Source organism: Mobula birostris, chromosome 7, assembly GCF_030028105.1.
Source record: "Mobula birostris isolate sMobBir1 chromosome 7, sMobBir1.hap1, whole genome shotgun sequence".
Lineage (NCBI taxonomy): Eukaryota > Metazoa > Chordata > Chondrichthyes > Myliobatiformes > Myliobatidae > Mobula > Mobula birostris.
The window spans coordinates 66,099,297-66,160,502 of NC_092376.1; the positions used below are offsets into that span (position 1 = coordinate 66,099,297).

At 39.4% G+C, this 61,206-nt stretch overlaps 1 protein-coding gene across 2 annotated transcripts; it reads left to right on the forward strand.

Moving 5' to 3' along the window:
- Window positions 1–14,624: 14,624 nt before the first annotated feature.
- On the forward strand, window positions 14,625–43,562 carry eed (embryonic ectoderm development). 2 transcript variants are annotated; one of them, XM_072263346.1, is made up of 12 exons: window positions 14,625–14,734; window positions 16,993–17,145; window positions 23,445–23,537; window positions 27,618–27,683; window positions 28,246–28,371; window positions 30,563–30,644; window positions 31,453–31,544; window positions 35,690–35,823; window positions 41,288–41,393; window positions 41,757–41,915; window positions 42,341–42,414; window positions 43,240–43,562. In XM_072263346.1, the coding sequence occupies exons 1-12, from the start codon at window positions 14,642–14,644 to the stop codon at window positions 43,364–43,366; spliced, it is 1,305 nt and encodes a 434-aa protein (XP_072119447.1). In that variant the 5' UTR covers window positions 14,625–14,641; the 3' UTR covers window positions 43,367–43,562. The 2 variants fall into 2 exon arrangements, with proteins under 2 accessions (XP_072119447.1, XP_072119448.1); XM_072263347.1 differs by lacking the exon at window positions 27,618–27,683 and having other exon boundaries at window positions 14,646–14,734; window positions 28,218–28,371.
- The last annotated feature ends 17,644 nt before the right edge of the window (window positions 43,563–61,206 follow it).

Consider the following 61,206-nt stretch of genomic DNA (forward strand, 5'->3'; position numbering starts at 1 on the left):
ATACAACCTTGGGATTCATTTTCTTGTAGGCATTCACAATAAATTCAAGAAAAACAACAGAATAAATGAAAGATTGCACCCAACAGGACAGACAAACAACCAATGGTGTAAGAGACAGCAAACTGCAAATACAAAAATGAAATAATAATAATAACAAGTAAGAACAAATAGAGAACATGAGATGAAGAATCATTAAAAGTTAGTCCATATGTTGTAGGGACACTTCAGTGATGGGGTGAGAGAAGTTGAATGAAGTTCAAGAGCCTGATGGTTATGGGGTATTAATTGCTCCTGAACCTTGTGGTGTGGGCCTTGGGTACCTTCCTTCTGATGATAGGAGTGAGAAGGAGCTTGGCCTGGATGTTGGGTCCTTAATAATGGATGCTGCTCACCTGCAACAGCACTCTGTATAGATGTGCTCAATGGTGGGGACGGATTTACCATGATGGACTGGGTCATATCCACCACTTTTGTAGGCTTTTCCCTTCAAGAGCATTGGTGTTTCCATACCAGGCTGTGATGCAACCAGCCACCAGTCTATGGAAGTTTGTCAAAGTTTCAGATGACATGCTGAATCTTTGCAAACTTCCATGGAAGTAGGGGCACCGTAGTGCTTTTTTTGTAATGGCACTTACGTGCTGGATCCAGGACATATCCTATGAAATAATAACTCTAAGGAATTTAACGTTGCTGACCCTCTCCATTCCTCTGATCTACTGATGATGACTGGGTCATGGTCCTCCAGTTTCCTCCTTCTGAAGTCAATAATAAGCTCCTTGGTCTTGCTGACATTGTATGTGAGGTTGTTGTTGTGGCACCACTCAGCCAGACTTTCAATCTCCCTCCTATATGCTAATTTGTCACCACCTTTGATTTAGCCACAACAGCAGTGTCGTCAGCAAACTTAAAGATGGCATTGAAGCTATGATTAGCTTCACAGCCATGTATAAAGTGAGTAGAACAGGGGAATAAGCACACAGCCTTGTGGTGCATCTGTGCTGTTGGAGCTTGTGGAGGAGATGTTGTTGCCAGTCGGAACTGACTGGGGTCTGCAAGTGAGGAAATTGAGGATCCATTTGCACAAGGAGGCTTTGAGGCCTAGGTTTTGAAGCTTATTGATCAGTTTTGAGGGTACGATAGTATTGAATCCAATCTGTAGACCATGAAGAGCATCCTGATTTATGCATTTTTACTATCCAGCTGTTCCAGGGTTGAGTGAAGAGCCAATACAATGCCACCTGCTGTTGACTTGATGTGACGGTAGGCAAATTGGAGTGGATCCAAGCAGGAGATTACATGTTTTATCACCAAACTCTCAAAGCATTTCATCACTGTGGATGTAAGGTTCTACTGAACAATAGTCATTGAGGCAGCTTACCATATTTTTCTTTGGCACTTGGTATAATTGAAGCTTCCTTAAAGCATGTGGGTACCTTAAGACTACCAAAGTGAGAAGTTAAAGATATTGGTGTACACTCCAGCCATTTCATCAGCACAAGTCTTTAGTACTTTGCCAGGTACCCCTTCCCATGCCAAATCCATTCCATGGGTTCACCCTCCTGAAAGATGCTCTCACATCAGCCTCAGATACCAAGTCATTGGTGACAGTGGAAGTTTGTGTAGGTGCTTCAATGTTTTGAGTCAAATCATACATAAAAGGCATTGAGCTCATCAGGGAGTGAAGCCTTGTTGTCACCTGTGTTGCTTGGTTTCACTTTGTAGGAGGTGATAGCATTCAAGCCCTGTCATAGCTGTCAAGCACCCTTCAGTGATTCAAGTCTTGTCCAGAATTACCACTTTGCACATGAGATGGCTTTCTGGAGATTGTACCTGGATCTCTTGTATTTTACTTGTTCGCTAGACGAGAATGTTACTGATCTAGCTCTCAGCATTTTGCAGATCTCATGGCTCATCCAGACCAACTCATTGGGGAAGACTCTGAAAGATCTTGTGGGGGCACAGTCATCTATGACAGTTTTTTTTTATAAATTTGACCAACTGCTGGGAATCTCTTCCTGGAATTTTAAGCTCTTTGATTGCTGTTGACATGCAAACCATTTGAGCTCTATAAAGAATATCAAATGGCACCCATGAGAAAATTAAACTAAATCCAAGTGCTGTACAATGAAAGTCATGTGACAACTAGATACATTACTGAACAAGTAATTAACATATCCTGTATGAAATTTGGGTGTCGGACAAGACTAGAGAAGCATAGCAGCAGGGATCAGAGATGCAGATTAAACAAGGTATTGCTTGGAGTATCCATCTGTGGACAAATCAAAGAACGTGTCATCCGCTTTTCACTTTGCTGCCCAGGATACCAGGGATACCAATGACCAACTTTATTGCTGTAAGTGCCAATTGGTTATCACAATTTGACACTTTACACATGCAGTTTTGGAATTATAGAACTGTATACTGCAGTTGGACCACTGAGCCTGCAGTAGCTGAATTAATGAACAATTAAGCAAGTACTATTCCATGTTTTCCTTTTGTTTTGCTTGTTTAGGAATTACCTTTTGACAGTACTTGTAAATCAGTTTCCCACTCCATGAGGCAATGCATTACAAATCATTAAAACGTTTTTTCCTAACATCTTGTCATTATCCATCATCACAAATGGTGTCCTCTGAATATTTAGCTCTGAGTAACCATTTGTACTGGAAAAACATCCCTACCTCAAAGGACATATTAAACTAGCATGGTGGTAGTACCTATTCTGTTCCTCAATACCCAGGCAGCAATGCTGTATTTATCATGATCTTCAATGCCTTTCCTTCACCAGCTCCAACATAACAAGTAGGCTATATATCATTGGTTAGAAGGGTAATGATTGAGAAAGAAATAATTGGCTTTTCAATACTGGTTAGGAAATCAACAGTTGAATCCAAGCATCAAGTGAGGAAATACAATTTCTATAGTCATATTGAGACAAGGATATAATTGTGCCAACTTCTAATAATGGGAGAGACAAACAGCAGGTTATATAAATGGACAACTTTGAGGGTAACCAGTAATTAAAAATTTTATTGGTGACCTTTCTGCCTGAGATTTTATGCATCATATTCAAGGTTGGTTCCCTGCATGTAATGCATATGTGGTCTTCAAGGATTGTGGTAAGATTTAATCCCGTATGAAATGTATATTGTATACATTTCCCTGATATTAAATGTACCTATTGAAACCTATTGAAATACCTCTGGCAATTTTAGGCATCAAAATTTGATCTGCACTCCTTTTTATGTCATTACATATTGTATGTCCAGCAGCTTCTATGTATATATAGCATGTGCTAGGGAAATTTGGAACACATTTAGCAAATTACATGATCTATGAATAAAGGACCGAATCATGTTCAGTGATTGGGATTTTGACTAAATTCTTTCACTAACACACAAAAATCTGCTGAAGGAAGGCATATTTCTTTTGCACCAAAATCCTTAAATGATTTAAATAGCAATTAAATTTCCTCTGTCCCCTTTCCTGATTGCTCTGACTCCATCTGTGAATCAAAAAGTCTACCGATATCTTTTATAAACCTACCAACTTCCAAAGCTATCTTGACTATACCTCTTCCCACTCTTTCTCCTGTAGAAATTCATTCCCTTTTCTTCATTCGTTTGGCTCTGCTGCATCTGTTCCCAGGATAAAGCTTTTCTTTCCAGGCCATCAGAGATGTCCTCCTTCTTCAAAGAATGGGATTTCCCTTCCTCCACCATTGATCCTTTCCTCATCTGCATCTCCTCCATTTCCTGAACATCTGCCCTCACCCCATCTTTCCACTACCTTAACAGGAATAGAGTTCCTCTTGTCTTCACCCACTGCCCCATGAGCCTCTGCATCCAGCACATCATTCTTCGCAACTTCTGCCATCTTCAATGGTACCCTACCACAAAACACATTTTTACCTTCCCCCTCCCACCTTTTCACTTAACACAGGGATTTCTCCCATCTGCAATTCCCTTGTCTATTCGTCCCTCCCCACACATCCCCTCCAGGTGCTTATCCCTGCAAGCAGAAGTGCTACACCTGGCCATTCACCTCCTCCCTCACCTCCATTCAGGGCCCAAAACAGTTCTTCTGGGTGAGGCAAAACTTCACCTGAAAATCTGTTGGGGTTGTCTACTGTGTCTGGTACTCAAGATACAGCCTCCTCCACATTGGTGAAATCTAATGTAGACTGGGCACTGCTGTGTTGAGCACCTTCTCTCCATCTGCAAAAACCAGGATCTTCTGTTGTCTATCCATTTTAACTCTAATCCCTATTCCCATTCCAACATGTCAGTCGATGGCCTCCTCTACTGCCATGATGAGGCCACTCTCAGCAATACTTCATTTTCCGTCTGGGTAGCCTCCAACCTGGTGGCATGAACAGTGATGTATCCAACCCAGTAATTTTCCCCCTTCTTTCTATCTTCTTCAATTCCGCACTCTCTCCACTTACTTCTTCTCTTCTCCTCCCCTACCTTTCACCTCACCCCTGGTGATCCTCTTCCTTCCCTTTCGCCCATGATCCGCTCTCCTCTCCTATCAATTTTTTTCTTCTTCAGCCCTTTACCCTATCACTTCCAAGCTGATTACTTAATCCCCATCCACCCACACACCCATCTGGCTTCACCTATCACCTTCCAGCTTGTACTCTTTCCCTTGCCCCCCACCTTCCTTTTTCTGGTTCTTCCACCTTCCTTTCCAGTTCTGATGAAGAGTCTCTGCCTGAAGCATCAATTGTTTATTAATTCCCATAGACACTGCCTGACCTGCTGAGTTCCTCCAGCGTTTTTTGTGTGTTGCCCTAAATTTCCTCTGTTTTTTTCTCCTCTAAAGTGAACAATATGGGTTTCTCTAGTCTACCAATGTAATTGTTACTCTGAAATTATTCTCATAAATTTATTTTTTATCCTCCCCAAAGCCAGAAAGCCAGAAGAGGAATGTTGTGGAATTTGTTATTCATTATTCACTGTAAACACAGCCACACTCATGTCTCATGACTGTTTTCTTGTATTTCAGCCTGATTTAATTTTCAGTACTGGAATCATACTAAAATCATTGAAATCCTGTATGTGTAATCAACCAATGTGATTCAGAACTCATTTATAGCACCTTAGCATAACTACCGACGAACTATGTAACAATGTATGAAATACTGTGACTGCTGGAAATCTTAAGATAAAGCTGAAAAATTTGCAAATGCTTAGTGGCTTAGCCAGCAGAATTAAAAGAAGTAAAATGAATCCTCCAGAACAGAAAAGTTGGGGTGTAAATTTGTAATCTTCAGAAAGGTAACACCAACAGCCACTAGGGTGGAGAGTTTAAAAATATGTTCCAGGTTGTTTATGCATATTAAACATGTATACAGTATCATACATAGAGGCTGTTGACAAGCACATTAATGTGTTCAATAGCTTATTCAATTTTGTGCCTAACAGCGACAACTGTGCACAGAAGTGAGGTGTCTGCAGAGGGATGGGGGGAAGCTGAACAAGAGGGAGATGCACCAAATGTAAAGAAGACTCAGTCTCAAGAGCCACTAGTTACATCATGGGGCTTGGACAGGTCTACTGATCTTGATCTGTACTCCCTTTTGAGAAGAGCAGTATCATTCCAAATTCGGGGGTCAGGTCAGACAATGACAAGTTTTCACACTCCAGCAGATTCTCCTCTTGTTCTGGCAGTCACCCAAGTCCCTCATTATTTTAGTCTGCGATCTTTTGAGGCTGTTACCAATCTCTTGCAATTAAGTGCCTAATGCAGATCACTGATGGGCCTCAGCACATACTCTTGCACCTTGAAATGTGCCAGTGTATAGCGTGTGCTTATGGAATCTCCTTACACTAAAAGATCAACAAACTTTGTGCAGACAGAGGTGCATCATTCACCAGTAGCTAATGTTTGCCTCAGTATGTGTTCCTTGAATCACAGAGTGTTTTGTTGGAAAATTACTTGGTGCAAACCTTGGTAAGGACTATTGCATCTCTGTTCTAGACCTTCTTGACAAATGTATGGTTTTAGAGATGGGTGGTTGTCTCAACCACACTTCAGCCATCTTAAGGGCAGCTTTTGGTAGGAGTGATATCCAGCTATGTAGGAGCTAGAGTGTCACTCCCCTCTCTCTACCAGCCAAGCAAGGTTTTGATGCTTGCTTGTGAGTTTTGATAAGGCATTCTGCCAAAAATCTCTGACAAGTAGGCATGGGAAACTATCCCATATTATTCATTATCTACAACCATACGGTCTCCAGAATGCTATGTTCAGTATGTTTAAGCATTGAATGCCAGTTATAGGTCATTAAAACAATATATACTCTGCCCAGATATACAGCACAATAAGTACATGTCTTTCATTCATTGTGTTATCAAATCAAAACATTCATATCAAATCAATACATTCTATTTACAATGCAACAATACCACTCATGTTTCCTCTTTAAACAACACACCCATGAAATGTTTGAGAGGCTATTAGCCCAAATCAAGTCCCTTTGTGTCCAGTAGTGGAAGGACTGTGTCCATCCCCACTAATGCTTTATAGTGCCTTCAGCAAGCTTCAATGTGTCCTTCAATTCTTAGACCTAATCCCTAGAAGGAGCTCATTAGTAGCATCTTGTTGCATTGGAAGACCAACAAGTTTTGAACAGACCAAAGTTTGTCTTTCACCAACTTCAGCAGTTGGTGTTTGCCTTGGCGAACAATCCTTGGGACAGCCCTTAGATCAGACATTGCCTTGCTCAAAACAAACCTCAACAGGTACATTGCATGCTTTTCCCTTCCTTAATACCACTTCTACCTACAAGACTGAAATTAGAACTACTGTCTTTTGGATTAAGTGTTAACCAAATTTCACCTGATTATCTATTTATAATGTCATTGATATTTGTGGTTGCTGTTTTTACGTATATTGGAGGATGTTTATTTTCCCAAAGCTATAACTACAATTATATAAAGAAGTGCTTTCTGGTTATAAAATATTTTTAGATTTCCTGGGCATTGAAAAGTACTTTTAAAGAGGACTACATTTTGGCTGTGCAACCAGAATATGCAACAAATATTGACTGATGGAACAGCATCATAATGAAAAATATCTTCTCCTGACTTTTAATAGCAGTTGGCAGTCCAACTTAAAGGTGCATTACTGCCACCAACTGGACTGGAGTGTGGTGTAGAGAATTGGGAAATAAAACCCCTCCTACTAGTTCTTTATCAAATGAAAACTAAATTACCCCAAAAAGCCTATAGATTGTGAATACTGAAAAACAATATTGTGAATTAAAGCCACTTCTATAACTTAGTACAGTTATTAAATGTAAACCATCAAACCCCAAAGATAGTAGTGCAGCTTTCTTTCAACCTTATATGCTTCACATTATACAAGAATGTGTTCAACTCTTTCATAATGATGACAAAACCTACACAGCCCAGAGTGATATTTTCCAAACAAGATATAATGAATAATTAAGCATAGTATGCTCAATTCTAAGTTGAGTCAATATAATTCCTTCCCTTCTTGTTTTACCCCCTTCTCCCCCACTAACCTCTAAGCTTCTGATTTGCTAAGTGGAAGGTCTATACCCACAGCTAAACAGCTTTTTTGGTGAAACAATGAACCAGCTCATTCTCCTCAGCACCTCTATGTGCAGAGACCCATAAGAAGCAGATATGTAAAAGGAAAAATATAGAAGGAAGAACATAAATGGAAGGAAATACTCTGGATCTGAGGACATGTCAAATTGTCCAGAGACTCTAACCATGTAATCACATCCCTGATTTCCTTAATGTTACTAGAATGTTATGTGTACAATATATATAAAATTTGCAACAGTAAATCCTTGCTATACTTATGGGATTGTCAAGTTGAATGATGAGAGACTAATTTAAGATTACTCCATCCACAACTGTGAGAGACTTCAAGAATAAGAAGCAGGTATAATGAAGCCAGAGCTTCATTATCAGATGTGTCAAAAGTGAAGAAAATGCCTTTTAGCAACCAAGATGGGTCTAGAGTTGTCCTTTAGTTCATGTGAAGGAGGGTCTCCAGATCACAGTTTGCTTCATCATGCACAACATTGTTCAGCACAGAGATTTTCATTTGGAAGAACCTTATTCACCTTCATTTAAAAAAATGGAGGAAGGAAGAAAATTGAGCACCATTGTTCCTTACACTGCAAGTCAGAATACACGAAGTTCTCCTCTCTAGTAGAAGTATGCCTTCTACAAAACAGAACAATGAAATCCTGTTGTTTGTTTCAATCACCTTCCCTGCTCTGAACACTCCTTCACCGTTTTGCACTGTAAGATTTGTCAGCTATTCATCCCCCCAATGTATCATGATAATCATAAAGGAAGAGGAAAAGTTCATAAGTGGGCAAAGTGGTGTGAAACACCCTGGTTTCCTTCGCTGCGTAAGTCTAGGGAAAACAACCTCCGGCCCCGCCAAACCCGTGAGATTGAGGTGCGCTCGATCCTACCCTAAACCCCAATTTGTGTGGATGCTGTGTCATTTGCTACCGTTACAAATTAATGCCACAAAATAACAGAAAGTACACTGCATACGATTAAAGGAACTATATTTATGAATCTTAAAGGGTTAGTAAGGAATAACAAAAAGAAAAGGGCCCATTCTAATTAAACAGTCAAATGTGCACAAGCTAGAGCTCATCTTGAACTTCTCTGTAAATCACACACTGGGCCGTCGGTCAATGTGAAAGCACACACCACCTTCTGAATGTCGTTCGCAATCCATCTTGATCAAACGGGTCTCCCACGGAATCGTATGCTATGACTGGTTCTCCCCAGCATCTTCTCTCTTCATCTCCTCCTGAACAAAAGCCTAAGACCAACCTTATTGTCCCTCACCAAGAAAACCTCCCACTAATTGGATGGCACACATTCCACATCATCCCTTATCTTCAACAATAATGCAAATAGGCTGAAAGGAGAACAGACTGCTCTTACAGAGCTGCTAAATGAAAAACCTACAGCATAACAATAAAGATGTAAACCAAGGCATTACAGTGTGTAACAATAAATTTAATTTAATGTTGAGATACAAGTGGCTTAACATAACTGATTGTCAAAAGTCCACAACAGCTGGAAGCTGAACTTCTTGCAAACATAACCACATACTTTTGATGCTAGTGGCTGCTGCTCATATGGTAGATGAAGGCAGGATAATGAGCACAGATTTGATATTTGGTTGGAATTCAAGAGTCCTTATTCTGTGCTGAAACTTCTAATTATATGGTTTGTATATTTTATTCAGTTAGAAGCATTTGTTAGAAGTTGAAGGTGTATCAATCAATATTTGAATCTGCCTTCCGTTAGAATGCCGAAAAATACTGTCTTTTTACCCAGGTCCTTGAGTACTGTAACACATTGGTGAATAATAAAATCGCCTTCAACTAGAATTACTACAGAAATGGAGTTATCTATCTGTTTAGCTTAAGAAAATGGAGAAAACTCGAGTGAGGGCAAAAGAAACTGTGTTAGACTCCTCAATCTTTTCCACCTTTTCAGATGCCTTTTTTCAGAAACTTGGTAAGTTACTGGTGAATATATTGCAATCCCTTTTGTAGTAGCCATCTACTGAGTATGGCATTTGTTACTGCTAAGCATACTTAATAGGGTATTGCCAGACCACACAATCTGATGCTGCCATCCCTGTCATCAGCAAGTGCTTCTGCTCATTTCTGAGATGTCAGTGACCAGATGAAAGATACTTTTATTTGGATCTATCCAAGTATAGCATCTTGTGCTCATGCATGAATGTCAATCCTGTGACAATGCATCCTCTTTTTTAAAAAAAAAACACCCTCACGGATATCCTAAGTACACTGTACATTCATTATGGAATCTGAAAGGAGAAATTATAATCTTGATAATTAGCTTCCCAAATCTGATTTACGGCCAGATTTGGGAACAGCTTCTTTCCAACTGTGATAAGACTGCTGAACGGATCCTGACCCGGATCTGCGCCGTACCCTCCAAATATCCGGACCTGCCTCTCGGTTTTTTTGCACTACCTTACTTTCCATTTTCTATTTATGATTTATAATTTAAATTTTTAATATTTACTATTGATTTGTACTCCAGGGAGCAGGAAGCGCAGAATCAAATATCGCTGTGATGATTGTACATTCAAGTATCAATTGTTTAGTGACAATAAAGTATAAAGTTCAGTCATTGATGAATTGCTATCAGCAAGGAATATTTGAGATCTTCCCAATGAAAGTAGATAATTAGATTAGATTATGAGGACACGCAGTCCTCTTTTATTGTCGTTTAGTAACGCATGCATTAAGAAATGATACAATGTTCCTCCAGTATGATATCACAGAAACACAAGACAAACCAAGACTAAAAAACACAATTATAACATGTAGTTACAACAGTGCAAAGTAATACCGTAATTTGATAAAGAACAGACCATGGGCATGGTAAAAAAAAAGTCTCAAAGTCTCTCGAAAGTCCCATCATCTCACGTAGACAGTAGAAGGGAGAAACTCTCCCTGCCATGAACCTCCAGCGCCGCAAACTTGCCGATGCAGCACCCTGGAAGCACCCAACCACAGCCAACTCTTGAGTCTGTCCAAAAACTTCGAGCCTCCGACCAGCCCTCCGACACCGAGCACCATCTTTGCCAAGCGCTTCGACCCCGGCCCCGGCAACAGGCAATAGGCAAAGCCAAGGATCTGGGGCCTTCCCCTCCGGAGATTCTCAATCGCACAGTAGCAGTGGCAGTGAAGCAGGCATTTCAGAAGTTTCTCCAGATGTTCCTCCGTGCTTCTCACGTCTGTCTCCATCAAATCAGGATTGTGCACGGTACCTACTTAACTAATACCGATATAATTTCAGAGCGGCCGTGCACTGCGTCGCGCTGCCATCTTCTCCTCCCCTCCTTGATAATAGTATAATACTAGTATGATAGGAATATACTAGTAATACTCTAGGTTTGGCAATATCTTAACAATATTAAAGGTGATGGTACCAAATTTTGCACAATAAATATGTTTAAAGCACCACACTGATAACGTAAGTTCAATCTTATCTCTTCATGCTTGAAGTAACACAATGGTATGCTTTAGAGCAAAAAAATTGGTTTCAAGTCAATGAATATTCATTATAACTAGAAATCAGAGATGAATGTCTAGAAATTAATCCAGTCCTATCTAGCAGTAGTTCTACATTCTATTCCACTTCTGGAAAATTATTTCACTGAGACTGTCTTGAAAGGAACCAAAGATCTTGCAGGAAAGTAATATCATATTTAGCCCTCAGAGACCAGGCACCACTGGGATAAAGGGAGAGATGAGAATTTTATGCGATGCTATGGAAATATAATGAACTCATTGAGGTACCATAGGAAATAGGTCTTTAGAGGTCTGGTAACAGTATTTAAGTTGCTTTTGATGCTGAAATAGTCATCAAAGCAAAATAATTAGAAGTTTTGGCACAGAATAAGGACTTTTGAATTCCAACCAAATATAAAATCTGTGCTTATTATCCTGCCTTCATCTACCATATGAGCAGCAGCCACTAGTAGCAAAATTATGTGGTTATGTTTGCAAGAAGTTCAGCTTCCAGCTGTTGACAATCTACAACCTGGGCAGCATTCCTATTGGATTTTCATGCCATTAACAGTAGTATTCAATTTTATTCTCCTGAAACAAAGTAACAAAACATTTATTTAAAATGTAAATGAATTTTAATTTAAATATTGAAATTAAAACTTAAAATAGGGACAAACCCACATGCCCAATCTGTTTTTTTCGTCCATGTTATCTGAAACATTTTCTGTTTTTCCTCAATGATGTTATTTGTCTTTCTTCCTTCCTCTCTCTCATAATGATGCCAATAAGATCAGCAGCTCCGATTAATATGGCACCTTAAGTGTAGTAAAATATCAAAGGCAATTTAAGGGAGCATCATGTAAAATTTGGCACTCACATGTGGAGAGGTTTTGTTAAGGAATTCTAGCACTTGGGTCTAGACAGTGGAAGGCAAAGTGATTTAAAATGGGGCTGCACAAGAATTTAGACATAGAGTACTTCACAGGAAGTTACAAAGGTTTTGGGCGAGGGAGGAAAACAGTGAGGATATCGCAAGAAGTTTCTCATGTACTTTGATGGAGGTGAATTGTTACGTTTCTAAAGGTGATGTGAGGATGCCGAACAATCTGAGATGCCCCCAAAGGGTGCCAAAGTGCACAGAGAATAGATCAAATATGATTTGGTACTGGAGTATGCATGAGACAATTGATGGAAGGTTTGGCCAAACAGTAAGATTTTATAAAGGAAGGAGTCATCAGTCAAGATTTCATTAGCCCAATACCAATTGTGCAATCTTTTAGAATAAGCCATTGATGACAAGGCTCTTCATATCTACTTTTCTGCTGGCACCCATTGCATACACTTACCCTGTGACTCCTTAAAATGAAATACAAACATTTGACACCTTCCTTCGATTTTTTTATAACCCCTTAAATATTTCAAGTACTTTCCATTTTAAAAAGTTTAATTCAGAAGAGGCCATTAATTTACATTAAGTTAAAGAAACAGGCAAAATTAAAAACAGCTGGCAGTATGGAGTATGCAATTAACTGGTAGTACAGTATCAGAAAATAAAAACATTCCCTTTTCAAGTTCCCATGTTCTTTGCAGGTTGTGCCAAAGTAGTTAACAGGCAATAAGGTTGCTTTCGACAACAATCTTTCCTTTAATGTCAGCAAAACCGAAGAGCTGGACATTTATTTCAGTTAGAGGGGTGGTGCATATGTTTACATTCAATGGGGCTGAGGTCAAGAGGGTTGAGAGCTTATGTTCTGAGGAGAGAACAGCACCAACAGCCTGTTCCAGTCCAATTATTTTGATGCAACAGACAAGAAAGCTCCCCAGCACCTCTACTTCCTCAGGAAGCTAAGGAAATTTGGCATGTTCCCCTTGACCCTCACCAATATCTATCGATACACCATAGAAAGCATCCAATCCAGATGAATTATAGCTTGATAACTGCTTTTCCCTGACTGCAAGAAACCACAGAGAGCTCTGAACATAGCTCCGCACGTGAATAGAAACCAACCTCCCCTCCATGGACTCCTCCCCGGGCAGCTGCAGCAGGCAAAACCATGGCCTCGACCTAGTCCAAGGCAATGCAATTTCCCCACCATTGGTCTTGTCAATGAACCAGTGAACAGAGCTTGAAATATACAATGTTTCCAGTGTCCAACAATCACAGTAAAATGTCCAAGATCATCATTCACTCTGCTTGTTGGATTGCCCACTGTCTTGACACAACAGTATGCACCAAGTCCAGGCCACAACACCACAATGGCATGCAATTAGTCCAGCTCTATTGCTATTGATCAATTCGCTGACGGGATAATCCTGCAGTACTTCATGTTCTTAGTATCCAGCAGTGACTGGTGATCATATAAAAGACAGATGAGACAAAGAAATACACCTTTGATTGGATCCGGAGTGGCTGCTGCCCCACCATATACTGGAAGAGACTCTGGGAAGTAACTCCAGGGTTGTCAAAATAATGGCATGGAATTATTTACAGCCATGAGAAGTGAAATAATAGATCAAGCCTCAGTTTAAAGTCTCATTCAAAACTAAAACATCCCCACCTTAAGCGTCAACCTAATGCTCGAGTCTCTGGAGTCAAAGTTGGATTCAAAACATTGCAATTTGGATATGATTGCATTACTAACAGCACCTAGTCACAGGATCTTAGCTTTTTTTGTGATCACATTGTTTTTTTATTAACGAATATTATTGTTAGGCTAAGATCACATGAAAAGTATTCATGGAATATGGAACGCAAACACAGGAAATCTGCAGATGCTGGAATTTCAAGCTGCCTGGCCTGCTGCGTTCACCAGCAACTTTTATGTGTATCAATGGAATATGGAGATTTGTTACATTTAACAAGAAAAGTATCAGAGTAAGAGTGCGGGAGCACGCTATGTTTTAACATTTCAGATGCTAACGGTCTTGATAAGGAGGATGCAGAGGGCGTTTCCTTTGGCAGTAAACTAAACTTAGGCTTTTTTTGTTTTAAAAAGAGTCACTTGCTTAAGGTACATGAATCAAAATATTTTGTTTCAGGGTATTGAGAGTCTAAGTCAAAGGACTGTGGAGAAGAGACCAATAGATATCCGATGAGACAATTATCATTGGAGGATATGAAGATAATTTTGGCATTACAATCTCACTAAATGGCAGTGCAGACTCGATCGATCCAGTAACCTAACCCTGGCTCCTAGTCCTGCCTTAGGGTCTCGGCATGAAACGTCAACTGTACTTTTCTTCCATAGATGCTGTCTGACCTGCTGAGTTCCTCCAGAAATTTGTGTCTGTGCCTGGCTCTTAATTCCTCGGTCCCTAAGTAACCAACGGTAGTTAGGCTACAGCGGTTGAAGAAGGTAGTTCGCTACCACTACCTCACTCTTGACAAAGCTTACATTAAAAAAAATTTGAAATGCTACCGCCCGATCTACGGAGTAGACGCGCTCATCAAGATGAGCAACCCCAACGCGGTCGCATCCTTTCGCGCCCACAACCGCACTTCACGACAGCCGCGCTTCTTTTGCGACTCGGTGACGTCGCGGCTGTGTGGAGTGACGTCGACCCTTTGTGTGCATCATGTCGGAAAGCGCGGCTCGGGGAGACATGCCGGCCAAGAGGCAGAAACTGAGCGATGAGAACAGCAATCCTGACATGTCGCCAGACGAAAATGTAAATGAAATTAAGCGGGATAGGGGCGGGGAAGGGAGGCGCTTTCCCACCAACTTTCCAAGAATGAGACTTTAGTTTAAAATGTCTGTCACCCAGACTTAGTCCCGGGGAGGCCTTTGCCGTGTGTGTGTGGTAGTTGGGGTGTAGGCCGGCAAAGAACGAACAACCTCCAACTTACCCACCGATGATGCTCTCTGCACTCCCTCGGATCTTCACTGTGAGCTTGATCTGGAGATAAGGGTGGGTGGTAGAAGAGAGAGATTTTAAATCTATTACCCTGTATTGATACATGGGAAGGGGATCTTCCAATAATGAGAATAAATTACCTATTTTTTTTTAAAAAAACACACCCAGTTCATGATCTGGGCTTCATTTCATTTAATTGTATGTTATTAACTGGTAGGTACCATGGTGTGGTGGCATCTTTTCCACAAATCTTGGTGTTGCTTCCATCTACTGTGCACACATTGTGACTACAAGCTATCATTCTTCAAATTGGTCCAAATAAAACCTAACTGTTTGACTTCGATACGTCGTCATCAGACCAAATCCGTTAGTTTCTGTACGAAGAGGAATTTAACGGATTTGTCCCTGCACTGTGTGGCTCTTGGTGTATTGCTAGCGTAAATACGGTGGTAAAATGTAGGTCAGGAACATACTATTTGCACGGCTTCTCTCACAATTTGTACAAACGAACTGAGTCTGCTGAGGACGTACCCGTGTAAAAACAACAGCAAAGCAGCCAGCTTCATTCATTGTGATAATGTGGATCCTCATAAATTGCCAATAGTATAGATGACTATAGTATTTCATGCCTTTTATCGTTTCTTGAGAAACTTTTTGCAATATGCTAATACATAATTTTTAAAACGGGTTTTTAATGATTTCTTTATTGGTTATAAGTATGATTTCTAAGTTTATACATAGCAATACTGATTGCTTGTTATTCAAGTACAAATTCTTTATTCCTATGGCTAATGTTGAGCAACGGTGAAAAAATTAATTCTTAAGTGTTTATCAGTAGTGCTAACAGGATGTGAGTTGCTGTAGTATCTGATTTATTTATGAATTGGAAGCTAAGTATTCTGTAGTCTGTTTAGGATGTTACAGTTAGTCATTGTAGAACCTTTAATTTTGCATTAGTACTTTTAGGTATTGCTCTGCTATACTATGCTATGTATTTACAGTCTTGGTTAGGTTCACTGCAAGGACGACCTGACGAAGGGTCTCGGCCTGAAACGTCGACTGCACCTCTTCCTGGAGATGCTGCCTGGCCTGCTGCGTTCACCAGCAACTTTGATGTGTGTTGCAAGAAATATAATGTATCTAGCTAGAAATATATCTTAACTATCCTTGGGAATCATTGGAACTCCTAGTCATAGTCAAAGCATAGAAGCAAGCCCTTTGGTTCGCTGTCGTACTGATTATCACTTAGCTGAATGGAAAATTCTCAATAAATAGTAATGTTATTTGTTTGATTTTAAAAAGAATGTTTATTACAAGTGTGAGGTTTTTGCACTTTGGCAGGACACACCAGAGTAGGAAGGGAACTGAAGTGTGATAGAACAAAGGGATCTGGGAATAATAAGGGATCCTTGGAAGTGGTGTTGCAGGTTCATCATGATCATAATGTTGCTGGGACTTAAAGACTTCAGTTTTAGGAAAAGGTTGAATAAGTTAGGGCTCTATTCCATGAAGCACAGGAGAAGGAGGGGAACTTTCACAACATATGCTAGTGTTATTAAAGCTGATTCTGATCTTCTAGAGGTATATAATACAATGAGGGCTATAGATAAGGTAAATACATGCAGGCATTTTCCACTCCGGTTGGTTGAGACTAGAACTCGAGGCTGTGGGTTTAGAGTAAAAGGTGAAATACTTGAGGGGGATCTCGGGAGGAAGTTCTTCACTCAGAGCGTGACGCGAGTGCGGAACAAGCTGCCAGCTTAAGTGGTGGATTTGGGTTTAAATGCAACATTAAAGACAAATACATGGATGAGAAGGGGTATGGAGTGCTATGGGTGGGTAGATGGGACTGGACAGAAAACTAACTGCCACAGACTAGATGGTCTGAAGGGCCTGTTTATGTGATGTAGAGCCCTAAGGCTTAATGACTCTTGGTTGACCATAATGATTGTACAGTACTTGCTCATGATGCTGAGTAAATATAGAAACTCAATGAAAAGTGTAATCTTGCATTTGTAAGATCATTTTTGTTTTCATTTATGTGTTTGTTTTATTTTGGTCTTGTTTTGTAGGATGATGCTGCCAGTATAGAGAGTGGTACAAATACAGAGAGACCAGACACACCTACAAACACACCAAATGTACCTGGAAGGAAGAGCTGGGGGAAAGGAAAATGGAAGTCCAAGAAATGCAAATATTCCTTTAAATGTGTCAACAGTCTTAAGGTTTGTGAGAACAAAAATGTCAATGTCTGATATTATAACTGGAATCATACAGGTCCAAATACCCAGTGATGCCTTGGCAATTTTATTCTTTGTTTTCCTGTTATTTTTTAGTCCACACATTTTCCTCCAGGTCAAGTATGCTGGAACAAATCATTGCTTTGTGTTGTAGCACCAGGAAGGGTAGTGGTGTACTTCATAAAATATTGTGGACAGAATTTGATACATCACCTAACTAGTGACCATTAACAATGTAGTGCAGGTTCCATTTTACACCCCATGTTAGTACTTACTACTTATTTAAGAGCCTTCTCAAATCTATTCAGATTTGAAGATCTTTTGATGTGATTTACTACATCTTGGTCCCCCTCAAATTAATATGTACTCTGCCCCTACGATACAGATCATACTTTCTCCAGTTAGGTAAGAGCTCCAAGGAGAGTGTTCAAACCTAAGGTGCAGTAGGCAAGCAACTGGGATGACTTAGGAGATGGAACATGAATGGGCAAATGTCACAGAGTGCCCCTATGGCTGTTTCTTTCAATAACAAGGATTCTGCTTTGGATGATTTTGAGGAGTGGATGGTGAGGGGGTTGTGGGGGGGGAGAAACAACCTACCAGGAAAAACTGAAGCAACCAGATCTCTGGCTCTTTGGCTCAGAAGGGAAGGAGGGAGAAGAGGAGAGGAGTGGTGATAACGAATTCAGTAGTGGGGGAACAGATACGAGAATCTGTAGATGTGAAAAAGATTTATGAGACAATGTTACCTCTAATTTGTAATGACCAGTGTGCACAAAAATTCTGTGCTGTGCAGTTTTTTGCCCAGTGACGACAACATGTGCGTACTGAATTTTTTTATAAGGGATATTTATTTTAACAGCTAGCAAAACACTGTCAATAGGAACTCAGATCTCCTCTGGGTTTGATTGCTCTCATCCATCTGCATCTCATAAAACATCTATAACAGGCCTGTAGGGGGAAGTGAAGGATATTATTGCCGGAGTTCTTGCACACCATTTGTATGTGATTTGCTTGCTAAATGACACTTCTAAAGAGTCAAGTTTCCAAATATCAAACAACAGGAATTCTGCAGATGCTGGAAATTCAAGCAACACGTGTAAAAGTTGCTGGTGAACGCAGCAGGCCAGGCAGCATCTCTAGGAAGAGGTGCAGTCGACGTTTCAGGCCGAGACCCTTCATCAGGACTAACTGAAGGAAGAATGAGTAAGGGATTCTTCTTCCTTCAGTTAGTCCTGACGAAGGGTCTTGGCCTGAAACGTCGACTGCACCTCTTCCTAGAGATGCTGCCTGGCCTGCTGCGTTCACCAGCAACTTTTATGTGTGTTGCTTTCCAAATATCACTGCACTTCTTTCCACGTGCAAATTCTCCAGCAGCTTTTGCATTACAACATTGCATGCAGGTAACATCGTTTTCTGTATTGTATATAAACATTTCCCGTAGTTGCACGTTCTGGACCTCATGGGCTATTGGTGTAGCAGTTTTTACTGTTTCATTAAGTCATTTTGCTTTAAAAGAACTAGTTCTTTTGTGCCTTATGTCCTTTGGAATTCGGCATAGTGAATCAATAAAAACGGTGCATCTATTTCACTGCAAGGTGTAATGTAGGTAAGGCAGATGAGCTTGGCGTGGATTGGCACGTGGGATTACGACATTATTGCTGTTAGTGAGACTTGGTTGTAGGAGGGGCAGGACTGGCAGCTTTATGTTCTGGGGTTCCGTTGTTTCAGACGTGACAGGGGGAGGGATGAAAGGGGGAGGAGTGGCATTACTAGTCAAGGAAAATATCACAGCTGTGCGTAGGCAGGACAGCCTGGAGGGCTTATCAGCAGAGGCCATATGGGTGGAGCTAAGGAATGGGAAAGGTATGACCACACTAATAGGGTTGTATTATAGACCGCCCAATAGTCAGAGAGAATTGGAGGAGCATATCTGTAGAGAGATAGCAGACCGATGTAAGAAATAGAAGGTTGTGATACTCGGGGATTCAACTTTCCACATAATGACTGGGACTCCCACACTATGAAAGGGCTAGATGGCTTGGAGTTTGTCAAATGCGTTCAGGAAACTTTTTTAAAATCAATACATAGAGGTACCAACGAGAGAGGATGCAATACTTGATCTCCTATTAGGGAACCAGACAGGTCAGGTGACAGAAGTATGTGTAGATAAACATTTTGGGTCCAGTGGCCATAGTGTCATTAGTTTCAAGTAAATTGTGGATAAGGATAGGTCTGGTCCTCAAGTTGAGGTTCTAAATGGGAGAAGGGCCAATTTTGTGGAAATGAGAAAGGATCTAGGAAGAGTGGATTGGGATAAGTTGTTTTCTGGCAAGGATGTGTTCAGTAAGTGGAAGGCCTTCAAAGGCAAAATTTTGAGAGTGCAGAGTTAGCATGTTCCTGCCAGGATTAAAGGCAAAGTCAACAAGCATAGGAAAACTTGGTTTTCAAGGGATATTGGCAATCTGGTTAAGAAAAAGAGAGAGGTGTATAGCAGATATAGGCAACAAGGAACAAATGAGGTACTTGAAGAGCATAGAAAATGTAAATGTAAGAAAATACTAAAGAAGAAAAAGAAGACATGAGGTTGCTTTGGCAGATAATGGGAAGGTAAACTGGAAGGGTTTCTACAGTGTGCCCTCCCAAGGCTGTGGTCAACACGCTCCTAGAAGACAGCGGCACGGCTAATGTAGTTGAACTGAACACACTGATGAGGGAGAGGGAGAAGTGGAAAGTCCGTCATCGTGCCCGACGCTGGCCCCTTAGGCCTGAGTCGACGTAGTGGTTTCTACAAGTATATTAAGAGTAAAAGGATAGTAAGGAACAAAATTGGTCCCCTAGAAGTTCAGAGTGGTCGTGTCTGTGTGGAGCCTCATGAGATGGGGGTGATCTTAAACAGTTTTTTTTTTGCATCAGTGTTTCCTCAGGAAACTGGCATAGTGTATATGGAAGGAAGGGAAACAAGCAGTAGTGTCATGGAACATATAGAGATTAAAGAGGAGGAGGTGCCTGCTGCCTTACAGCGAATAAAGGTAGATAAATCCCGGGCCTGAAATGATATTTCCTCGGACCTTGAGAGAGTCTAGTGTAGAAATTGCAGGGGCCCTGGCAGAAATATTTAAAATATCCTTAGCCACGTGCTGGAGGATTGGAGGGTAGCTCATGTTGTTCCGTTGTTTAAAAAAGGCTCCAAAAGTAAACCAGGTAATTACAGGCTGGTGAGCCTGACATCAGTAGTAGGTAAATTATTGTAAGGTGTTCTGAGAGATGGGATATATAAGTATTTGGACAGCCAAGGGCTGACTTAGGATAGTCAGCATTGCTTTGTGCGTGGTAGATCGTGTTTAACGAATCTTGTAGAGTTTTTTGAGGCGGTTACCTAGAAAGTAGATGAAGGAAAGGCTGTGGACGTTGTCTACGTGGACTTTAGTAAGGCCTTTGACAAGGTCCCACATGGGAAGTTAGTTCAGAAGGTTCAGACACTAGTTATCTATGGAGAGGTTGTAGACTGGATTCGAAATTGGCTGTGTGGGGGAAGACAGAGAGTGGTAGTGGATGATTGCTTCTCAGACCGGCGGCCTGTGACTAGTGGTGTGCCTCGGATCTGTGCGAGAGGACATGGCTTTAGGGTGAAAGGGGAAAGGTTTAGGGGGAATTTCTTCACTCAGAGAGTGGTGGGAGTGTGGAACGAGCTGCATCTGACATGGTAAATGCGGGCCCACTCTTAAGTTTTAAGAATAAATTGGATAGATACATGGATGGGAGAGGTCTGGAGGGTTATGGGCTGGGTGCAGGTCAATGGGACTAATGGAATAAAGTTTCGGCGCAGACTAGAAGGGCCGAATGGCCTGTTTTCTGTGCTGTAGTGTTCTGTGGTTCTAAACAGATGTGATATACCGTAGGTTACCCTGGGTAAGCAAGAAAAGAGATTACTGCACCTTTGGTGATGATCCTTGAGTCCTCATTGGCCGTAGGTGTAGTAACAGAAGATTAGAGGGGGCAAATGTTATTCCATTGTTCAAGAAAGGTAAAGGGGTAACAGGGAATTATAGGCCAGTGAGTCGTCCATCAGTGGGGGCATTGGCAAACATTTGGAGAGGATTCTTAGAGAAAGGATTTATGAACATTTGGAGAAGGATAGTCAACATGCCTTTGTGAGGGGCAGGTCGTGTCTCACAAGACTGATTGAATTCTTTGAAGAAGTGACAAAATAAGTTGATGGTTTGAGTACAGCAGTGCATGTGTTATATATAGACTTGACAAGATTCCCGTGGTAGGCTCATTCAGAATTTCAGGAGGCATGGAATTCAGAGAAATGGTTGTGTAGATTCAGAATTGCTTTCACGCAGATGGCAGAGAGTGCTAGTAGATGGAATATATTCTGCCTGGAAGTTGGTGATCTGTGGTGTTTTGCAGGGATCTTGCTCATTGTGACTTTTATAAATGATTTGGATGAGAAGTGGAACGGTAGGTTAGCAAGTTTGCAAGTGACACAAAGATTGGCGGTGCTGTGGATAATGTAGAAGGTTGTTCTAGGTTACAGTGATACACTTAGTGGGATGTAGAGCTGAGCTGAGAAGTGGCAGGTGGAGCTCAGTCCAGAAAAGTGTGAAGTGGTTCTCATTGGAATTTTGAACTTGAAGGCAGAATACAGGGTTAATGGCGGGATTCTTAACCGTGTAGTGGAACAGGGGGATTTTGGAGGCTATGTCCACGGATCCCTCAAAGTTGATGGGGTTGATTTAAAAGGCCATATGATGTGTTGGCCTTCATTAGTTGGGAGATAATGTGTTCAGGTGCCACTAGGTAATATTGCAGCTCTATAAAACTGGTTACACCATTCTTGGAGTATTGCATTCAGTTCTGGTCATCTCTTGAAGAATGTAGAAGCTTTATTAAGGGTGTAGAGGAGATTTACCAGGGTGCTGTCTGGATTGGGGAGCATGTCTTGTGAGCATAGGTTGAGCGAGCTAGGGCTTTTCTTTTTGGAGTGAAGAAGGATGAGAAGTGATTTGATAGAGATGTATAAGATCGTAAGAGGCGTGGATAGAGTGGATAGCCGAGACTTTCCCAGGGTGGCAGTGACTAATCCAAGGGGACGTTACTTTAAGGTGATTAGAGGGAAGTATAGGGAGGATGTCAAAGGTAGTATTTCACACAGAATGGTAGCTGCTGGAACATTAAGAGATGTACATTGGAACACTTAAGAGACTGTTAGACAGCCACTTGGATAAAAAGAAAAATGGAGGGCTATGTGGGAAGGGTTAGATTAATCTTTGAGTAGGTTAGAGCTGAAGGGCCTGTACTATGCTGTACTGTTTTATGTTCTGTGTTCTCTGTTGCAGTAGATGTGGAGAAAATCTTTGGAGTATACATCTTAAGAGTCATAAATACAAGTTAATGATCAAAAATAGTTGAAACTTTCCACACTCTAGCAGTTTTCTACTCCTTTTAAATGAAGAGTTCTTATATTTTCACACAAAACTGCTGTGAACTGCAGTTAGTTGGAGCTCTGCCTTTGGACTCCATGGTCTGACCAGTATTGTAGAACAGTGAGGACTTCCAAGGAAGTTAAAGACATTGATGTGCTCTGAGTTGTTAATCTGGCTCCCCATGTTTCAACAAAAGTTGCACGCAATTGTTTAAATGGAGGCTTGATAAATGTGGGAAAGAAAACAGTGTGGAATGAACGAAAGGGCAGGATAAATGACTTGTCTTTATGTTGTAAAATTTTATATAATTCTTATATCTCTCAGAAGTCTGACGCAATCTTCCACTATATGCCAGTTTTCATTAGGAGCAGAAAAAGCTTTACTCATATCTCTATCTTTATTGTGAAGACTAATGTAATTGTTTAGCATTATTCATATGACATTCACTGTGAAATCCCTTTCCCCAACTGAACTTTTTGATGAAAGTGATTTTTGTGCTGTAACTTAGAAAAGCCTTCCACATAATGGTTAAACATTTTCTGAACCACTGTTTAAATTTTCTCATGGTATTTGCATCCCCTCAACAATTATTATTGAGATGCTTCTTGGATTGTTGATCTGCCAAGGATTTAAAGTGATGATATAAACCAAAATTATTTGTATACCATGGGTTGCTTTGTAACCTGAAACCAGAATGAATTAAGGTGCACATTTTTATGAAACAACGTTCATTCTTGACTTTGTGCAGACTATTGCATTTATCTGGCCTCTTGAGAGCATTGTTTGATGCCAAGATATTTTGAAAAACTCCGAAGTAGCTTTTATGGAAGAAGATTATTCTTTGTTTTGTAGGAGGATCATGGTCAACCACTTTTTGGAGTACAGTTTAACTGGCACAGTAAGGAGGGAGATCCTTTGGTATTTGCTACTGTTGGCAGCAATCGGGTCAGTATTGCAAATTATGTAATTTAACAAAAATGTAATACCCACAAATTTATTAAGGTTTTGCTCAGGCAGTGTAAATTTGAACCCAGACAAGTGGGCTGAATAGTCTATTTCTTTTGCCACTGAAATCATGAAAGAGTGTAGAGGTGGGGAATTGTCTTGTGGTTTTAGCACAAGATCTTGTCTCCTTTTATTTCAATAGGTTATCGAAAGCCAATGGATTTGGAGGCATCACGGAAAGTTATGTGCTTTTAAAACAACTTTAGTTCGGTTTAAATTTATTAAGTTAATTTAGTTTTTAAAATGTTCTTTAGTTCAGTTTTAATAGCACGGAAATGTTGATTTAAAAAAAAACATTGGACTCCAGTCAATTGGCTCATATCAGAACCGGTGCATTTTGGCCCAATTAAGCAGTTGCCCCAATTAACCAAAGTTTCATGGAAATAGTTAAAAAGGTATAAAAATGACGAACTGAATAACAAATTGTGTACTTAAATGAAATAAAGAACAAATCAAAACACTACCAATGTTACAGTACTATAAGACTGTTTATTAGTTAGTTATCGATGGAGAAATTCATCCGCATCACATTCTTTTGAGTATAAATGAAGAAAGTCAGTGCAGACATCTACTGCAAATAATGAACTGCTTTCATACAATGCTGTCGACGATTGCATCCTCCAATTCTTCTTTTTAATTGTAACATTCAAGATGTTCAAATACTTCATAATTTCTAACCTGTTGAGTAATGAATTGTTTAATTTTCACTCCTGTGTCTGGCATCTCCAAGCCTGAATGCTTGAAACTGCAATGAGCAAAACAGTTCTGAATTTTCCTGCTGCTTATTTCTCGCCAACTGTCAATGACAAAGATTGCTGCTTTTTGAAGATAAACACATGCAGCTGATGCTATCTTAAAAATTATTTGCCCAAAGCACGGTGTAGTTTCTAATGGGCTTGCTTGTGCACATGACTGGAGCTAGTTAGAAACTGTTTAACAGTTTCTTGCCCCAGTTAGATGGCATAGTGTCCCAAATAAACAAAGGGAATCCATGATACCATTAGAACTGGTGTGGAGTTAGGCCATTCTGCTCATCAAGTCTGCTCTACCATTCCATCATAGCTGATTTATTGTCCCCCTTAACCTCATTCTCCTGAATTTTCTCCATAACCTTTCACGCCCTGATTAATTGAAAACCTATTAACCACCACCTCAAGTATACCCAATGATTTGTCTGTGGTGAAGAATTCCACAGAATCACCATCTTCTGGCTAAAGGAATTTTTCTTTATCTCTGTTCAATGGACATACCTTTCGTCTCTTTTATATTATTGACTAGCTTACCTTCCTATTTCATCGTTTTTCTATTTGCTTTTTTTTGGTTGCCTTCTGTTGATTGTTAAAAGCTTCCCAATCCTCCACCTTCCCAATAATTTTTGCTATATTATGTGCCCTCTCCTTTGCTTTCATGCTGTCTTTGACTTCCCTTGTCAGCCACGGTTGCCTCATCCTCCATTTAGAATCCTTCAATTTTGTGGTGTATCGTTTCTGTACCTTCCAAATTTCACCCAGAAACACCAACGGTTGCTGTTCTGCCATTATCCTTGCTAGTGTCCCCTTACAATCAACTTTGGCCAGCTCCTCTCTCATGCCTCTGTAATTCCCTTTATTCCACTGTAATACTGATACATCTAATGTTAGCTGCTCTTTTTTTAACTGCTGGGGGAATTCTATCATGATCACTACCTCCTTAGGATTCCTTTACCTTAAGCTTCCTAAATAAATCTGGGTCATTACATAACCTAATCCAGAATTGCTGTTCCCATAGTGGGAGCTCAACCACAAACTGCTCTAAAAAGCAACCTCAGCATTCTACAAATTCCACCAACTGGATTTTCCCAATCTACCTGCTTATTGAAATCCCCCATGATTATCACAACATTGCCCGTTTTGTATGCCTTTTCTATCTTCCCTTGTAGTCTGTAGCCCATGAACTGGCTACAGTTCAGAGGTTTGTATATAACTCCCATTAGGGTCTTTTTACTCTTCCGATCTTATGTCACCTTTTTCTAAGTATTTGATTTCGTGTTTCTTTTTCCCAATAGAGTCATCCCACCCCGTCTGCCTATCTGCTTGTACTTTCAGTACAATAAGTATCCTTGGGTGTTAAGCTCCCAATTATGATCTCTTTTCAGCCGTGTCTTCAGGATGCCCACAGCACCATACCTGCTAATCTCTATAACTGTACTACAAGATCATCTACCTTATTCCCGTGTACTGCTTGCATTCAAATATAACACCTTCAGTACTATATTCATCACCCTTTTGATTTTGGCCCCTATCACACTTTAATTCATCCCACTGACTGCAATTTTGCCCTATCAACTGCCCGTCCTTCCCCACAATCTCACGACACACTGTTTCTACTTGTGTACCAACTGCTGCATCCTCAGCCCAATCACTCCAGTTCCCATCCCCCTGCCAAATTAGTTTAAACCCTCCCAAAAAACTCTAGCAAACCTCCCTGGAAGGATATTGCTGCCCCTCAGGTTCAGGTGTAACCCATTCCTTGTGTACAAGTCATACCTTCCCTAGATGAGATCCCAAAGATCTAGAGATCTGAAACCATGCCCCCTGCACCAATTCTTCAGCCATGCATTCATCTGCAAAATCATCCTTTTCTTACCCTTCCTGGCACGTGGCACAGGCAGCAATTCAGAGATTACTACCCTGTACGTCCAGCTTTTTAATTTTCTGCCTAACTCCCAATATTCTCTTTTCAGGACCTCCTCCCTTTTCCTACCTATGTTGTCAGTAGTAATATGTACACCCTCCCCCTTTAGAATTCCAACTGTTCACCCTCCCCCTTTAGAATCCTGTGGACCTGATCCTGACGCTGGCACCTGGGAGGCAACATACCATCTGGATGTCTCTTTCATGTCCACAGAATCTGCTTTCTGCTCATCTTGTTATGGAATTCCCTGTCAATGCTGCACTCCTCTTCCCCCGTCCACCAACCCACAGAGCTAGACTTATTGACAGAGATCTGTTCATTGCGACTTCCCCATGGCAAGTCATTCCCCACAACTGTATCCAAAGCTGTATGTTTAGTATGGAAGGGAATAGCCACAGGGATACTCAGCACTGGCTGTGTATTCCCTTTCCCTCTCCTACCAGTAATGCAGGGACCTGTGTCCTGCAACTTAGGGGTGACTACCTCCCTGTAGCTCCTGTCTATCACCACCTCATTCTCCCATACAAGCTGCAGCTCCACTTCCTCAACACGGTTTCTCAACGCTTCAGCTCGATGGACTTCATGCAGATGTAGTTATCAGGGAAACTGGAGATCTCCCAAATTTCCCACAAGGAACATACCACTATCTCTGAATCCATTCTCAGCGCACAAGCTATGTACTAACATTTAAACAAAACTAGAAACTTTCATACTTGCCTATGCTTGCCCAAGCCTGTTGAGCCAAAGCTAGACCACCCTAGCCATGCTCTGCTCACACAATGGCCACTTTGCTTACACCTCTTTTTTTTTTTTGCCCTATGGTGATTGCTGCCTACCGAAATAAAAAAAACGAAATGGATCCGAAGTCTTTTCAAACCTCTCTTTGCATCACCAACAAGTGACCTCTTGCATTGGTTGCCATTCACGGAGATAAAAGCCGAAAAGCACCTGAGCTTTTTTCAAACCTCGTGCTATGTCACCAGTGAACAACCTTTTGCGCTGATTGCTGAGAAAAAATCTCGGCCAATTTCTGAATTATCTTATTCTTTTAAGAGTTGTCTCAGATAGGCTTCTGTCCTGATTAACCGATTGGTTCAATTAACCAGAATCCACTGAATTAAAAATCATTCAGAGGTTTTGAGTTGGCACTTCCCATTTTGATGGCTGTTGAATGCTTTGGAAATAAGCCTCTACACTGCATCATCCTTGGTGCATAGAATGCCAAGTGAGATAGTCACTTCATGTCTGACCCAGGTAATTGAACAGCCAGCGGCAATTCCATGTAACTGACCTACTGCAATGTGGCTTGATCTATATATTCTAATTCTTTCTTTTTTGTTGGACTAGGTCACACTTTATGAATGTCACTCTCAAGGGGAAATACGATTATTGCAGTCTTATGTGGACGCTGATGTATCCTTAATACAATCACATAATAATGGATGTGCAGTTGACAATTTATGAGAAACAAATTTAGTTAGTATGTATTATCATTTAATGTCTGCAACTGTATAGAGCCATTTTCAGCCGGTTGGTCAGTTTTTGGGAGAAGGGAATAAAATCCAAGGGTAGTTAGCAATAGAATCTTAATAAATAACTGTTCCAAAGTTAAATATTCTTGTACTTTTCAGGTAAAAAGCCAGCATAGGGGATAATGCTTTTAAATGATTTGAACAAGTAAAATTTTCATGAGCAGGTAACCAGAGTTCGTAAAAGCTACAGTATAATTAATATCAAAAGAGAGGTAAACTTGAATGTAACCACATATTAATGAATGACACCCCTAACATTAGGATGTATACCTCTGGAGAGATTTAAACAAAATTATGCTGTTTAAAATTGTCTTGGATAAATCTCGTTCTGGGTAAGATTGTTTCCTAGTGCAGTTTGGAGGCAATTAGAAAGAGTAAAAGAGCAAAGGTATACTTTAAATTACATTTCTTTCAGTATTGACATTAACTCTGGAGATGAACAGACAGATGAAAACTTTTACACGTGTGCTTGGACATATGACAGTAATACAAGCCATCCTCTCCTGGCTGTGGCAGGATCAAGGGGCATTATCAGAATTATTAATCCTATTTCCATGCAATGCATTAAGGTGAGTAAATGGTTGGATGATATTTTGTAGTTTAGATTTTATAATGGTTGCACTTCTCTGTAAAAGATGGACTATTCTGCTTGGTTAAATGTTAATGATTTTTTATCCCACTGAATATCTGTGCTAGTGCAGTAAAATTTATGCTCTTTACTTTTTTAAAATTGCTTTAATTAAATATGAGTTTTTCTTTTCAAGTATAGCAGATTTTAAATCAAACAGGATTGTTTGATGTTTCAAATAATAGTGATGCCTTTTTAAGAGAGATTTCATAATTTTCTTAGTTAAAGGTATACCTTTAAGTTAGAGCCTTATTGATGTTACAGTGGTAAATTTGGCTATCAAATGTTGGCCATAAAATGATGCAACATTTATGGTAACTACTGGGGACAATTCTACAAACTCTAGGGACTTGAATGATCTGAGGGAGATGATAGTGGAGACAACAAAGGACTGCAGATTATGGAGTTCTGATATCTGATGGTGGTGAGCAGAACCTGATAAGGTTATAAATTACATATTGCTCTGTACCCCTTCCACCCTTACTTGGCTCCATCGGACCTTAAATCTCTCTGTATGTGGATTCACCAGTTGCTTCCCTGTTCCTGCCATAGCCTTTCCTTGCCTCTTTATACTGGTTATTTCCTTTTTTCATTGTCAGCCTGATGCAGACATCAGCCATTCCTTTCCCTCCAAAGATATTGCATTCCTCCAGCTTATTTTTGGCTCCAGATGCCAACATCTGAAGTCTCATGCCTTTTCCAGCAGTCTTGATCTACTGAAGTCATTGGACTTTCTGTGAAATGTTGTGATTTATGTAGAGTGTAGGGATTAACAGTTTAATGAGGGAAGGGTGTCTTAACTGCTCATCCATAATCCAGGAAGATTAAATGTTGTAACAAAAACATTTTCAAAGTACCTTTCCCTGATCAGATGTCATTTATTCCTTCACTAATTTACAAACAAATTTAATTTGAAATGCTAAAACTTGAATAAAAATTCTACAGGAAGTTATAACATCATTGGACATTTTCCACTTTCAGGTTGATCAGAACATTTGTAATTTTGAAGGGAATGAATAAATAGGTCATAGCGTGGCTTTCAGTAATGCTATTTTTGATGTTGGATGAAGAGACAATTGTGATGCCTGATATTTCATTTGGGAAGTCGATTTTATTTCCAGAAAGCCTTAGAAATCAATTTGTAAACTTTTTGGTGCACCTGCAAACAGCTTATTTTTAGTTTATTAAATTGCTGTTTTAAAAAGAGTAGGCTATTATTATTTCAAAGGTTTCAAAGCACGTTTAATGTCAGAGAAATGTATACAATATACATGCTGTTCGCAACCATCCACGAAAACAGAGGAGTGCCCCAAAGAATGAATGACAGTTAAATGTTAGAACCCCAAAGTACCCCCCCAGCTCCCCCCTCCCATGCATAAGCAGCAGCAAAGCAATGATTCCCCCCTCCCTCAGCAAAAAGAGCATCGGCGCCCCACACTGAGCACTCAAACTTGTAGCAAAGCATCAATAAAGGCACAGACTTGCAGTACTCCAAGGACGACTAGTTCACCCAGTAATTGGACATACCACAGGTTCTCTCTCTCTCTCTCTCTCCCTGATGAGGGAAAAAGAGGTGTCTTAGTTTCACGCAAGAGGGGAGACATAACAAACAACTTGCTGAATTACGATGTTAAAAGTCGGTTGCGTTGCTTTTTCCGAGCTCTGTGCCCTAAGAACTCGAGTCTCTGGGCATACAGCCAGCAGCCAGCTGGCTGCTTTTGATCTTCTGTCTCCCACGACACACAGGTTCCCTGCAGAGGCACCAACCACGTGTCCACCCGCCTCCAGAGCCACGAAATCCTGTACTCCGAAGGTGAGCTAATTTTCTAGGCCATGTCCTTGGTATATTGAATAACAGCCAGTCATGAGACCCTAAGCGCAGGTCCCATTCCCGTAAAGAACCAAAGTCAGCATGTAACTCCAGGTCAGGGTCTTCAAAAGAACCCTGAAAGGGAAAAATAGAGAGATTAAAAATAGAAATAGAGCTGTTTCCGAAGATGCAAACAAAGGAACCATTGTCTCCTTAGCTCCACCCACAGGTTTTTACTTTTAAGAAGTAATTATTATTCCAAGTAATTATTATTCATGTAAATGAAATTGACATGGCTGCCTTCCCTCTTTATTGATTATAGCATTATGTTGGACATGGTAATGCCATCAATGAGCTGAAATTCCACCCAAGAGAGCCAAATCTTCTTCTTTCTGTAAGCAAAGGTAACTGGCAGATAGCTAGCTTATAAACTAGCTCTGTTTTAAATTTTATTGTGTCCTGTACAATGGTGGAATTAATATTATATCTGAAATTTATTTCGATTGCTATTTGCAGTTTCAGCAATGCTGCTGAATCTGGATATAGACGAATATTAAGTCAGGAATTGGGTATTATATCTATTTGCACTGAATTGTTTCTGCAGTAATCTGCCTGCTGATAGCTGTAGAAGGTCTAAAATGTTGGTGTAATTGTGGCAAGGGGAAGGGAAAATTGATTTGGAAAAGAATAAATGGAAAATAGTTTTTATGTGAATGGTTTCTAAAATTATATTGAAGAAATAATGTTTTCAATCTTGTGCATTTGCATCTTTAAGTATAAGCTTACAGTAAGTAAACTATGTTTTGTAAGAAGATTTTAGTTATTAAAAAAAACTAGAGTGCACTTCTCAATGATTCAGGGCACTTGCATTAGGTTCCATATGCACTGTAAGTGTTTTCCTCTATTCCATCCTATTTTCTGCTACTGTATTTTTAAAATAAAATAATTTCTGCATCAGTTCTTGCATTTGGGCATCTTAATTTGAAGGCCTTGCAAAGTTTTACATTCACAAAATAGAAATTATGTTATCTGATGCAAGATTAAATATGCTTCACAATTGTAGATTACAATAACATTGTTTGGAAAATTTTTGCATGTTTTGTTAAGACATATAATTGCAGTTTAGACTTGAGCCTTTGGCTTATCAAAATGATAAAACTGCAGCTTCTATGAAAATCCACCTGAAGCTAAATGGAATCTGTTTCACATTAGATCATGCTCTAAGGTTTTGGAACATCCAGACTGATACTTTAGTTGCAATATTTGGAGGTGTGGAAGGACACAGAGATGAAGTCCTGAGTGCAGTAAGTGACCAATGATATTTTATGCCATTGTAATATTTAGCTTCTGTTGGTAACTTAAAATTTATTAAGGATTTGTCTAAATATGTATTTGTATATCTATGTAGAAAAGACACGAGTTTTTGGCACAGCCTAGACTCCTATGGAAACAAAACATAAACTGTATTGAATGATAAAGAGATGCTCTGGAGTTTGCATTTGTTAATGATTAGATCATCTTGAGATCATTGTTTTGTCTGATTTCTAAATGCTACTTATTGCAAGATGTCCTGTTTTTTTAAACGTGTTTTCCCTTGCCGTGGCATTTTGGTAAGGCACTTAAATGGGGCATGACTAGAAAGTGTGGGAACATGGAAATACTATATGCTTGGAGTAGTAGAGGTGCAATTAAAAGATGTTGCTTGGAGATTTGTTTATCTCTGAACGAATGTTGCTTAGTTGTAGGTTGAGGTAGTGCTAGGATGGTGGAATGACATTCAAAATTAGCTAGAAGGTTTGTACAAAGAATGCTAATTATATTTGCCAAATGGAACAAAATCACCAAAATGTAGCCTGGTTTGAGGATAAACAATGTTACTTCTGAAACATATGGCAAGATGTAATTAAGTGGGTTATTGGGAAAGCTGGTTCAAACAACTTCCCAATGCAAAATAATGGTCATCGGTAATGTAGCAAGTTCAAGTGAAATTGTGTTCTAAAATGAATTGATAATCGAAGGTGGAAAAATTCCTTCTTCTCAGTGAGGAGGAGTGTGAAGTAAAAAAATACTTCCATTGAGGGTCACTGATTTTATATAGGGAACTATGGAACCATACAGCAAGATCCTACAAGGAATAGTTCAAACTAAATTTGTTATCAAAATACGTATGTCACCATATACAACACTCAGATCGTTTTCTTGTGGGCATACTGAATAAGTCCGTAATAGAATAATAACCATGATAGAATCAATGAAAACCCCCACCAAATTGGGCATTCAACCAGGTGCAAAAGACAAAAACTGTGCAAATACAAAAGAAAAAAAGAAATCATAATAAGCAACAAATAATGAGAACATGAGATGAAGAGTCTTTGAAAGTGAGTCCATGGGATGTGGGAACATTTCAATGATGAAGTGAAGTTATACCCTTTGGTTTAAGAGCCTGATGGTTGACAGGTAATATTAATTACTGAACCTGGTGTGGGTCCAAAGGCTCCTGTACCTTCTTTCTGATGGTAGCAGCGAGAAGAGAGCATATCCTAGGTGGTGGGGCACTCTGGTGATGGATGCTGCTTTCCTGCAACAATGCTTTATGTAGATGTTGTCAATGGTGGGGAAGGCTTTACCCATGATGGACTGGACCATATCCACTGCTTTTCATTGGGTTTTTCATTCAAGGGCGTTGGTGTTTCCCTATCAAGCTCTGATGCAGTCAGTCAATATACTCTCCACTACACATATATAGAAGTTCGTCAAGGTTTTAGAGGTCAAACTGAAACTCCTAAGGAAGTGGGGGCACTGCTGTGCTTTCTTCAGAATGGTACTTGTGTGCTGGCCCAGAGCAGGTCCTCTGAAATAATAACACCGAGGACTAACTCTTTGTCTCTGATCCTCCGATGAAGACTGGCTCTTGGACCTCTGGTTTCCTTGTAGTCAATAATCAGCTCCTTGGTCTTGCTGACATTCAGTAAAATGTTGTTGTTATGGCACCACTCGACTGATTCATCACCACCTTTGAATTGGCCTATGCCAATGGCCAAACTTGAATATGGTATTGGAGCTGTGCTTAGCCACAGTCATACGTGTGAAGTGAACAGACCAGGGTGCTGCGCACACAGCCTTTTGGTGCATTCGTGCTGATGGAGACAGTGGAAGAGATGTTGTTGCCAATCTGAACTGACAGGCATCTGCAAGTGAGAAAATCAAGGATCCAATTGCATGAGGAGGTATTGAGACCAAGGTCTTGAAGTTTATTGATTAGTTTTGAGGAGATGATGGTATTGAATACTGAGCTGTAGTCGATAAAGAGCATCCAGAGGTATGCATCTTTGTTGCCTAGATGTTCCAGGAATCAGCCAGTGAGATAGCATTTGCTGTGGACCAGTTGCTCTGGGAGGCAAACTGGAGTGGATTTAAGTTGCTTCTCAGGCTTCATCACCGACCTCTTAAAACACTCAATCACTGTGGAGTCAGAGTCCTGCTGAAGGGTCTCGGCCCAAAACATTAACTGCACCCTTTTCTATAGATGCTGCCTGGCCTGCTGAGTTCCTCATTTTGTGTGTGTTGTTCATCACTGGGTGTTAGTGCTATTGGATGGCAGTCATTGAGGCAGATTACCACGTTTTTAGTAGGCACTGGTATAGTTAAAGCCTGCTTGAATCAGGTGTGAACCTCAGACTGCTGAAGCGTGATGTTAAAGACCTCAGTGAACACTCCAGAATAGGTCTTTAGTACTTGGCCAGGTACCCCATCTGGGCTGGATGCTTTTCATGGGTTTATCCTCCTAAAGGCTGTTCACATGTTGGCCTCAGGATTATCGGTGGCTGTGGGAGTTCATGATGGTTCCTCCATGTTTTGACAGTCAAAGCAAGCATAAAAGGCATTGAGCTCATCTAGAAGCAAAGACCTGTTGTCACCTATTTCGCTTTGTTTAACTTTATAAGATGTGATCATATTCAATTCCTTCAACGGTCAAACATCCTTCATTGTTTCAAATTTAGTCTGGAATTGCCAATTCACCCATGAGATTACTTTCCAGAGGTACCTGGACCTCTTGTAACATAGTTGGTCACTAGACTGGAATGCCTCTGATCTGGCCCTCAGCAGATTGCGGAACTCATGGTTCATCCAGGGGAAAACCGAATGATTTTGTGGGAACACACTTATCTACAACTGTGTTAATGAAGTCCACGACAACCATAGTGTGTTCACTCAGATCCACAGATGAGCCCTTGAATGTAATGCAGACCACTGACTCAAAGCAATTCCATATCTGCTCTTTGCCTCCCACAGCCAGCTCTTTGTTTGTCCTAATCTCTGGAGCTTTGCTGTTTGGTCTCTGCCTGTATGCAGGTAGGAGAAGGACAGTCAAATGATCAAATTTACCAAAATGCGGTCTGGGCATGGAACAATAGGCATTCCTTATCTTAGTATAGCGGTGTTCAAGTGTTTTTGGACATCTGTTGCTTTAGGTTATATACTGATCATAATTGAGCTGGGTTTTTCCAAGCAAGCCTGGTTGAAGTCCCTGACTGATTTGAAATGCGTCGGGATAAACTGTTTCTTATTTGGAGACAGCATCATGCAATGTCATGAGTGCTTGATTATCATCGGCCCTTGGTGGTATGTAAGCTGCAGTCAAGATTACAGAGGAGAACTCTCCAGGTAAATGGAATAGACAGCATTTGACATTCAGGTGTTCAAGGTTGGGGAACACGAGTTTGACAAAACTACCAGATCAGAACACACCAAGGATTTATCATGAAACAACGCACCTCCATCTTTTGTGTTTTCCAAATCAGCAGTTCAATCCATTCTGTAAACTGAGAAACCTTCTGGTCTGATCACTGTATCTGGTATGCTGTCTTGTTCAGACATTGAACACAACAATCCCTCATTTCTCTTTGATACAGCAGTCTTACCCTCAGTTCCTCAATTTTGTTTTCCAATTGTAAGAAAATTAGCTCAAATATTTACTAGAACATTGGAAGAGCTTCTCTCACATTGCCATGAGTTGTACCATGAGGTGCTTCGGTATTTGAATAAAAGGAATTGAGATCTATGTTTAATGGCTCATCTGATATATTCGATTTGTGATTATATTGAGATATTAGTTATGTTTATATGCTCAAGGTTCTGGAGGGAAATGTGAATCCATGTCCATCATATGTCAGTGCTTTCAGTAAGTTAAATTCAGTCTTGGAAATCTGGTATAAAAGGCATGTCTTTTGGTAGACAAGATTCTCCTCTTCCATTTAATGTCTTGTATAATAGACAGAAATTGGACATTTACTTTGAAATGTAATAAATTTTGCAGGTGCCTAATGGCAATCAAAATGTTCTCCATTAAAAGTAAACCGTGAAAAATATTTGAAATATTCAATAAAAGATGTTATGTTATCCAGTGAATGTTTTCATCCTGTTATCTTGTGTTTACCTTCATTTGTAGGATTTTGATCTTCTTGGTGAGAAAATAATGTCTTGTGGTATGGATCATTCCCTTAAATTGTGGCGAATCAATTCTGAAAGAATGTTAAAGGCAATTAAAGCATCAAATGAATATAATCCAAGTAAAACGAACAGGTAACATATTTCAGCCTTTTGTTCGGTTCATAACATGGCTTTCAGGTTTTGTAACAAATTTATCTAAAATGAAACTGCTTGTTGTGTTTCTGTTGGTTTGTCAGTTAGGAAAGCTAATCTCCAAAAACATGCAGCGCAAGTTAATCTGTGTGTATCTTTAAAAAATACAGCTCCACTCCAATAAATTTGTGAAAGATTTAATTTCTAGTATCTTTGGTTTGAATTTACAGTCCCGTATATTATAAAGATTGCAATCTCAGTATCAATTTCCCATTCAACTGATGTCATAAGAGAACTTTTCTCTTGCATCTGCCCATTCAGAATGTTGTTTCAATTGAAGTATCTATTCAGTTTTATCCATAACACCTTCATGCATCTTGAAAATGAAATTGCAATGCTACTTAATTCTCATTGAAATGAGCTAACTCACAATGCCAGTGATCAACTCTGGGGCTTCTAACAAGCACATTGTTCAGTTTCTAATTACCTCTAAAATATTTGGTTGAACCATACTTGATCTGAAAAAAAGTTACAAATTTGTAAGTTTTATTGGAAAAATGTTTATGTTATAACTATGTCTACTTCTGTGTTGCATATTTTGTGTAAGTATTTGGATTAACAACAGGTAGTTCTTGATGTTCTTATAAACAACTCTTTGTATTTTAATTCCATTTTGGAAGACCTGTACAGTGTAGGAAAGAGATTTAAGACTACATGATTTGACATAATTTTTAAAATTTGTAACTGAGCTATTTGCTTTTTAAAAGTATTTTGTTTGATTCCTGGATTGTGATGTGTGGACTGATTTCAACTTGAATCATGTTAGGGGAATTACAGTTGGCCTTGTTATGCCCTATTGAAAAATCATTAAATCAACTCCTTATCATATGCACAGGTGCAATGAAAACCTTAGTTGCAGTGGCCTCACATGTATTCACAAAAATAACACAAATTTGACATAAATTATACACAATTTTTACAAGAAAGAACATATTAAAACAAAAAAATCCAGTTTAGTGCAAAGTGATCTATTGATAGGCAAAGGAATAGTGTTTGGGGGAAACAAAAAGAGAATACCATCCAGCTTTAATTGTGGTCTGTACCAGTAATAAGGGTGTTAACGATAACTGGACTTCTCCAATCCACCATTTTCTTCCTCCACCCCAAACCAGCCTTGGAAAAACAATAATTTTTGACAAAGCACCATAGTCTATTTGAGACTTCTGTAATTAACTCAGGTAACACGATTTCATTATCTTTAGCTATAAAGAAAATGGTTTATGAAACATATTTCAGACATATGGTCTTTGAACAATTTGACAAGAGACCTTGTTACTATTGTCTGTTGCTATCTGTTGATTAGGGTCAACCACGGATGTTGTGTCCCAGCTGTCTATGTGATACACAAGCTAGGGTAGTACAATATGGAGAGCAAGCTGTTGCCCATGTAGCGGGCTCCCCCTCTCCATGCCTTTGATGAATCCAGAGATTGGTACAGATTGTTACTAGCAGTGTCATAGGAGTTGCCAGTCAAAGTTGAACTCAGTGAAAGACTGCCTTAGAGACTCCAGCTCTGGACTTTTCCTTAGAGGTTATTCTGGAAGCTTTCCCCATGAATGGGTATAGCTACAAAGCAGCAGAAGTTTGAGATCAGAGTTCCCCTTCTAGATGAGCTGCTGACTACAGCTGATGAGCCCCATCTGCCCGAAACAACTAGCTTTAAGGTGCCATTAACCCACCTTTGCCTCTTCTATCAATAGGAATGGTTCTATTGGGCTGAATAGCTAAGTCACTCGTGAAGGCCAGAAGCTGGACTTGGTCGTCAGTGGTTGTTTGAGATGCTAATCATTGAGCAAATGAGGGAGAAATTTATTATCATTAGCAAAATAGTTTGAAGCAAGTTAAGGAGACTAATGATTGATGGCCTGCATTAGGTTTTATAAGAAGTAATTTCAGAGATGACGGATTCATTGGTTGTGATCTTATAAGATTCTGGAAAAAGTACTGATGACCTGGAGAATACCTTTAAGTAACACCTCTTCCACAAAGGAGCGAGGCAAATTTCCAGAAAACTATAAGCCATTTATATTAATATTTATCAGCGGAGAAAATTATCTTGTTATTTAAGTTTAGATTTTAGATTATGAAGACACGTAGTCCTCTTTTATTGTCATTTAGTAATGCATGCATTAAAAAATGATACAATATTTCCTCCGGTGTGATATCACAAAACACAGGACAGTCCAAGACTGAAAAAACTGACAAAACCACATAATTATAACCTATAGTTACAACAGTGCAACAATACCGTAACTTGATGAAGAAGTCCATGAGCACAGTAAAAGTTCAAAGTCTCTCAAATGTCCCACATCTCACGCAGATGGGAGAAGGAAGAAAAACTCTCCCTGCCACGCTGACCACAATCTGACTCTGAGTTATCCGTAAACTTCGAGCTCTGATCAGTTCTCCGACACCGAGTACTGAGCGCCATCTCTGTCCGAATGATTCGACCTCAACCTTGGTCGCCAACAGCAGGCAAAGCCGGGGATTTTGAAGTCTACCCTCCGAAAGATTCCCGACCACGCAGTAACGACAGCAGCGAACAAGCGTTTCAGAAATTTCTCCAGATGTTCCTCTGTGCTTTCACGTCCATTCTCCATCTAATCAGAATTGTCCACAGCCCCTGTTTAACAGATACGTTATCATTTTTCACCGGAGGGCTGCGCACGCGCAGGTGCGCTGCTCTCTCTCCTCCCGCCTTTGCAACAATGTTTAGAATCTCCATACAAATAAGCTGATGTGTGGCTTCATGGAAGGGAAGTCATTGTTGATAAATTTGATAGACTTTAAGATTTAATATTAGGAGAGGTAAGAGAAAGTAGATACAGTAGATGTGGATTTCCAGATAATATTCCATAAAATGCTATGCAAGATATCAGTTTGTGGGAGTTGGGCAATATATAAAATCAATGGAAAACAGTTGAACTAACTGGATCATTTTCAGGCTGATGGGTTTTAACGACCAATATTTCACAGGGATCAGTGCTAGGACCTTAACTATATGTAATCTATATTAATAACTTGGATGAAGCAGTTGATCTCATTAGCCAAATACGCACACATTACATGATTGGATAGGAAAGAAAATTGTAATGAGGAAGTGGTGTCTGAAAACAAAAGTCAAATTGATTCGATTTTGGTTAATGGAGTATATTTTGGGAAAATAACCATTGAGAAAAAAAGTAGTACTAAAGGGAGTAAAACTGCTGAATACTGCTGTACAGAGAAAACTGTTCTCAGTTGTAGTCAAACAGCACAGAAATGCTACATTGTTCCTGTACGTAGATCACCAAAACAGCACAAAGTACTCCAAACTAGGCCCCACTAATGTCTTATACAACTTCAACATAATATCGTATCTCCTGAACACAATACTTTGATTTTTGATGGCCAATGTGCCTTATGCTTTCGTTATGACTCTGTCCACCTGTGATAAATTATGGACCTTTATTCCCAGGTCCCTCTGTTGTATCGTACTCCTCAGTCCCCTACTGTTCATTATGTAGGAGCTACCCTGGTTGGTCCTACCGAAGTGCAACACCTCGCACTTGTCAGCATTAAGTTCCATCTGCCATTTTCAGCCCGTTTTTCCAGCTGGTCCTAATCTCACTGCAAGCCATGATAGCCTTCATCGCTGTCCACTACACCGCCAATCTTGGTGTCATCTGCAAATTTGCTGATCCAGTTGAGTAGATTATCATCCAGGTTGTTGATATTAATGACAAACAACAATGGAGCCAGCACTGATCCCTGCGGCACTCCACTAGTTGTGGGCCTCTAAACGTCTCTAGCTAATATTGTTATTGTAAATGTTTACTCTCCAAATACTGATATGTACACCAGGCTTGAGAGGATTTCATTCAACATCACGTGTTGTTGCAATTGTGTATCTGGTGCCAAGCCGACATTAGCCGTAAGATGTTGGAGTCTCAGAAACAGTAATGCTATTAAATATGAATGAAATGTGGTTCAACTTTGTGATGTATGAAGTGGTAATGGATTGCATTTGTGTGGCATGAATGTTGCTTTCGACAAAACAGAATATTGTCCTGATCTTGCTGTGTGCATGCATGGATTGCTGCTGCTTTTGGGTGTTACAAAGCACACAATGGCAGATTCAAAGAAGGTAGAACAGTATAGCACAGTGCAAGCCCTTTTGTCCATGGTGTTGTGTGGACTAACATAATGATCAATGATCAGTCTAAGCTGTCTCTCCTACACAGCCCCATAAACCTCCATTTTTCTTATATCCATGTGTCTATCTAAGAGTCTGTTAAATGTTGTTATTGTATCAGACTCTACCACTATCCACAGCAGTATGTTCCAAACTTCACTACCTTCTGCATTTCTAAAATGGACCCCTCGTTTAATTGTAGGGGTCCATGGCATTAAAAAAAAGGTTGGGAACCCCTGATCTAAAGTTTCCTTCAATCACCTTAAATGGATATCCTCTGTTACTGGTCTGTGCTTCCTTGGGAGGAAGAGGTGCTGACTGTCCACTATCTATGCTTCTCATCATCTTATACAGCTCTATCAAGTCACCTCTCATCCTCCATCGATATAAAGAGAAAATCCGTACTTTCCTCATAAGATGTATTCTCTAATCCGTCATTAATGTCACAATTGGCCAGATTTTGTGAATAGAATGTATGTGGATGTTTTTCTACATCATAGATGTACCAGTGAGTTATCTAGCTCGGTCAGGGCCTCAGTACGTTCCTTACATGTTTTTGGGACAGGTTTCCCCCGCCATCCGAAAACAGGGTACTAATGTAGATCTTTGTAAAGTGAACGTTCGAAAAGCGGGGGGACACCTGTACTGTGGCCATAATATTAGAAGCCATAAACATTGAAGATCAAAACTTGCAGGTACTGGAAATTGAAGTAAAATGGAAAACACTGAAAATGCTCTTCACGTCAGGTAGCATCTATGGAAACAGAAATTGAGTTAATGTTTCTGATCAAAGGTACTTCATCAAAATTGTTTGTCATGCCTGAAGCCCTTGGGCATTTCTTGCCATTGAGGGTTGGTAGAATTAGTTAATGATTGGTTTTGTCTGAACCGAGATAGATTGCTCACATGGCACTTTTGATTGAAGGTGCTTGCACATGCTTTAACATTTTGCATTAGTTCTAGGTTGTTGTTATTGAAGATTCAGATGTTTAGGCGGTGACACCTAGATACCAAAATCAAGTTTAAGAAAAAGTACAAATTTTCAAGTGACTGAGGTCATTGGGATTCTCAAATCCAAATTGTACATCCAGTAATACAAATCTTTAGGCTACCATATTCCTTAGCATTATTAAACAAGTTAATATTTGCTTGCCAAAATCCCTTTCTTGGCTACTTTAGATCAGAGATGGACCTTTTATTTAAATAAAAATCGATCTCTTTGTATTGTAGGCCATTCGTGTCACAGAAAATCCATTTTCCTGATTTTTCTACGAGGGATATACATAGAAATTATGTGGATTGTGTGCGATGGCTTGGAGATTTGATATTATCAAAGGTAAACATTCTGTTCCCTTTTTGTCTCTGCGATAGGTAATTCCTGAATTAAAAGTAGACTTTGTTAGATTGCTGTTGCTCCAGGTCAGAAATTGATACACAATAGTGGAATGGGTCCATAAAAGGAGGTGCAGAAGTCCCTTGTAAGAAAAATAAACCTGGTTTTAGCAATGCAGAACTTGGAGGTTTCCATAATGCATTAGATGTTTACTGCTGCTTGAAAGCCATACTTTAAAATTAATATTATATGTATGGAATTCTAAGACCTTAAAACATTTTGTTTTTGACAAGGGTTGAATTTTTAAACAATTCAGCAATATGAATGAGATCCACAAACTAATTATAATTGTGTTCACTGTTTTAGTCATGTGAAAATGCCATTGTGTGTTGGAAACCAAGCAAAATGGAAGATGACATTGATAGAATAAAACCAAATGAATCGAATGTGACAATATTGGGAAGATTCGATTACAGTCAGTGTGACATCTGGTACATGAGATTCTCAATGGATTTCTGGCAGAAGGTAAGAATAAAGTCTACAGAAAGGTTCAGTCGATATAACTTAGTGGTGTATTCCTTTAACTACTTTTATTCTCGGTAAATAGTTGGCTGGCTGTAACCCTGTCAAAGGTTATGATCGTCCTTGTTGAAATTATTTTGATGTTTATAGAAGACAAAAATGTGAATAGTATGGTGGAGAAGATTATTAATGTGCAAGTATGGCAGTCCCTTTGTGCTTAATTTTCAATATTAGCAGATGATTGGCCTTTTGCATCATTTACTTTTACTGTTCTTAGCGTGCATTGCTGCCATTAACTACTGAATATTGAAGTTTTGATTTCATGCTAACCATGAATATTTGTATTATCAATTATGTAGAGTTTATTGTTTAAAAACTTTTTAAACCTTAAACTATTGAATTATTGAAATCTAAATTTCTTTTTAAAGATGTTAGCATTGGGTAATCAAGTTGGAAAACTCTATGTGTGGGACCTCGAAGTGGAAGATCCTCATAAGGCTAAGTAGGGATTATTTCATTATCTTATTTTGCAAAAGACATGCCAAAATCATGTCAATGTATAAGGCTCTTCATTTATTTTGAAATTATGACTTGTTTTCTGTGGGTCTGCTTTCGAAAATATCATTTTGGTTTGACTTGTTTGATTCATAAAAACGGAGCTTGTTTAAAACAAACAATGCACACAAAATGCTGGAGGAACTCAGCAGGCCAGACAGCATCTATAGTAAAAAGTAGTCAATGTTTCAGGGCAAAACCCTTGGGCAGGACAGCACACACAAAATGCTGGAGGATCTCAGCAGGCCAAGCAGCATCTATGGAAAAAAGTACAGTTGACGTTTCGGGCCAAAACCCACGAGTTTTGGCCTGACACGTCAACTGTACTTTTTTCTAGAGATGCTGCCTGGCCTGCTGAGTTCCTCCAGCATTTTGTATGTGTTGCTTGGATTTCTAGCATCTGTAGATTTTCTCTTGTCTGCTTAAAACAAATTTCATTTCCTCTACATTTTGCACAGATTTCTAATTTACCCTTATCAATGGCACAGCCTACTGGCTAACACCCTTCCAAAGACTTTTCTAGTGCTTCACGTAACTATTTGCTTATTTAAGTAGTTAAGTCGAGCACTAGTACATACTTTGGATGACTGAAGCTCAGATTTTCAGAGTTCACCTGTGATTTATACAATTGGCTTTGGAATATGCAAAGAGGAGAAATACTGAACAATTATGCAAAATCATTTACAAATTCTACTATAACAAACTGCTATACTTAGTTGATATGCCAGTTAAGTTTTCAACTGCTTTCTGATCTTATTGTGTTTTGTTTTAGATGCACTACACTGGCTTATCCAAAATGCACTGCAGCTATACGGCAAACCAGTTTCAGCAGAGATAGCAGTATACTCATTGCTGTTTGTGATGATGCCACGATTTGGCGCTGGGACAGACTTCGATAAAAAAAAAGAAAATTAAATGTTTTAATTCATGTACCAAAATACAAAAAAAGAATTTTCTCAGCTTGTTTGGCCAGTTTTTCATTTTCTTTATTGAATCTTTTGTCTGCAGATCTGCTGATGCAAACTGTGCAGTTACTTGACTTTTTCCTTTGTGCTGCTTGTGCTTTTATTCCGTCAATAAATATATATTTTTATATATTGTCTGCCTGTATGGAAATACTCTTGTTAAATCTTGGATGATTTCACCTGCAATTATAATAAAACTGGTGTAATTACATTCAAAACCTAGACCCCTTGAAGAGTTGACTTTGCAGCAGTTAATGTTGAAAATATTTTTTCTCCCGTGATGTCTTTGCAATGGGCAAATGAAGCGTTGAAACCGACAAAATACAGACCAAGTGTTGGGATTTGACTGATTAGCACTGTGGGGTGATAAAGATTAAAGTTATTAAAAAGATTAGCTTTTTGTCACATGTACATCAAAACCTAGTGAAATGTAATTTTGCATTAAATCAAATCAGCAAGGTTTGTACTGGGCATGCCGCAAGTGTCACCATGTTTCTAGAGCCAACATGGCATGACCACAACTCTCTAACTCTAACCAAACAGCTTTTGGAATACAGGAGGAAACTGGAGGAACCCCACCATCACAGGGAGAACGTACAAATTTCTTACAGACAACAGCAGAAATCGAACCCCAATCTTACAGCTGATGCTGTGAAGCGATTACGCTAATCTCTATGCTACCATAGACTGATCTCTGCCATAAATTTCTTTGATTCTGATAAATCCCTCTGAACTCGTACCCTTCCCTGCTCATTACTAATTCTTCTATCTGCTTAGTTATAAAAATGGCCTGATGATTTGCAAACACAAAAGAATCTGCAGATACTGGAAACTCAGCAGGTCAGGCAACATCAATGGAGAGGAATAAACAGCCATCGTTTTGAGCTGAGACCCTTCATCAGGACTCAGGAGGAGGAGGATTTGTACCTCACTTGGCAAATGGATTCTTGACTTCCTAATCAGGAGACTACAGGCAGTAGGGATTGATGATAACATCTTGTTAGCAATCAACTCACGTGCACCTTAGGGATGTGTTGTTAGCTCATTGGTCTGGGCTCCACACAGACAACTGTGGCTAAGTACACCTCCAATTCCATCTATAAATTTGCAGTTTACACCACTGTTGATGGTAAAATCTCAAATGATGATGTGGGTCTTGTTGATTGTCTGGTTGGGTGGTGTTGCAATAACAACCTTGCACTGAATGTAAGCAAAATCAAGGAACTAATTGTCAACTTCAGGAAGGGGAAATTGGGAGAACACACATCAATCCTCTTTGAGGCCTCAGTGGTGGAAAGGGTGAGCCACTAGAAGTTCCTTGGCGCAACATCTCAGAGGATCTATCTTGGGCCCAACAAAATGATGCAATCACAATGAAGGCAAGCCGGTGACTGTACTTCGGAGTTTGAGGAGATCTGGTATGTCACCAAATTTCTACAGATGTACCATGAAGAACATTCCAACTGGTCGCTCCACCATTTGGTATGGTCACACCAATGCAAGGGATCATAAAAGGCTTTAGAGGATTATAGACTCAGCCAGGGCTTCACCATTGGCACTAGACTTCCCACCATCAAGGACATTTTCAAAACGCAGTATCCATCATGGAGGACCCTCACCATCCAGGATAGGCCCTTTTCTATTCACTACCATTGAGAAGGTACACGGGCCTTAAGACCAACACTCAATATTTTCTGAAGTTTCTTCCGGTCTACCATCAGATTCCGGAATGGTCCATGAACTTAAGTTAACTACCTCGTGTTCCCCTTTTGCACTACTTATTTTTTATTTTTGTAACTCTCAGTAATCTATTATGCCTACATCATAGCTAAGGCCCTCCTCTGGTCAGGGTCAAACATGGCTATTGCATCCTAGTTGTCTATGTGATATGCAAACCTTTATGCAAACCAAGGCAGTACAATATGGAGAGCAAGCTATTGCCCACACAACAAGTTACCCCTCTCCATGCAGCTGATGAGCCCCATCTGCCCAAAATGACTGGTTTTAAGGCACCAGTAATTTGATTTTGCCCCTTCTAACAGTAGAAAAGGTTCTGCCAGTCTTACTAGCTAATCCACACATGAGGGCCAGGAACTGAACTTGGTTGTCAGAGGCTATTTTAGACACACACCATTGGGAATATTTGATAGGTAGTGGGAGCTTATCTCCACTACCTCTCCTGGTTAGGACAACCAGAAGGATACTGCTGGAAAGCAACAAATTCCCCAACTGTCAGTGACAATAAATCTGCTTCTGATTCAAAAGCAAAATGACAGGTGCTGGAAATTGCAAGATAATGAAATGCCGGAATTATTCAGAAAATTGGCATCTATGGAAGAGTCAACATTTTGGATTAATGACCTTTCATTGGCCTGAAGATACTTATATTTAAATTTGTCCTGTTCTCATTGAAATCCATTTTAAAATCCATTCATAAAACGGTTGGTAGGCAGACATTGTTTAAGCTACTTTGGACTATCACTGCACTTTTCATTTCACTAAATACATAGTATCATTTAGTCAAGCATGTGGCATGAAGCCCATTATAAATGTATATTGAACCACAGATCTTAGAGTGGGACATGTGCCAGCTGGATTGAAGCTGAGCCCAAAGTATTGAGTTCTGGAGATGGGATGTTCAAAGCAAATTTATTATCAAAGTACATATATATCACTATATACAACCCTGAGATTTATTTTCTTGCAGACGCAGTCAATAAATCCATAATACAATCAATGAAAGACCACACCAACTTGGGTGTTCAACCGTTTGCCAAAAACAAAATGCAAAAAAGGAAAAAAAAAGCAATAAATACTGAGAACATTAGATGATGAGTCCATAGGTTGTGGGAACATTTTGGTGATGGGATAAGTGAAGTTATCCCCTTTGGTTCAAGAGCCTGGTGGTTGAGAGGTAGTAACTGTTCCTGGACTTGGTGGTGTGAGTCCTGAGGTTTCTGTACCTTCTTCCTGATGGCATCAATGAAAACAGAGCATGTCCTGGGTGGTGGGGGTCTCTGATGATGGATGCTGCTTTCCTGCAACAACACTTTGTGTAGATTTGTCAATGGTGGGGAGGGCTTTAACTGTGATGGACTAGGCAGTATCCATTACTTTTTATAGGATTTTCTGTTCAAGGGCATTAGTGTTTCTGTACCAGTCTATGATGCAGCCAGTTAATATACTCTCCACCACACACCTCTAGAAGTTTGTCAGAATTTTATGTCATATGAAATCTTTGCAAACTAAGGAAGTAGAGGCAATGTCGTGCTTTCTTTGTAATTGCACTTGCATGCTGAGCCTAGGGCAGGTCCTACGAAATAATAACACAAAGAAATATAAAGTTTCTGAACCTCTCCACCTATGAGGACTGGCTCTTGGACCCCTGGCTTCCTCCTCCTGAGGTCAATACTTGGCTCCTTGGTCTTGCTGACATTGAGTAAGAGGTTGTTGTTATGGCACCACTCAGCCATATATTCAATCTCCCTGCTATATGCTGATTTGTCACCATCTTTGATTTGTCTTATGACAATGATATCATCTGGAAACTTGAATATGGCATTGGAGGTGTGCTTAGCCACACAGTCATGTGTAAAATGAGTAGAGCAGGGGACGAAGCACACAGCCTTGTGGAGATCATGGAGATGTTGTAAATCCAAACTGGGGTCTGTAAGTGAGGAAATCAAGGCTCCAATTGCACACAGAGGTCTTGAAACTTATTGATTAGTTTTGAGGGGATGCATGCATCTTTGTTGTCTAGATGTTCCAGAGTTGAGTGAAGAGCCAATGAGATGGCATCTGCTGTGAATCTGTGACTCCTGTGGGCAAGTTACAGCAGATCCAAATCACCAACCTCTCAAAATTTCATCACTGTGGATTTAATTGCTACTGGATGACAGTCATTAAGGCTGGTTATCACATTCTTCTGAGGCACTAGTGTAATTGAAGCCTGCTTGAAGCAGGTTTGTACCTCAGAATGATGAAGGAAGAGGTTAAAAATATTGTTGAGCAGTCCAGTCAGTTGATCAGGACAGATCTTTAGTACTTGGCCAGGTATCCTGTCAGGACCGGATATTTTTCATGGGTTCTGTTCACACATTGGGTTCAGAGACTGAAATCACAGGATCATAGATTTCATGATGGTTTCTCCATGTTTTGACAGTCAACATGAGCATAGAAGGCATTGAGCTCTAGATGAAGTGAAGCTCTGTTGTTGCCTATATAGTTTGATTTAACTTTATTGGAGTTGATAGTATTCAAGCCATGCGATAACTGTTGAGCATCCTGCATTGGTTCAAATTTAGTCCAGAATTGTTACTTCGCCCGTGAAACTCCCTTTCCTACACTGGGGAGGGAAGATGGTGGCGCAACACAGCGCGCGCAGCCATTCTGAATGATATCGATATGTGTAACTAGGGGTGCCATGCACAATCCGGATTTGATGGAGACAGCCATGAGGAGCGCAGAGGAACATCTGGAGTAACTTCTGAAATGCCTGCTTTGCTGTCGTTGCTACTGTGCGATCAAGAATCTCCGGAAACGAAGGCCCCAAATCCTCGGCTTTGCCTATCACCTGTTTCCAGGGCCGGGGTCGAAGCACTCGGCAGAGATGATGCTCGGTGCTCGGTGCTCGGTGTCGGGAGGCGGTCGGAGGCTCGGAGTTTTTCAGACGGACTCGGAGTTGGACTGTGGTCGGATGCTTCCAGGATGTTGCACCGGCAAGTTGGCGGTGCTGGAGGTTTACTGTCTGCGTGAGATGATGGGACTTTCAAGACACTTTGAGACTTTTACTGTGCCATGGTCTGTTCTTACCAAATTACGGTATTGCTTTGCACTGTTGTAAATATATGTTATAATTATGTGGTTTTTGTTAGTTTTTAAGTTGGTTTGTCATGTGTTTTCATGATATCATTCTGGAAAAACATTTTATCATTTCTTAATGCATGCGTTACTAAATGACAATAAAAGAGGACTGCGTGTCCTCATAATCATCGTCATAAATGGCTTTCCAGAGATCATACCTGGACCTTTTGTAACATTGTTGGTCACCAGACTTAAATTCCTCAGGCCCTCAGCAGATTGTGGATCTCATGGTTCATCTAGGGCTTCTGGCTGGGAAAATCTCTGAATGACACTTGTCAACAGCTGTAAGTCCATGACAACCATCATGTATTCATTCAGATCTACAGATGAGTCCTTGAACACAGCCCAGTCTACCAACTCAAAGAAATCCTGTAGCTGCTCCTCTGCCTCCCACGACCACCTCTTTGTTGTCCTGATCTCTGGAGCTTTGCCTTTAGCCTCTGCCTACGGTATATGCAGGTAGGAGAAGGACAGCCAAGTGATCAGGTTCACTGAAATGCAGTCTGGGCATAGAACACTAGGCATTCCTTACTTGAGTATAATGTTGGCCCAGTGTTTTGGGACCTCCGGTGCTACAGGTTATATGCTGATGGTAAATGGGCAGTTTTTTCTTCAAACAAGCCTGGTTGAACTCTGATTATGATTTGAAATGCTTCTGGATAGACTTCCTTGTTTGGTGATGGCATCATATCTCAAGAGCTCGATTATAGTCTGCCACTGGTGGTATGTAAACTGTGGTCAGGATAATGGAGGAGAATTCCCTTGGTAAATAGAACAGATGGCATTTGACTATTAGGTGTTTGAGATTTCCTGGTGGTGGCTGATGGAGTAACAGCAATCCACTGTTGCCCCAACTTTAATTATCTTACTATTTCCAAACTGTCTTGAAATTTCTTTTTTAAAGTGTGATATTCTTTCATTATGGCCAGAAGGAGTGCCAGAGGTACTAAAAAGGATGATTTTCCTGCTTCTTTGGATTCTATTATGGAATTGCTGCAAAGTCATACATGAGAAGCCTGTGAGAAGTTTCAACAATTCAGCACTGAATTTAAACAAATAGATGGTAAATTGGACTCTATTCAACAAACTCTTAATGAACACGATAAATGTATTAAAAATAATGAGGAAAATTTGTTGGCTCTGGAAACAGAAGTGGATGAATTGCAGAAGCTTTGTGAAAAGCAATTGAAGTCCAATGGAAAGTTCAGACAGAAGATTATCGACCTAGAAAATAGAAGTAGAAGGAACAACCTATGGGTTCTAGATCTGGAAGAATTAATCGAAGGTAACTATCCTATGGAGTTTTTTGAAAACTTTTTGCAAGCATTATTTCCGGAGATTTTGACAACTGTGTCTATAATCGATTGAGTTCACAGATCTCCTGTGCTTATATCTCCTAACGCTCAGAAACCAAGATCAGTAATAATCTGCTTTCATAAGTTTAAAACAAAGGAATTCTTAATTCACAAATCTCATCAAAGAGGCATGATTGACTATAATGGTCGCAAGATTATAATTGTTGAAGATTATTCGCCTGAGGTTATGCAGGAATGTGTTAAATTCAAAGAAGTTATGTCCGAGCTCTTTAATATGGGTTTCAAGCCTTCCCTTCGCTACCCAGCCCAACTCAGAATCACACTTAAAAACGGTTCTTTCAAATGGTTCCACTCGACTATTGAAGCACAAAAGTTCTTAAAATCCGATGGTTAAATCTAAAGACTAACTGTTTAGTTTCCTCCTTACATGAAGACACAAGATTAAATGAGAAACTTTTAATTCATAAATCCCATTGAAGGGATATGTCTGGTTATGGGGTGGAATATTAAGATTTTCAAAGGTTATTCACTTGAGGTTATGCAGGAGTGTGCTAAATTTAAACAAGCTCTGTTGGAATTCTTTTAACAAGGGTTTTAACCCATCCCTTGGTTACCCAGTTTGACTGAGAATCTCATTAAAGATGGACCCTTCAAAGGGTTTCATTTGAATGCTGAAGCAAAGATTTTTTTTTAATTTGAAAGCTAATTGCTTAGTCTGATTTTCCATGAAGATATAAGATTAATATTTAATGTCTATCTGTATGAATAATTGTATCTTTTACTTTTGGTAAACCTTTGTAACTAATTTCCTTTCCTATTTTTAATACTGTATTTTTGATATACGATAGCTGAATCTCTTGTTTGGGTATTGTTTAGTCTAGGTTGGAATATAAATAACCTTGAAACTTATTGGAGCGATCACCAGGTTTTTGGGGTGTTGTCAGTAGTTTATACATGCCGACTTTCTTTTGGTCGGTTTTCTTTCTTTGGGAGGTGGGCGGGGTTATGGGGTTTTTTTTCCCTAGAAGCTGTTTTCAAATTTTTAGCCAACTTGTTGCTTGGTTACCATTTCTCAAGGTTTACGGCTTGGTTTTTAACTTACATTTTAACCCTTTCTTTAAATAATATTAAAAATAGACCAAACTATTAATTTACTCAGTTTTAACATGAAAGGATTAAATCACCCTCTTAAACATAAGATTTTTTGCTTATATTAAGAAATTTAAGGTCCCTATTATTTTTTTTACAAGAAACTCATACGCAAATGTGATAATCTACCGATTTTTAGCCGTTGGAATAGACTTTGTTTTCACCCTTTACAGACCAAATCTAGAGGAGTTTTGATTCTTATAGATAATATACTTTCCTTTATCCAACATAAAGTAGTGTCTGATACTAATGGACGTTTTGTTATAGTCTCAGGAAAACTAGATAATAAGTTAATAGCACTTGCCAATGTGTCTGCCCCAAATGTAGATGACCCAGGATTCTTTGAATGCTTTTTTTCATTTTTACCAGATCTGAAATTTTATTCATTGGTGATGGAAGGAGATTTTAACTGTTGGCTAGACCCAATTTTAGACTGATCAACTTCTAAACCAACGTCTCTTAATAAATCAGCTTTGTTTATTCAATCCTTTTTTATTGAAGTGTGGTATAGTTGATGTTTGTCATTTCTTACATCACTTAGATAGGGAATATTCATTTTTTTTCCCCATGTTCATCACACATATTCCAGGATTGATTATTTTTTTATCAATAGTCAAATGATCTCATCAGTTCGCTCCTGTGAATATATAAGAGATTGCTGTTTCAGATCATGCTCCTATATTTTTTATCTTTAAAACTCCCTGGTCTTCTTCAAACCAACAGTTTCTGGTGTTTTAATACAACTTTGTTATCTGATAAGGAATTTTTAAAATTCCTAGAGAATCATAGTATTTTGTTTTTTGAAGAGAATAAAAAGGAACAGACTTCTAATCTTATTGTATGGGATACTTTCAAGGCCTATATTAGAGGACAAATTATTTCTCATACTGTGAGGGTTAAGAATAAGGCTAATAAAGAAAGAATTGAATTAGCCAATCAATTAAAACAATATGCTATAGCTCCAGATCCTGTTTTATATAAAAGACGTGTTGAAGTTAAAACTAAATATGATCTTCTGTTAACATATCCAATTGAAACTCAACTTCTTAAAGATAAAACTCAATTTTACATTCACGGAGATAAACCAGGCAAAATATTGGCCAACCAATTAAAAACTTCTGTAGTTAAACAACAAATTAAAGAAATTTGCAAAACTAATGGTGATAGGACAAATGATTACTCTGAAATAAATGATACCTTTAGAGAATTCTATTCTAAACTTTATAATTCTGACTTCCCTAAAGATAATACTGTAATGAACAATTTTTTAGATCAATTAAATATCCCTGCACTTTCTGCAGATAATTGCAAACAGATGGATCAACCCATTTCTTATGAGGAAATCGCTGAGGCTATACGTTCATTAGACTCAGGGAAGGCTTGGGTCCAGATGGAATTTCTGGAGAATTTTATAAGGCTTTTTCTTCATTAGTTATACCGCAGTTACACTTAGTCATTTTGGATTCTTTCAAATTGGGTAGTTTGCCTCAATCTTTTTATGAAGCTTCCATTTTGCTTATCCTAAAAAAAGAACAAGGATCCAACTGAATGCTATTCGCATAGGCCAGTTTCATTACTTAATGTAGATACTAAAATTCCTTCTAAAGTTCTGGCTCATAGGATTGAAAATATTTTACCTTCTATTATTTCTGATGACCAGACTGGATTTATTAAAAACCGGCATTCCCATTTTAATATACGCCGTGTATTAAATGTTACTTACTCTCCTTCTCAGGAGATATCAGAATGTGTGATATCCTTAGATGCCGAGAAGGCCTTCGATTGGGTTGAATGGAATTATTTATTTAAAACCTTAGAAAAATTTAATTTTGGACCAGATTTTATTCAATGGATTAAGTTACTTTATCTCCTTCTGCTCGAGTTCTTACTAATTTTCAAAACTCCAAACCATTTAAACTTCACTGCGGAACTACAAGCGTTTGTAGACAAGGCTGTCTGTTGAGTCCTTTGCTTTTTGATTTAGCTTTAGAATCCCTTGTTATTGCTTTTCGAGAATCTAATAATACCTGTGGTATTTTAAGGAGAGGTATTACCCACAAAATCTCGCTTTACAATGATGATATATTGCTTTTTATCTCTAATGTTGAGATTTTGTTACCTTGTGTACTTTCTTTACTCTCCCATTTTAGCCAGTTACCTAAGAGTGAATTATTTCCTTTAAATAATTTGGCACCAATTAATACTAATCTTCCTTTTAAAATTGTAAGGAATCAATTTACTTATTTGGGTGTAACAATCATTAAGAATTACAAATACCTGTTTAAAGAAAACTTTCTTACTTTATTGAACCAAGTAAAAAAGATATTAAATTGGTCACCTCTTTCAATATCATTGATTGAACGAATTAATTCTATTAAAATGAATATTCTACCTAAATTTATATATCTTTTTCAGGCTTTACCTGTTTTTATTCCTAAATCCTTTTTTTGACTCTCTTGAATCTATTTTATCCTCCTATATATGGAAAAGTGATCTAGTGATCTGAAGGTCGCTAGTTTGAGCCTCAGCTGAGGCAGCGTGTTGTATCCTTGAGCAAGGCGCTTAACCACACATTGCTCTGTGACCGGTGCCAAGCTGTATCGGCCCTAGTGCCCTTCCCTTGGACAACATCGGTGGCGTGGAGAGGGGAGACTTGCAGCAAGAGCAACTGCCGGTCTTCCACACAACCTTGCCCAAGCCTGCGCCCTGGAAACCTTCCAAGGCGCAAATCCATGGTCTCATGAGACTAACGGATGCCTATAATAATATATATGGAAAAATAAACATCCTCGTTTTAATAAAGTTCATCTTCAAAAACCTAAAAAGGTCTGGAGGTTTAGCCTCACCTAATTTTAGGTTTTATTACTGGGCAGTTAATATACGATATCTTATGTTTTGGATATATTATATTAATTGTGTAGACCGTCCAGTATGGGTTCCTTTAGAAGTTAATTCTGTTAACAAATTTTCTATTATTTCTCTTCTTGGGTCCTCACTTCCTTTATTTGTAAGTAAACTAACTGATGATTTAATAGCTAAACATACTCTGAGGATCTGGATACAATTTAGAAAACATTTTGGTTTACTTGGTTTACCCCTTCTAGTCCCAAAAACTATTCTAATTTTTTTTTAACCCTCCATGACTGATTTAGTTTTTAAAGAATAGGACAGGTTGGGTATTAAATATTTTTGGGACCTGTTTGTTGGAGGAAATCCTTTTTCATTTGAGCAATTGTCAGCTAAATATAGCCGACCTAAAACTCACTTTTTTAGATATCTACAAATTAGAGACTTTCTAAGATCTCAATTATGCACATTTCCTATAAGCTCAGATAAGAACTTACTAGACGTAATTTTTAATTTGACACCTTTTTATAATGGTTCAATATCTAATATTTATGGTACGTTACTGGAGACGAGGAATATTTCTTTAGACAAAATTAAAGATCTCTGTGAACAAGACTTTTACACATCAATATTTGAGGAAACTTGGAATGAAATTTTTAACCTGGTTAATACGTCATCACTATGTTCTCGCCATTCCTTCATACAATTTAAGGTGGTAGATGGAGTCCATATGACTAAAGATAAGCTATCTCGTTTTTATTCGGATATATCTCCCTACTGTGACGGATGCAATAATGGAGAAGCTTCATTAATTCATATATTTTGGACTTGTCCATGTCTTGAAAAATATTGGAAGGAAGTTTTTCCAAACTTTTTCTTTACTTTTCAAAGTCAATTTTAAGCCTAATCCTCTGACAGCCCTATTCAGTATTGTTGCAGGACAAGATATCAAGTTGAAGACATCAGATTCACATATTTTGGCCTTTAGCTCTCTTATAGCTAGGAGGGCTCCTTAATAAACAGCTTCGGTCTTGGTAGGGGTTAGATTCTTATTTTGTAATAAATTAGTATATTTCAATATAACTTTGACTAACCTACATGAATATGGGGTAACGAGATTATTATGAATAGATATAATATAATTGGTAGTTGTTTTTTTTCCATCTTTATATATACTTTCTTGTACTCTGTATTCTTCTATGTAGAAACTAATAAAAATATTGAAAGACTATTAGGTGTTCAAGATCAGGGAACACACATTCGACAAAACCGGCACATTGGCACACAACCGACAGTTTATCACGAAACACACCTCCACCTTTTGCCTTTCCGAATCAGCAGTTCGATTCATTCTGTGAATCAAGAAGCCTTTGGACTGTTTCTGTACAAGTTGTACAAGATATTGATGAGACCTAATTTGTGATATTGCATCCAGTTCTGATTACCTACCTACAGGAAAGTTATCAACAAGATTGAAATAGTACAGAGGAAAATTACAAGGATATTGCTGGGAATTGTTGACCCGAGTTATAGCAAAATATTGAATAGGTTAGGAATTTCTTCCCAGAGTGAAGGAGAATGAAAGGAGTTTTGATAGAGGTATAAATGTGGTGTATCGATAGTGGAAAAAGCCTTCCTGCATTTTCCCTGAGATTAGGTGAGACTAGATCTAGAGGTCATAGATTAAGGGTAAAAAGTGAGAATTTTAAGGGGAACATGGGGAACTTCTTCACTCAGAGTGTGATGGGAATGTAAAATGAGCTGCCAGCGGAGTGGGTGATGGAGGTTCAATTTGAACATTACTGTAAAGTTTGGAGAGGTACGTGGATGGGAGGGGTATGGAGAGCTATGGTCCAGATGCAGGTTGATGGGACTAGGCAGAATAATAGTTCAGCATAGTCTAGATTGGTTGAAGGGCTGGGTTCTGTGCTATATTGTTCTATAACAATTACATTTACATTTTCAGAAAATCAACTTTTTTCAGCCTTGTATCTGTTTTTGTGTGTCTCTTCCGGATTTTATGGTCTCCATCCTTATACGTCTCCTCTGGACACACCTTCTGCTATTCAGTAGCCTTCGAAGCCTCTTGTAGCCATCATGCAATCTCCTTTGGTCTTCACCCTATCACGGATCCTTTGGCCATTGAACACTACCTCATTGTTCATTTTGTCTGCACAGTACTGCTGTCACACACAACAAATTTCACATTTATCAGTAATTTTGTGGCCCTCTGTTGGTTGGGGTAGACCACGGATACTGCGTCCTCGCTCTCTATATGATACCCAAGCCAGGGTGGTACAAAATGGAGAGCAAGTTGTTGCCCATGTAGCAGCCTCCCCTTCTCCATGCAGCTGATGAATTCAAAGGAACGGCAGAGACCAATACAATTTGGCACCAGCAGCATTGCAGAAGTTGCCAGTCAAAGTTGAACTCAACGCAAGACTGCTTTAGGGACTCCTGCTCCCGAGTTTTCCCCGGGGTTTACTCCTGAAGCCTTCCCCATGAGTGGCTATAGCTGCAAGGCAGTGGGGGTTTGAGATCAGAGCTTTCCTTTAGGCTCCATCTGCCTGAAAAGTCTGATTTTAAGGTGTATCTAGCTCACTTTTGCCTCTTCTCCTGTCAGTAGAACAATTCTGCCATGCTTAGTAGCTAAGCCACATGTGAAGGCCAGGAGATGAAGTTGCTTGTCAGAGGCTATTTGAGACGCACACCACTGGGAACATTTCATAGGTAGTGGGCCTTATCCGCACTACCTCCCTCGGTTATGACAATCTTAAGGAACCTTGTCAGTCATAATGTAATAGAGTGCTGTAGATTCCTTTGAGTGAGGAACACACACTCATGATTCCTGGAAGCAGAACCTAGTTAAGCCCTCTTTGTATGTTTGTACAAATTTTCTAAGTTTTAAAGCAATGTTCTTTCATGCTTCTCAAGTAACGATTTCATGCCAAGTCTGTCTCATCCCTCCTCAAAAGGCAGTTCCGCCATCCAAGAAACAGGTGAACTTGCCAGAATAACACACTAAATGCAGCAGGTCAAGTAGCATTAATAGAGAGGAACAAACAGTAGACATTTCAAGCAGAGACCCTTCACCAGGACTGGCTGGTGAACCTTCCAAGATTAAAGAGAAAAAAAGATGAAAAGAATGTTATATTGTTAGAATGAGTAAGGAACTCTAACTTATGTTAATTTCTATGCATACTGCAAATTCATACAACACCATACACTATGAAAGCAATACACAATATTTAGTTGAACGCATGATACGACGGTTTAAGAGTTTGAACAGCAAATCTTTATCTAAAATTTAATGTGTCAAACTGGGGCCTGGAAAATAAATCAGGATTCACTGAAATTGCGAAAATTTGATGTGATGCTGCAATAGGAAGCGATGCATCAGTGCCCTCGAGTTCTATGGAAAGCAACCTCTCATTGCTTCAGGAACCTTCCCAATGCACAGGGTTCAAGGAATCCGTACTTTGGTTTAGTCCATAAGAAACAATAGTGAAAAAATGGCAAAACCAATTAAGCTTCAGCAACTGGACTGAGGAGGTGTAAGAAAGGCTGCACACCTGCACTTTGGGCAGAGATTCCCTTATCGAAGCAACAACTTTCACTAAACTGTAAGTGGAAACCACAGTTTAATCAATATTGTTTGCAAAGAGCTCTCAGAAAGACCAATCACTCAATTTCAGAGGCCCAGGTTCTGAAGCTTGTTGATTAATACTGATGAGACAACGGTGTTGCTTAATGTTTCAGACATCCCACCCTGCAAAAACTCATTTCAGGGAGGTAGCACCACCACCCCTGCCACCGCCTCCCCACCCCAGTCAACCTCCAAGGGTGCATGTATACAGGACATTTGATGACAAAAGAACACAACAATTTATTTGATCACATATTAAAACTATTTATATATATACATATCTATATCTATTCCTTGTTGAGTATTTTGCTGGTAGTCTCAATGCTAATAGCTAAATGCTAATGCAAATAGCTTTTCTATTTCTTTTGCAAACTGTCCTTGTACTGTGAGGTGGCTTGCTTGGCAGATTTGAGCATTTTGCCATTAGTCTCAACCTCATAGCAGTCTGTGTCAATGAATTTGGTAATTTTGCAAGATATCAGATTCACAAGTATTTTGTGAGACAGATGACTTCTGAATTCTGTCTTAATGTGACGCACCATGCTGAATGCCCTTTCTACATCACAATTAGAATTTGGCAGCACCAAAAGCAGCTTCATCAACTGGCAGAGCTCTTTGAATCTCAACAGCCCTGTGCTCACAGATTTTACTTTGGACAGCTTCCCCCAGAACTCATCAACTGGCAAACTTTTGTAATTTGGCACCAGTCCTTCAAGGTTAGTTGAGACATAATCCAGGACTTCCAAGTGGAGCTGGTCTCTTGCATCTGGCTTGATCACATTTGGAAATCTCTCTGACAAAGTCAAAATCTGCTCTGAATTCACCTCATCTTGGCTCTCTGTATTGACCACTGACAGATTTTTCAAGATTTGGTCTCTCATTGGGAACTTCTCCAAAATTTTTTGAAAGCACCTGACATAGAATGCTCTGGCATCTTTGAAGAACTGCTTTGTCTTGTAAGGGGGGAATCTCTTGTGCTTCCTCGCTTAGCAACTGCCTCCTTGCCAGGTACCCAATAAAAAGCTCTTTATCTGGACAGTGAATTTCAGGGTATCTCCTGAATGTTCTGTTCTCTCAATACCTTTGGCTCAATAAATCTGCTTGCTATGTCATGCAGGAGCTCTTCTACACTCTGATCCAACTTGAAGAGGATAGGTGCCTTGTTTTGAAAAACCAAATTGAATTTGTCAAAACATTGTGTGACATTATGGGGAAAGCATGTGTATATTTTCATTTGGGGGTCTTTCAGCCTCTTCTGAATATGAGATGACTTCTGATTCTCACTCTTTGACTCAAAATATGAAATAAAGGCTGGCCATTAGTGGAGCAGATGGTCCAAACCTTTTCCTAAAGAGAGCCAGCGTGTAGGACAATGCTTTTGTATTCTCTGCTGGGCAACATTGCAGAACTCTTGAAACTGTTTTAGGTCTTCTCTTCGTTTGGAACTTTTCTCAAAGTAGTAGTAGATGTCAATGAGCAGTTCTTCAGGTGACATTGAGAGCTCCTTAGCAGCAATTTTGGCACAAATGTTGACCAGGTGACTTGGACAGCCAATGCTGTAAATATGAGGGGCCTGTGCTTTCACTCTTGATCAGACAGAGTTGGTTTTGCCAATCATTACATTGCAGTTGTCACTGCTGAATCCTACACAATTAGACCATTCAAGGCCTTTATCATGAATGGATGATGCAATGCAGTTGAATATGTTTTCAGCTTTGTCATAGTCATACTTCATTGATCCTGGGGGAAATTGGTTTTCGTTACAGTTGCACCATAAATAATAAATAGTGATAGAACCATAAATAGTTAAATAGTAATATGCAAATTATGCCAGTAAATTATGAAATAAGTCCAGGACCAGCCTATCGGCTCAGGGTGTCTGACCCTCCAAGGGAGGAGTTGTAAAGTTTGATGGCCACAGGTAGGAATGACTTCTTATGACGCTCTGTGCTGCATCTCGGAGGAATGAGTCTCTGGCTGAATGTACTCCTGTGCCCAACCAGTACATTATGTAGTGGATGGGAGACATTGACCAAGATGGCATGCAACTTAGACAGCATCCTCTTTTCAGACACCACCGTAAGAGAGTCCAGTTCCATCCCTACAACATCACTGGCCTTACGAATGAGTTTGTTGATTTTGTTGGTGTCTGCTACCCTCAGCCTGCTGCCCAGCACACAACAGCAAACATGATAGCACTGACCACCACAGACTCGTAGAACATCCTCAGCATCGTCCAGCAGATGTTAAAGGACCTCAGCCTCCTCAGGAAATAGAGACAACCCTGACCCTTCTTGTAGACAGCCTCAGTGATCTTTGACCAGTCCAGTTCATTGTCAATTTGTATCCCTCTAGCTCAACACAGGGTCATCTACTAGAGACCTCAGCCTTGGAATCACACCTTCGTTGCCTTTTTTAAAATTATTCCTGTTTCTTGGTTCTTATTTGTTCGGGGAGTAGATCAATTTAGTTTTATTCTGTTAATTTCAATGATATATTGACAGATAAATACACATGGCTAAGGACAAAGTAAAATTCATTTCTTTTCATGTCTATGGGCTGTTAAATCCAATCAAGCGCAGTAAAATTCTAACCAAAATTGAAAAAAGAACAAGCCCATGTAGTGTATTTACAGGAAACTCACTTAAGTGATAATGAGCATGGAAAACTAAAGAGAATGGGCTTCACTAATTTGTTTTTTTCCTCATATAAATCAGGACATAGCAGAGGAGTTGCTATTCTTATCTCAAGCAAGCTAAATTTTGAAAAAGTATTTGAAATGGGAGATAAGGAGGGCAGATATATTCTGGTAAGGGGGAATACAGAAGGAAAATCAGTTACTCTATTGAATATATACACACTCCCAGGAAGTGATATTAGTTTCTTTCAGAAAATTACTAATATTATGGTAATGGAAACATAAGGTCTCCTGATATGTGGGGGAGACTTAAATTTACAATTACAACCAAAGCTAGACTCTTCCAATAGAAAAACCTATGGAACAAAATCCTTACATAAGAAAGTTAATACACTTTTTGAGGATGTTGGTCTAATTGATATATGGATGGGCCTTTTCCCTGACAGAAGGGATTACACTCATTATTCTACCCCCCATTCTGTATATACAAGAATAGGCTATTTCATAACATTTGGAAAAGACAAAGACAAAATAATCTCCAGTGGAATTGGGACAATAGATGTAAGTGACCATGCACCTATATATTTATCTGTTGATTTTGACCTACAACCAGAGAATACTATTTGGAAACTAAATTCAAGTCTACTCAATGATCCCTACTTTAAGGAACAAATTAAAAAAGAAATTGGTCTTTACTTAGAATTCAATGATAATGGAGAGGTTTCACCTCCCATTCTACGGGATACTCTGAAGGCTGTCTTAAGAGGGAAAATTATAGTGATATCTTCATATAAGAAAAAAAAAGGAATAAAACATCACAGAAATTACAAAATAGGCTGAAGGAACTAGAAAAAAAAACACAAATTGAATTTGGCACAAGATACATTAGAGCAGGGGTGTCAAACTCATTTTAGGTCACGGGCCGGATTGGACAAAATGTGACTTCATGCGGGCCGGATCAGTTGTACACATGCGCGTGCTCCCACAGCTTTTGTTGCCTTTGTTTTTTCAATCTGCTCTCATGTGTCTCAGTCTCTGCTATAACTACAAAGTGTTTCACTTTACGAATTTTGTTTCTTATGAAGAAGATTGCCTAGCAAGCATTATTTTTATGATTGGTATTAACTTACAGTCGTAGGCTACAAGAAAGTTGTGATGAGAGAGAGAAAAAACGATGCTATTTTGGCTACACCCTTTCCATTAATAAAGCATTTGAAATCAAACATTAGCAGACATAAATGTAGACCTAACGAAACAAATTGTAAATGTAGGCTACACAACTGCACCTAATTTTTATTGCCTGCTTCCAGCAATC

What these genes read in the sequence shown, in the direction of transcription:
- eed (XM_072263346.1), top strand. Translation starts at nt 14,642, where the DNA reads ATGTCGGAAAGCGCGGCTCGGGGAGACATGCCGGCCAAGAGGCAGAAA. An exon ending in ACATGTCGCCAGACGAAAAT is followed by an intron (nt 14,735 to 16,992) that starts GTAAATGAAATT and finishes CTTGTTTTGTAG; the next exon opens with GATGATGCTGCCAGTATAGA. An exon ending in CTACTGTTGGCAGCAATCGG is followed by an intron (nt 23,538 to 27,617) that starts GTCAGTATTGCA and finishes TTGTTGGACTAG; the next exon opens with GTCACACTTTATGAATGTCA.